General features: G+C 46.3%; 2 protein-coding genes across 4 annotated transcripts; both read right to left on the minus strand.

Moving 5' to 3' along the window:
* Positions 1–30140: 30140 nt before the first annotated feature.
* Positions 30141–59432, minus strand: LOC120840722. 3 transcript variants are annotated; one of them, XM_040211366.3, is made up of 9 exons: positions 59081–59432; positions 36779–36965; positions 36144–36407; positions 35413–35487; positions 32962–33182; positions 32652–32811; positions 32410–32508; positions 31450–31570; positions 30141–30937 (listed from the first exon to the last, which is right to left on the minus strand). In XM_040211366.3, exons 2-8 carry the CDS (start codon positions 36963–36965, stop codon positions 31473–31475), a joined length of 1104 nt encoding a protein of 367 aa, XP_040067300.1. In that variant the 5' UTR covers positions 59081–59432; the 3' UTR covers positions 30141–30937; positions 31450–31472. The 3 variants fall into 3 exon arrangements, with proteins under 3 accessions (XP_040067300.1, XP_040067298.1, XP_040067301.1); XM_040211364.3 differs by having other exon boundaries at positions 30142–30937; positions 31511–31570; XM_040211367.3 differs by lacking the exon at positions 31450–31570 and having other exon boundaries at positions 30143–30937; positions 59081–59430.
* Positions 57184–58268, minus strand: LOC120840726. The gene has a single exon (XM_040211370.2). The coding sequence runs from the start codon at positions 58126–58128 to the stop codon at positions 57184–57186; it is 945 nt and encodes a 314-aa protein (XP_040067304.1). The 5' UTR covers positions 58129–58268.
* Positions 59433–61976: the final 2544 nt, after the last annotated feature.

Here is a 61976-nt window from a genome sequence, read left to right on the forward strand (position 1 = left end):
AATTGAAATATTCAAATTTCGTTCGGAAATGAGTCAAGCATGACGGATAATAACCGTAAATGATGATCGCACGTTTGTATTTTGAACGACTGGCCATATTTTTCGTTCCAAACGGTGCACCCGAGCAAGCGCTCGAAGAGAAGCAAACGGAGAGCGCGATGCGTCATGGGATATCCGGCGCAAACAAAAACAGAAGGAAAAGATTCCCCGCATTCGTGACGTAGCAAGACTGGCGTGGTTATGAGCTTTGCCGTTGGGGGCGTTGTCAGCGTTGTGGTGGTGTCAACAGGGAGTTTTCGTAGACCGCGTTTCCCCCTCCACTAAGCCCCCGCGACAAAGAAGTTGCTACTGCGCCTGCGCGCCGATAGCCTTGACTGTAGAGTTCGGGGTATCGTAGTGGGTTGCGGAGGGCGTTGCGGGACGGCGAAAACGATCTGCGAAAACTCCCTAATAGCGTCAGCGCGTTACAACTGAGCTCTTCGAAGTACCCGTGGGGTGACGAGCGTGTGGCTGGCCCAAGGAGCACGTAGCTTCCACAACACTGTCAGCTTAGGGCTGAACGGGGTGGGGAAAGCAACTTATGTTCGAGTTTCGAGCGACGGGCTAATCATCTAGGGGGAGAGTGGCTGTGTCCGGTTGCACGAACGAGGAAGAGGGGAGTCCTTCCTTTCCGTCGTCTTGGACCGTTTGGTACAATGCGCGATTTGTGAGTTGAGGAGGAAAGCTAAAAAGGAAAATGTTGAAATTCCAAAGGCCGGCGCTGCTCCGAAGGAATCTGCTACGTCACGACTACGTAGCAAGTTCCCCAACGTCCTAGATTACCTCCCAAATAGGTTCCGCATGCATCCACCAGGCGCTGCACATTGAAAGATCGTTTATTTAGCTTTAAAATTAGTTTTCTTGTGCCTTTTAACGGAAGACTGGGGTTTTTGAGGTTAGGGAGGAACATGCAACACATTCAAGCTAGAAAATGAGCGCTGGAATTTCGTTTCCCTACCCCTTTAATTCTTCCCGCCGTTTCTTGGTCGTCATCGCAGTCTCGGGTAGTTCGTTTTTTTTTTTTGTTTTTTTTTCGTTTGATATTACGGCATTTACGTGGATTCGCGGAACAAGTCCTGCTACGGTTTGAGTGACATGTGTCGCAACTAGCCAAAGATGACACTGGTCGATTATCGATAGACTTCTTTCGACAGAGAGAGAAGTTCGTGTTCAAATGTTTTCGTCACGGATATTCTGTGACGTATGGATACGATCGACAGGTGAGGAACGACTTATTTACGGGCTTTCTTGGTCGTGTGGGACGCGAGTCGTATGTTATTACCCTAAATAGCAACCTAGAGATACTTTCGGTCTGCATATCTTTGTCTACCGGCAAATACGTTGCTGGTGTATGTTACAGGCCCCCAGATTATGATAAAAGTTTCTGTACTGAGTTAAGAAGTGTTCTTTCCGTTATCAAAAACAGGTTTCGAGATTCTATTGTGCTGCTATTCGGTGACTTAACTTTTCCAAATATTGACTGGACGACACTTTCATCATCATGTCAGGAGGAACAGGCCTTCGTTGATTTGTCTCTCGACTTTAACTTTGAGCAAGTAATTGACCAACCGACACGCTTGAACACCATTCTTGACCTTTTCCTTGTGGCTCATCCTAGCGTGATAAACTCAATCAAGTACATAAATGGCCTAAGTGACCATAAACTAATACACAGAACCCTAGATATGTGCTCACCGCAACACTCAACAACTTCAAAGAATATATTTGATTACAATAAAGCTGATTATTTTCAAATGAATGGCGAACTTGATGTGTTTTTACACAGCTTTTCTGTGGATTTCTGGAGCCGCACAGTAAATGAGAATTGGTTGCTATATAAAAACAAAATTATTAAATGTGTTGACCGTTATGTGCCACGCTTTAAAATACTTTCCGATAGCAACAAGCCTTGGTTTAACAAAACACTGAAAGCCTTGCGCAACACGAAGAAACGGTTATTTCGAGCTGCCAGGCATGTCAACACAGGACATGCATGGTCCAATTACGACACATGTGCTAAACTTTATGTTAATCGCCTACGAGAATTCAAAGGAAAATTTTATAACTGTGACCTACCATCCGTCCTCAAACTCAACCCTAAAAAATTCTGGAGGCTTATCGCACCAAATGAAGCCACAAATAAAATATCCTTGGGTAACCGGGAAGGTGACATCATTTCTGACTTTGAATGTCCTGTTGTTATGAATAACCATTTTGCATCTATATTTACGCAGGAGGATAAGTCAACAGTGCCCGTTATTAATGACGTTAGCTATCAATTCATGAGTCCTATTTCCGTATCACCTTCGGGAATTGAAAATATTATAGATAACCTAAATATTGCTACATCGGCTGGCACAGATAACATTAACTTCTTAAAAATACAAAGCGCGTATCCAGTGAAATTTGCGGTCTACTATTTCAACGATCATTGTGCACCGGTATACTTCCAGACGAATGGAAGATATATAGGGAAGGTCGTTCCTGTTTTCAAAAACGGAGATCGCAACCTCGCAGAGAACTACCGCCCCATCTCTTTAACCAGTGTTGTGTGCAAAGTACTTGAATGATATAATTTTTTCACATGTTGCGTCGTATCTTGAGTCTAACCATTTTTTTTTATAAACATCAGTATGGTTTTCGTAAAGGCCTTTCCTGTGAAGCGAAACTGCTTGAATTCACCAGTGACCTGCATCTTAACATGAACTCTAACTCTCAAACCGATGCAATATTTCTGGACTTTTCTAAAGCATTCGACAGCGTTCCCCACTGTCGCCTTTTGTCTAAACTTTCGTCACTTAATCTTGATTCTTTATCCCTCTCATGGAATCGCAACTTTCTGTCGTTTCGCTCTCAGTATACTGTCTGTGGTGATTTTCAGTCTGACATTACTAATGTAACCTCTGGCGTTCCACAAGCCAGCGTCTTGGGTCCTTTGTTATTTCTTATCTACATAAACGACCTCTCAAATGCATTGTTTTCTAATGTGCGTTTGTTTGCGGATGACTGTGTCTTGTACAGAAAAATAAACACTCCAGATGACCACGTATTACTCCAGCATGATCTTGAGCGCATTAACAACTGATGAGAAGAATGGCTAATGGCACTAAATAAATACAAATGCCAAGTAATGAACTTCACTCGCAAACGATCTTTTACAGTTCCCATACACATTAGGCACTTCATCCCTTAGCGTACGTTCATCCTACAAGTATCTTGGTGTCCATCTTACATCTAACCTTTCATGGGTCACCCACATTAACTCTGTGACCGCTGACGCATCTAGAACGCTCGGTTATATTAAACGTAACTTAGAAGCGGCCCCTAAACAACTCCGCAAACTCGCTTACGAAACATATGTCCGTCCTAAACTCGAATATGCTGCCGCGATTTGGAGCCCTCATCAGAAATACCTAACCACGCACATTGAAAAAGTCCAGACTCGAGCAGCACGCTTTATAACATCTTCCTATTCCGATATAGCATGAATGTCTCTCTCCTAAAACATCAATGTTCCCTGTCATTGCTCGAAGCGCGTCGAACCATTTTTACTCTGTGCCTAATTCAAAAGTTCTATTACGCGTATAACAATCGTTTTTCAAGCGAATAATAGATCATCTCATCGAACCACTAACAGTGAAAGTTTTTAACACCTCACTGGGTCAACCAACGCGTTTATTAACTCAGTTGTACCACGTGGCATCCGCGCATGAAACGACCTTCCCGAATCCATAGTCACCTTTGCCGAGACCACACTGTTCCGTGCTAAACTTGAATCTTATTTTCTAAGCAATGCGCTTCCGCTTAAATCTGTTTCTGTGTAACTTGACAACTTTTTATATCAGTCCAGTTTTTTATGTTATTTTTTTTTCTCTAAAATTTGTACTCAGTTGGGTGTTCATTGTATGCTGTGCCTACATGACAACTTTGTGTGAGACTGTATGTGCGTTTGTTCTATTTTCTTTTGTGAATTTATGTGTATAATACCCCCCTTACTCAATGCTCTGGAAAAGAACCTGTAAGGTATTGTGAATAAAGTGCTGCAGTCGGTTTTTTTTGTTTTGTTTTGTTTTGTTTTTTCCGTGATAGATTGGCTTCGTGTTTGTCGTTATCCATGTGTGGTTGCGTCGACATTTGTAAATATGCGTGGTAATATTCTAGTTTTCACTGGAAGGTGAATAACAAGTTTGTGCAATAGTTGTTAATGCAATAGCAGTTGTTTGTGCTTATGCGTTTATTTATACTAATGTTTTTTGACAGCCTTTACCGCTTTTATACTAGAATCTTAACTGTATTAAGGTAGTAGTATTATTGTATACAAAATAAGATATTTTGTTCTAAGGCAGCTCGAGCCAATAGCGAGAAGTAAATTAGTTGACTGTAAATAGTAAGTTTAGTATTCCTGCCACACAGAAAAGTTACTACATTTTCATTAAATGATATGGGACACAATTAGCTCATGGTCTTGAGTGATTATACGAGCGTCGCAAGCTGATTTGTCTATCCCATAATGTCATTCGATCGAAATTACATTACTTTTGCCATGTGGCCGGGGTGTCATGCAAGAATTCAGTGACTGCACGCGATAACATTGCTTACATGATCGTGACACTTGTCTCGCCGTGTCCGCGTTGACTACGTCTACCTGAATTTTAACTGCGATCTGTCTTGCTGTGTCCAATCATCACTGCGTGTCTCGCCATTTTGTCGAAGTATTTCTGTGTAAAATATGCATTCCTGCAGCAATAATTGCGTGACTCAATGTTTTCTCTTATCCGCCTACCTCCTACCATTTCATACCGATTATTTAGCGGTGTAATATTTTGCCCGTGTAATAAAATATTTTCGAGACCCCTTGCTATGTGCAGCTTTCATTTTAGCTAATAAGACAGGCGTATGCGACTAAAAGAGCGTTACGACGGTGGATCCACGATCGTTGCCTTCGCTTCGACGCGCGCCCCCGATTCCTTCGCGACGTCACGAGAAGAGTGCTACGGCCTTCTCTGCTAGGAGGTATTGCTCGGATGCGGATCACTGCTGACAGGCGAGGAGGCTTCGTCCCTTGTTTTCCCGCTTTCGGGAAAGGGGACTCGTCCGGTGACCGCGAAAGAGATAGGACGTGTGTCGGAGACTTCTCCGACGCTGGCCTGGCAGGTAAGGACCTTTTCTTACCATGCCGGCGCGGGGGGGGGGGGGGGGGGGGGGGGGGGGGGGGGGGGGGGGGGGGGGGCATTTTGGATGGGGACATTGTAGTTCATTTAGAAGAGCGTTCTAATATTGCTCTTGGACTCTGTCCTTACTCTGGTACGTGTGTCTTCTCTTCCGCTATATTCAAGAGAGTGAGACAAGGTAGTCGATCATTGGCACCGACGGAGGTAATATATCGAATGTAGCCCTAAACGTCGTCTATATTGCCGCGGAGATGTTGGGACCGCGCTACTAGGTTTGACCAGAGGTCGGCATTTTAGGTAGCCCTCACTCACCCTCAACCTCACAGCCACACTCACCTAACCCCCCCCCCCTCACCCGCACAGCTACACTCACCTTCAGCCCCTCACTCACCTTTAGCCCTTCACTCACCCTCACTGAACTTCACGGCCCTCACGCCCCTCATGCACTCACCACCCTCACGCACTCATGGCCCTCACACACTCATGGCCCCCACGCCACTCACCGCCCTCACGCCCCTCACTTACTCATGGCCCTCACGCACTCATACCCCTCACACCCCTCACTCACCCATGGTCCTCACGCCACTCAGGCCCACTTCAGATGGGACAATTTCACCCAGAAACTTGACGTCGCAACACTAGCAACATGGGCAGCCGCGTTCACACGCAGCAACCAATTGACTCCGTAAGTGTGACGTCATGGGTCCAAACAAACCGTTGCTAGGGTCGTTGTAATGGACAAATATATGTGGCTAGGTTTCGCTATGAAAACCCGACCGTTCAAAAATCAGGAGTAGGACCTAAACTTCTAAAAATCACAGATATAGGAAGCTTGAATGTCATATGTGTTTCGGCAGAAGTGTGCCGGTAATCGATTCTTTCTGAAATATTTACGACTGCAACTTCCAGTTCTCAAGATGCCTGCAGCAGACGACGAATGCAAGTATGCCGTCTGCCACACGCCCGCCGGCCAAGACGGCGCCGGCGTCTGAATCGTGTGAATAAAGACGATATTCTGATATTGCATTTGTTTGAAATATAATGAGTTTCAGACACTTATAAGAATTCGTAGTGGGGTGCAATGCAAAATATGGTTTATCGAAAGTTCGGGTGTCGATTGAGATGATCGTCTGCTAAAAGATCGCATTGCACCCGTGAGAAAAGCACTTCAGGCGATCGGCTGAGATCCAAAATTTAGTTTGCGGACTCGCGCTATGGGAGGGTGCCTCGTACCTGGTTGTAACCATCGCGTGGAGAAAGATTCTAGCCGTTTATTCAGATTTCCGCAAGACGCTGAAGCGCGAAAGAACTGGATAAAATACGTAACGTGAGTTTATTACAGATTATACTCACATCGCGGCTTCGATGGAGATCTTCACCAAAAGAGTACATCGCGGATTTTGATGTATACCAAGGAAGAAAAAAAAAGCAAAATCCTGCGAAATCGGGATAGACATGTAATTCTTTAATAACCTGACAACCGCAATTATAATAATAATAACAAACGACTTACCTCGACGGCATACGATTTGTTTCCCATGCTGGCCTGCACCACGCCGGTAATGCACTTCAGGTCGTCGTCGTAACTGATCTGCATTACGTGGTTTGATTTTATGGCATTTTCACCCCTCTAAACTAAGCTGGGTTCTTCACAGAAAAAAAAAAAACGCACATTGCGGAGGCCTCTACGGCCATGGCGATGCACTTGTTTTTGTCTCTCGGCCGCTGCAACAAAGGCCAGAAAATATATTGTGTCGTTTGCTACCAAAGCAAGGCGGAGTGTAATACTTCAGAAATGGCTTTCATCATTGCAATACGACACTGAGACGACAAGAACATCTTCATAATTAGATATCAAGAAGTTAGGGTGCTTACAAAAATTATTTACTTGTAAGAAAAAATCTAGCCTCATATGGAGTCTCCATGCATTAGTCCATAGCAACGTCCCTAGCAACGGTTTGTTTGGATCCAGACGCCATGTTGTGACGTAGTCACTTACGGGGTCAATTGCTGCAATTTGCCATCATCGGCATGAAATTTTATTTTTCTTGCACTTTCTAGACACACAATTACGCGCTATAAACGTGTTTTTATGCATTTAAATCTCGTTGAGAATACTAATGCTTCTTTCTGAGACAGTTTATTTCCAGAAACAACCAATTTCAATCCAGAACTAAGTCTTTTGTTGTCATCATCACCGGCACGAGGTATCACGTAAAAATATCGCGTCCCTGATTGGATGCAGCCGCTTCAAACGTCTTCGAATTGCTCAGTTGCTCGCTTGTTTCGAGCCGGACCCGATCTCAGCAATTCGTGTTGATCTAGGGAAAGCTAGGGAACAAACCGCCAGCAACACCAAAATTGCTGAGAAAGTTGCTCCATCTGAACGGGGCCTCACGCACTCACCGCCCTCATGCCCCTCACGCACTCATGGCCCTCACGCACTCACCGCCCTCACACCGCTCACGCCCCTCACGCACTCATGGCTCTCACACCCCTCACGCACTCGCCGCCCTCACAGCCCCCCTCACGCACTCATGGCCCTCACGCCACTGACCGCCCCCACGCACAAAACCACCCTCACGCACTCAAGGTCCTCACAGCCCTCATCTCACCCTCACACTCATGAATTTTCCTGGTTCAGAAACTCACTCACCCTCACCTCACCTGTGAAGATGAGGGTGAGTGAGGGCCCTCACGAGTGAGGTTTGCCAAGGTATGGGTTTGACGTCTCCTTTGAGATTGCCGCCGCTGTTGAGACAACCCTTTGGTTACTCTATCGGAACCTGTGTTGGTAGCTAGCAAATCCCGCATGCTATAGCACCAAGGTGTGGCCATTTAGGTTATAGTTTAGAGACCAAAAATGACGATCTCGGGACCAGAAAACATGCCACGCTCTGTGTATAATCTCTTGTCGACGTGTCGATCAAAACCGAAAGCATCTTGTTATGTATGGAGGCCAACGCTACATCATAGCAAACTCACGTATTTAATAAGGCAGAAAAGATAGGATAGACTCGAACCGCAGCATGCTCCAGAGTCCCCGCTCGTGCAGCTCTCTGGTCCGCGTGGCAGGCTCGCGTATGGTTGTCTTCCAGCTCCCTTTCCCCCGGAATCGTCACCACCCCGTCCGTAGGTGTCCTAATTACCAGTTCTGACTTACCTGAAGTTTGAGCGGGAATTATGCGAAGCCTATGGAAGAACATACTATCAAGTTCACAACTCCAACTGGTAGTCTTGAAGGTACCGCGGTGCTCAACGTACTTTCTTCGGATAACCAGTTGGCACTTCAGCGTCAGCTGTTGGACGGGGAAGCATTTCCGGTTCGCATATCGGCGTTTCGGAAAACTCGGCATCCAGAAGCTCCTCCGGATGACTCACTCGTATGGAGCATTGTTATTCCGAACTCCGCATGTGTGGTTGTCTCCAAGACGTCTTCACGGTCTCTTCCCCTTTCCTCCCGGAGACTTGCATCGCATTCGGACGCCGAGGAAAAAAAAATGTCGTGTCCTTCTAACGTGGACGCAGGTGATGGAAAGTCTACGCCACTGCTCAGGAGAACATGACCTTTGAGTCCTTGCAGTTCTACAAAGAATCCAAGTGGACGGACTATGCTTGAACCAAAAGAAGTGCACTTTTGGAGTGCAAGAAGTGACGTTCCTGGGTTACAAGGTAGACCAAGACGGGGTACAGCCAACACAGGACAAGGTGAGAGCAATCCATGATGCACCTGCATCTAAAGACAAGAAGGAGCTTCAAGCCTTCTTAGGACTCCTGAGCTTTTATAATCGCTTCCTGCTTGGAGCTTCAGACGTGTTGGAGCCTCTCCACCGACTTCTAAGCGACGGAGTAAAATGGAGTTGGTCATCCAAAGAAGCAAAGGCCTTCAATAATGCAAAAGGAACTTCTAAAGTCTGACAGTGTTCTGTTCCACTATGACCTTAACACTGGTACTGGTTTGTGACGCCTCTCCTTACGGTGTAGGGGCTGTGTTAAGCCACGCAGATGACGAAGGTCAAGAGCGACCTGTCGATTACGATTCACGTTCGCTGACAACAGCGGAAAGAAACTATTCTCAAACAGATCGGGAAGCACTAGCTGTAGTCTTCGGACTAAAAACGTTTCATCACTATGTCTACGGAAGAAACATTAAAATTTACACTGACCGCGAACCGTTACTTGGTTTGTTCGGCAACAAGAAACCGATTCCGAAGATGGTATCACCAAGGATCCTCCGTTGGAGCTTGATGTTAGCAGCTTACCATGACCAGTTATTGTACTGTCCAGGTAAACAAATGGGAAATGTGGATGGTCTCAGCCGACTTCCGCTACCTTCACCCAACTTCGACGTTCCGCAACTGGGAAAAGCTTTTCTTTTGGAAGGAACTCCATAAGGATTGGTGAAAGCCGAAGAAGTGGCAAAAATGACAAAAAAAATAAAATTCTTTCAACTGTGATGTTCTGGGTTCTCCATGGATGGCCGGAACAAAAGTCAAAGAACCTTCTCAGTGCATTCCATAGCCGACGAGAAGAGTTGTCGGTATACAACGGTTGTTTGCTATGGGGACACCGTGTGGTTTATTTATTTATTTATTTATTTGCATACTCTCAAGGCCCGGAGGCATTACAGAGAGGAGTGGTACTATACAGTATAAAATCGTTGGCTACTTTCTTGAAGTCTGTGGCTTCAGTGATGGCAGCAATGGAGGCAGGGAGGTGGTTCCAATCGTTAGAAGTTCTTGGAATGAAGGAGTCAAAGTATATGTTTGTTCGACATGATGGAGTCCCCACCTTAAACTGATGGTCAGTGCGAGACGATATGTAGTTATGTAGTAGTAGTAGTAGTATGTAGATATGTTCACAAGAAACTTGAGGAGAATGTTCTGGACATTCTGCATGCCTCGCATCCCGGTGTTTTGCGCATGAAAGGCCCAGCTAGAAGCTACGTCTGGTGGCAAAGGACTAGACCAACAGATCGAAGAACGTGTTCGATGCTGTATGACTTGTCAGGAGACGCGAAATGCACCGGTCCGAGCTCCAATCCATCCATGGGGATGGACGGTGAATCCATGGTCCAGACTACACATGGATTTTGCCGGCCCTTTTGAAGGCAAGATATTTTTTATCGTCATTGATTCGCACTCAAAATGGGTCGAGGTATGTTTAGTGAAAATGACTTCAGCGGCGGAAGTCATGTGAAGTTTAAGAGAACTGTTTGCGACACATGGAGTGCCGGATGTGCTGGTTTCCGACAACGGAGCTACCTTCACTTCGGCAGAGTTTTGAGAGTTCGCAGACAGCAACGGCATTCGACTTCCGTTTGTTTCGCCGTATCATCCAGCTTCTAACGGCCAAGCTGAAAGGATGGTCCAGGAAACCAAAAAGTTGCTGTCACGCCTGAAGGAAGGAGACTGGTCCACAAGGATATCAAGATTTTTGATAACTCAACATGTTCTACCTTCCGCTACTAATGGGAAAAGCCCAGCCGAGTTGATGATGGGATGTAAGCTACGAACAGCTTTAGATCTGCTTCATCCATCGTCGGCAAACCGCACGATTGAAAGACAAGAGAAGATGTTCATGGAGCAGAGGAAGGAAACGGTCACTTTTCAGAAAGATGCGATGGTCTGGGTAAGGAATCTACCGTATTTGCACGAATATAACGCGACCACGAATATAATGCGAGGGCAGGTTTTGATGCCCTCAAAAAGAAAAAAAATATTTTATTACTATTATAACGCGAACTGAGGCCGCGTCCATTTCTCGCACTCGGGGGCATAGCAGATGTGAAAAGTCAATGGAAATAGAAGAAATATCAGTTTATGTTTTGAATACACTCATCCTCACTGTTCAGGTCCTTCTGTTTACAATCCACTTGGTGACTACGCAGATAAGCAGCAGCACGGCACCTGCTTGTCTGGTAGTTCTCTTTTCGTGCGAGCTCCTCGGCAGCCCACAATCCAAACAAGGCACGAAGCAGAAGCACCAACACACAAACACCAGATCACTCTGGAGCAGAAACTAAACAATGCGCAGGCAGAAAAAAAGACTACTGAATCCGATACACCATCACACTTCTTGTTCTGGTCCCTCTGCATAAACAAATGCCTCGTATTCCACGATTGCGTAAACGCGGTTGGTGGTCTTGGCTTGGCTTGGTTTGTGTTGACTCGGCCCGGCTTGGCTTGGCTCGAATTGGCCAGTGCCCGCGTTCCCGCATGACGCGCGCGCGCGCGCCGAGCAGGGTTGCCGTTGGCGGCTATTTGCGCCAAATTGGCTACTTTACGATCCCGTCTGGCGATGAAAATTTCACGTTGGCTCCCTGGCTACTTCCTGGCTACTTGGAACTCCTCTTTTGGCGCATTTACTAGCCATCTTTTTTTTTTTTTTTTAATAATAGCAGATACAATAGCAAGCAAGCATATGACAAGTCATTATTTCCAAGCTTCGCCGTCGTGGCGCCTCATGCGCCCGTGTTTCCTCTCTTGTACGCGCGGCTAAAAGCGCTATGAGTGGCCAGTGACTTCATGCGCAGCAGCTAGAGTTCCTGTATATGCTACCTACGGTAGCAGAGTTGCGCATTCAGCCTCGGCGCGTGGCCGTAGCGCCGGCTTCCCCGCACGAGCTGGATGCTTTGCTCCTCAGGTGACTAAATTTGGCGAATAGCGGCGCCGCGCGCGCCGCCGCGCATGGAAAACTGGACAGGAGGAAAAGGAGGCGGAAAGCAGGGAAACATACGCCGGGGCAAGAGAAACGTCGGCGGAGCGACCGTAAAGGTGGCTTTCTTGCACGCCAACGGATGCTTTGCTCCTCACGTGATGGATCTCGGCGAATAGCGGCGTGGCGGCGCGGGGAAAACAAATGCGCAACTCTGGCTCCCGTAGGGAGCCTATACAGGAACTCTAGCAGCAGCTGACTCTGCGCGCCATCTGGGAGGTCCTCCATCGAGCTGGAGTCGGAAATACGGCAACTGCAAACAGTTATCGGTGCATTTGATCGCACATCTTACATCTTGTTTCAGTTTCTGGCGTGCAGCGACATTGTACAAGGACACTTGCGGCGAATGCCCTTTTCCGCACCTGGCGCGAGGTGCATTGAAAATTTTGTCTCTTCCAGTTTATAATGCTGATGCTGAGCGCGTGTTCTTTTGTATGAACCTGACAAAAACAGAGGTCCGCAACAAAATGAAGCTGAACCTACTCATGGCGATCCTACGAGTCAAGTTTGGTCTACAGCTTGAGGGAAAAACAACTTCGACATTTAACGTCCCAACTGAGTTGTTGACTAGAATGTGTCAAAATTAATCTGGCAAGAACTAGGGGTGTCGCGAACTTTTGTCGAACCGGATTTTTAGGTCGAACTTTCGGGGTTGGACTGGGTCGAACCGGTTCGACGAACCTTCGACCTTTTCACCCACTGATCTCTATGTCTATTTGCTGGATCGCGTTTGACCAGCTCCTCCTATGGACCGAAATGCGGTCACTGGCGGCCATCTTTAGGTAGAGTTATATCGTCTCTAGCCATCATAATAATATGGCGGACAGCGCAATGGCGGCAGTCTGCCATAAAATAGCCGTAGATCTAGTACACTGTACCGTGGGTGATACTTCGTGCTTGATTGAAGTTGTTCGACGAAGCAGACTCTTAAAACCCGGCGTGAACGGTAGCCTCATCTTTGAGGACCCGACGAAAGTTCCTCGAAAGCGCAGCACCGGGGGAAAGCAGCGCAGCTCGCATCGAAAACAGACTCCGTACCGGCGTCTGCTTTCGATGCTCCTTTCGATGCGACTTTCAATGCGTGCTGCGCTGCTTTTCCCCCGGTGCTGCGATTTCGTGAAACTTTCACCGGGTCCTCAAAGGTCAGGCTACCGTTCACGCCGGGTTCTAAAAACATGTTTCGTCAAACAATTTCAATCAAGCACGAAATATCACCCACGCTATTTTTGATGGCAGCCTGCCACCACAACTACCACAACGCTGTCTGCCATGGATGGATGATAGCGGCTGCAGCAGCTTACGTTGGCTAGAGGTAATATAACTCTACCTAAAGATGGCCGCCAGTGACCGCATTCGCAGAGCGGCAAACGGCAAACGCGATCCAGCAATGGACTACTTCCAAAACCGACGCGCCCCATTGCGGCGAAATACCACGCAGTGCACTCTGGGAACTAGTTGGCCACTCAGTTTCGGTTTCGACTGAGCAGCTTCACCTCATGCTATCACTCCGCGACCGAACGCGCTGCTTGCGTTTTCGACTAACTGACTTTTCACGAACGTACGATAGACTCATTCTCGAGCGATACAAAACGAAGACCGGGGCACTTTCCTTGGTTCCCAAAACACCGGATATTGTGCGTGCGTGTGCGAACGTAGTAAGACGTGGTTTAGTCAGCTCACCCTACGAGTGCATGTGTGAGCTTAATTTCAATAATCCCGTCTAGTACCACTGAACTAGAACTGAAATTTGTTCATCTGGAGCCTTATACGTATTTTGTTTGCCTAACGTCCGTTTCTTGTTACTTCATTGGGCGAAAAGAAAGCCGAATCCTCACAGGGTATCAAAGTTGAGCCCAGCGTTTACGCATGAACTTTTAAAGAAACGCAATAAATTCGACCTCACTACTGCACAAAAGTTACTATGATGTCTTCCTCGTGTCATCATATATCTCCCACTCGAATTTTATGCTGGTAGAAGATTAATTTCTCGCAAACGCTGAGATCGGCTAGCTACGACGGAGGCCCTAGCAAGCGTCCCCTACTCCTCGCTAAGCCTTTTTGGACGAGCTTTTACTGTCGCCCAAGATCTGCGCCTGAACGGTGTGTCTGAAGTTATCTCGGCATACTCAGGCAGGAAAAAAACAAACACAAAACAAATATTATGGCCATTAGCAACCGTCAAACGCGGTTTGAATTCGTTCGAGCACTTGCGTGAAGAATGTCGCATGCCGTCCGGCGCACTTTCGGGGAACGGTGCGACATTCTTCACACAAGGGCTCGACCTTTGCTTTTTCAAAACGGTCTGTATGTGCGAATTTGGCTATATGATTGCAGGATAACTTTATGTGCATACGCGATGTTGAATATTAATGGAATGCAAGCGGGTGGGGACTTCACTTCGTGCAGTGCTGCGTGTCAGTACAGATAAGAGATAAGAAGTGTGTCAAAATTGAGCTTTTCAATGGCGCCTCCGAGTTTTACCTCGCATACTCAGGCATATTAAGAAATACAGTAATTGCAAAAAGTAATATTTCGTCTATGGACGCACGAAACAAACTTCCTGATCAACAACACTAATGCGCCTGTTTTGTCTCTTTCTCTCTTGTGTCCGTGTTTTTGCGCCTTGTAACATGAATACCAACGTTTACCAACTAGCCCAACTACAAGTTCTTCAACACTAATGTAAAGGCGCGAGCTCGATGTATGCATACTTATTGGTTGATATACAAGCAAGATCCCCGAGCTTCGCAGCGTCGAGATTCCCAGCACTGGCTCGTCCACATACCTCGATTGGAACGCTAACAGGAAGGCTCAAGTACAAAAATACAACAAGCATGTGTTAAGACAAGCTATACGTCTCAGGCTTGTGCTAAAGCTTCGAGGCCTGGCCATTTAAGTTAGTTTAGAGACCACAAATGACTGTCTGTCTATGCTGGAAAAAGCGATGAAGAAACTTCATCGTGACGTCGCCGGTGGGAGGAGCCTAATCTCAATCGGCGGCGAACTCAACTGGCAGGGAACTTCATCGCGGCGCGTTGATGACGTCGACGGTTAGTGGCGATTGAGTTGAAACTTCATCGGGATTTGTCCCCAAAATATGTCCCTAGAGGGAAATGCGCAACGCCGCATCGAAGGGTCTCGTAAAAGCAACATTTTTAACTTCTGAAAATGTATACTGCGGTACAATCTAAATATAATTACCGGTGTCAAGTCTAGGTCGCATGAATCATGTCTTTCTACGTAAGTGAAACAATTTAGATGATCGCAATGCGTGAGCTGCATCGCGATCGTGATGAATCGTCATGGCCGACGGTGGTTGTTGCACGTAAAGTGCTCGTGTGTCTGTACGAAGATTTGCCTCACTTTTGGAATTTTTGCTGTCAAGTCCGGCTTTTTCACGTCGCGATTACCACTCGGCAGTCTGGTGGGGGACGTGAACCAAGTGTCCTCGCTGAACTCGAGGAGTGGGACAGAATCTTGGCCCATATGAGAAAGGTTCCTCGCTAAGACACGGAAGAAGGCGCATGATTTCGAGGGCGGACGCGCCTCGTCCGTCGCCACACGGCATCTCGGCTGCAGTGTCGGTAAGTAAGTGCATGGCATCTCAATGGGCGGTTTTAGCGTACCGTTGCCGTGCGCAGCGAAATTGCTACTGGGAGCTCGCGCTGTAACTTTGAAGCACGCTTTACAGCGCGCTTAAAGCCTTACCAGCCGTACCGTGGCCACCGCAGAACACGGTAACGGTCTCCTAAAACTTGCTACTTGTAGTAAACAGACACTGTGTTGTTTTTGGTCTTATTGACTTTGCACGAGTGTGCTGCCTCGTGATGTTTCTTTGAAAGCTCGGATCGTAGTGCTCAAGCTGACGAGTTAATTTCTCTAGAGCTGTGCATGAGGCACTCCGATACCTGAATTCTAAAGTGTAGGCAATGGGCATTACATCAACGCGGAACCAGAAAGGCTGCCAATTTGTTGTGCGTTAACTTGTGTTTGATTGGATGATGCAGGACTCATCTGCTGTAGCCAAAGGTGTTAGTGAGGACCCAGCACAGATGGCAGCTCCACCACCACCAAATAGTAGGTATAAAAAACAGTCTGGATTCATCTCCATAATACGTGGTTTGCGGCTGTGTCAGGACATGTATTATGCATGAGTGCCGTCGGTAGCCTCATGCTGGTGGCCATTGATGTTGTGGGGTTGCAGCTTTGCTACACTGTGATCATGGTGAACTGCGCTGGCTCCAGTGGCCCAAAGTGACAGCTTTTGTACCCATCTCAGCAATTGCACAAGAATGTGAACATGACCTGCACTGTGCATAACTATGTAGAAGATGCTGTCATTAACATATTGTGCCTGGTCGGTAGCTCCCAAGGTGACTGTAGGTCCAACCGTGTTGATGTTTCTAACAAGGTGACACCTCAGCAAGACTTACAAAAACTTAAGTGTACACATGGTGCAGAGACAATCCACACATGGTTACTTGAGTTTTGTGTCGGACAAGACACAGATCCAATTAATGAGACTGTGTCAGGAAAAAGACGGTGCCTCCGGTCCTGTTTCCCAACAGCAACCTGCTTCCACCGAACATTCCCGGCAACACCACATCTACCCACTGCTATGAAATTGACAAGGGAATATGACACTAAGACAAAACTGGCCCACCAATTCCAAAACCGGTGTCTGCTATTTATATAAAAGGTCCACTTCTAAAAATATTTGCTGCAAAGGGCTGTGGAAGCAGGACGCACCTGGCTGGGCATTGCTTGTCGAACTCGGCAAAATCATTGGCGTGCAGTTTCGTATACTTCTCTTCATTTTTTGCACTCAGGTATTCACGTCCTCCACCTTTGGCTAGATGTCACAATCTGTCACAGTTGAGAGTAAGTGGCAGATGGTTCTCGCCACCACACAGAGCAATATTTTCTGCATACTGAACTGGACAAACACGGACAAACTTTGTCATCATCACTTGACGGTTTAAACTTCTGCCTAGGCCTAGCCCAAGTGCGTGCACTAGCACGTATTTCCCCGCACGTCTCCGAGCAAGCGCGCCCGTGGCCGAATGGTTCTCGTACTTGGTTCCCACACAAAGGGCCAAGGTTCGATTTCTGGCCGCGCATGCACCTTTTTGTTAATGTCCCGCACATCCACCAAAATTTTGTGAATGACAGATGATCAGGTGACGAATGAACAGAAACTAAACGTTTAATTTGGCAAACTTGTGCCGAAAACAAAAATACAAAGAGGTAGCATCACAGGCATCGAAGGTCGGCGGACTAGCACGATCGAGCGCAAGAGCGAGACACTCTCTGTATCGCCACGCAGAGCCCCTCATGTACATCCGTGGACTTCTGTAACAATCGGCATAGAAAGTTTGGTGCGTAGAACATTCTGACTTTGAACAAGCAATGGGATTCTTGAATTAAACCAGAATGCAACATTTACAGAAATAACAAAAAGGTGCATGTGCGGCCAGGCATCATACCTCAGCCCTTTGTGTGCAAGCTAAGCACAATAACCATTCGGCCACGGGCAAGCTTGCTCGGAGACGTGCATGGCAATATGAGCAGCCTCTGCCATTAACCACATCTGACATGTACCAAGTGGTGGTCACCAACACGGTGCCCTTGGAAGTACTCAAAGGTCTTGTCTTTTATACTGACATGACATTACCTGCAAACCATGTATGCATGCTACTGAAACTGTGTCATGTCAGCTGTGCACCAGTCATCAGGTAGAGCTGCAGCGGAAAAAGATAAGCACAAGCGACCAACGACCGAAGCAGCAAATTCGCGACACACGGTGGTGGCCGGCACAAAGCAGCCCATCCTAAAGCTTGCATTCCAAAAGCTATCTTATCCCTCAATTTTCTGGCAGCCACCAACCTTGAGACATGGAACATGACTGGCACTTGCTATCGGCGCGCTCGGGAACAATAGCGCTGCCTGTCGCAATTTTGCTACTCCGGTCATCGGTCACTTGTGCTAATCTTTTTCAGCTGCAGCTGTACACTGCCACCCTGGATGGTGAGGGCCTGAACTGCCCCCAACTGCACTGTTTAGGACCTCCCGCCCACTCAGAGGGAGCAGCTGGTTGCATTGCACATGCTGCTGGGCACCCAACATTACAGCATGAGTGCCCTAGATGTAGAGAAGTGCAGTCAAGGTCTAAAATTGGCTGGCAAGCATTGTTTGGAGAACCGTCGAAAGAAAACCTGTGTCATATGGCACTAATGAATTATTTCAGGCCAAGTTTCTTCGTCCTTGCTTTATTGAGTTACACCCAGAGCAGCTTGGGCTCACAGTCTTTGTTGTTTGCTCAATGCAATGCGGAAGAGCTGGACTTCCACAGCAGCAGAAACATTGACGGGAACAACAGTTAACTTGTCATTGGGAATCAGTTATGACAGACAGTTATAGCATAAAGGAAAGTGAATGCAGGACTCTTCTGTTCTCGCTCCTTTTCATTTTCGGACCTTGTGTTGTGCTTCGAAGTGAGTGATTTCCACCTTTTCGCTTTCCATTTTTCATCTGATGGACAGAGCAGGCCTGTCTGCTGCAAAGTAATTGGATCATGCTAGGTGCACATTGCTCAAGGCTGCTTGCTTCATAGGTTGCGTGTTGTACTGGAAGACCCACAGCATGAGTCTGCTGGTCTGAGCAGTTCCTTGGTTTGGAAGGTGCCCGCATAAACAAAATGTCTTTCAGGAGTCTCGCATTCTTGATATTTCCAGCACTGCATCAGAGTTCTAAAAGAAGATAAAAGCAGTGGTATGCCATACACTACTGCTCACCTCACCCCTGGGATTCTCTTGTTTCGTGCAATTTCTGTAACATAGTCTTTAAAAATGCTTGTTTTTATAAACATTCACCCTTTTCGTGTACTTTGTTTGCAGGCTGTGGAGGGACAAGCAGCTACAGATAGCCAGCAGTCGTCTTCACTGACCACACTCGTGCTGCCCCTCATGGGGGTGCGGAATTTCCATGCACAATAAAACATGCTCCCTAGGCACCATTTTGCGTCTGTCATGATTTCAGTATAGCATGGAAAAAAGGTTTGCAGCACTTCCTTGGTCATACCCGACAAAATTGTCATACATCGAATACAAATTTTGGGTCAGGAAATCTCGGTGCAATTGTTTATGTGCCGGGACTCTTATCTCGACTTCAGATGTCGATGTATATTTCATATACAGGGAACCAGAAATTTCACAATTAACGATGACACGGCGGTGCAAGTTCAATCGTCCAGATGCCAGCAACCACAGTTAATTCGTCACCTTTTCTTCCTCTATGCTTGGAACAATGTACTGTTAGAGCCAGAATGCTTATGCAGTCAATGGGAAACAAGATGCCAGCCATGAGGAGGCCCTCCATTATTCTCTATTCTAATGCCTCGATGTTTCACTTATGCGGTTTGCATTTTTGCAAGGTTAACCTGCCAAAAATATTGTGTTAAAAAGCTTTTTCAGAAACATCACCTTATTACAAACTTCAATTTTTAGGTGCCATACCAAAACTCTGCTTGAACTGTCTTTTAGGAAGACCACTCTGCAGCCAAAGGGACTTACCGTGTCTACTTGATTTGGCAAGTTACAAAGTATGACAAAACATTGCAAGCGGATACACACAAGTATATTTCGCAAATGTGACGAGACAAAGCTTGTAGTAGCCTCAACAGCTGCCAGGCTTCAAGTTTGAGCAGGGAGACCCTGGTAGGCAGCACATACTTGCAGGGGTGGCCACCTCTCAGATTTTCAGCACTGCACAGCGTGTCCTCTGCTGTCAAAGCTTACACCGTACTCGGGGTCGGACTCTTGGGGCTCAAGGGAGAGGCCCCAAAATAGAGCTATACAAGCCCGCATTGTGCAAAAAGTCAAATGATGTTGCTGTGCCTAGCACCTTTGCAACCACCGGAACCTGCTTTTCAGCATCCTATTCACTGCTCTACGACAGAAACCTAAGCAATGCTTTTTGTTAAGCTCGGTCTCAGAACAGCAGGGCATCCATTGGGGTTGCGAGGAATTGGTGTGCAAGCATATGGCTTCAGGGTTTTGTCGCTGTCACCTGCACACAACAGTCGGGCGGTATCTGACATGAATGTTTCATAACCTTTTCAGTTGTCCAAAAGCACATCAAGACTAGATAAAAATTCTATATGCTTATGCAGCCTCTAGATAGTAGTTGCATAGCATCCCAAAAAGGCTGAAAATGTAATAATAAAAAAGTTGAAAAAAAAAGTGGAGATATTCCACTTGTCTTGCACAATACCCAAAATTATGCCTTCAGAGCAAAGAGGTGTCAATTGAGTTTATAATCTCTTTATTTTCCTTTATATACAAAGGTGGGGGATGGGGCATATAATGTCAAACGTCAAGCTGCAGGGCTTGCAGCTTGACGAGGCGCCCTACCCGGTGTGACAGAAAAGCAGCAGAAACGTTTCAGACAACACAAGAAAAGAACAAGATACTGTACCAGTTTGAACCTGCAATCGTAAAATGAAAACGTATACACCAACTCATCTCTGTGACGTCACGGCGCGGTGGTGGCGCGTCGGTCGCACTTCCGGTCTGGGGCTGTGGGCAGAAGTCCCCATGCCAGACGTGTATTCCTGCGTTGTTTTGAAAGGAACCAGACAAAAACCTGCCTTCTCGTCAAAACGCCGCGACTGGGGCCGTACCAAAAGTGTCGAGAAAGGTTTGAAGGTCAGTTTTCACGTGTTCGGTTCGTCCGAGAATCTAGATATGTGCCGTTAAAAGGGAAAAGCAGACGCCGCCGGACAACGATTGCTTGGGCGGGAAGCACTTTGGGCTGAATTCACGGATACGTGTGGTCATCAGATTTATTTGTTTTGTTCCAACATGAACGCCAGAAAACTCAAGTTGTGCGGACCACCTGTCTACGTTCAGTGCGTCTTCAAGTTCAAACGGCCGCCTGATTGTTCCAATTGTCGTCTGCTCTTTCAAACGTTTCTGCTTGTCGTCTGCTCTCTTACGCCGGTCCGTAGACCAAATGTTGGCCCGGTACTTACGATAAGAAGTGAGTGCAGGCCTCAAAAGACTTAAATTTGAAGGTTGGTAAGCAGGCTCGATGTAAACAGAAGATACAAGGAGATGTTTGTTATTGTTACCAGTGACCAACACCGACTTGTTATGCCTAATTCAGTTGGTCCGATTCTGCTTGCGATTTTCAGTATCGTCGTCGAACATCTCAGCTACGGTTCACGCTTTCGCAGACCGAGCGGCGTCGTGACTGAAAATTCCGAGCGAGATCTCATCATGCGAATCAGGCTTTAGCGTACAATCTGCGGCGTCCACGCGGAATGAATCGCCACATGTCACATTATTCACGCGAAGTTTTGCGGTGTAACGAGCCTCGGTAATTTCGCTGACGCCGCTCAAGATAGTCAGACATCGCCAGGAAGACGTAGAGCCAACAATTCGAACGCGAAAAAGGGCAGGGGGACTCACACCGACGCCGACAACATCGCATTTCAATGGTTTGTTTATAGGCGACGGCGAGCTTTTTGCCCACACCCCCACCGCGCATGCGCGGCGCCGGTGGCGTCCGCTAGGGGCGCTCCGGGCGCTCCGGTTTGTTTGTAAACATGAGTTGGTGTATACAACGTGCTGCAGCAGAACAATTTCCAGATGTTGAGGCCCGAGCAGTGGCGGATCCAAGGGGGGGGCGGTGGGGGCGATCGCCCCCCCCCCCCCCCCCCAAACGCCTCGCCATTTTTTTTTTTTGTGGAGCCATTGTTTTTTTATATTTTTTGTCTTTTTGCTCGCTTTTGAAGCACATCCCTTGGTACGCCAAAAAGTGTGACGGCAACGCGAAGGGAGTGACGCCGTTGCTTCACTTTCAAGAGCATTCGTAGTGTTACTTATGCGCCATGAAGCCCCTGTTGTCTTTCTTTTGTACGTTTTGATCCTCCTAGACACCGAGAGGAAAATATGACTCAGGAACAACCAGGAAACTGGTACATTATTGACACACGCGTCATACAATGCTACATTGTCGCGTTTTGTCTCGCGCGTATCCCGTTACGCGAATAATTATTTCCGTAAAAAAAAGCACGCTGAACACTCAAATTTGGTCTGCATGAAGCGAATAAAACTTAGGAATGAAACTAAATTATACCTTGGTAGAAAGTCTGTGCCAACCGGGGCGTACTTCTCGAAGCGAAATCTCGCGCGGAATTATGCACCTCTTTGACGGGCGGTAAACTCGGCAATCTCAAATCGGCATTTCTTTTTCTCCGGAAAGGACTTGCCAAAGGCAGTCATTTATGGCTCACGCAAAGTGAACAAGCTAAGGCACGTCTCAGTGAAGCTTGAGACTTGTGTCTAGGTGATAGCTGGCACTAAACAAAAACTTTCGTTGGATGCCTTCACTCCAACTGTCGCATTTTGCCCCGCGTCTCATTTGGCCCATCTTACCCTACTTCACTTTGGACAAACGCAATCTATTAGTTTTGGAGCTTCCCCCACACGAGTGTTCGTGCGGTCGAGGTGTTTTTTGACATATCAGTAGTAGTAACCAGGCATTGTGCGCAGCTTTTATCGGCGCCCAGCATGCTCGGGCTCACAAGCGCTTAGCTTCGAAAGCATACACTGTAAAAAGTAACCGTCAAATTTACGGCGCTATACGCTAATAAAAACTACAAGTACGCCGTGAAGAGGAATTATCTGAAATGCACCGTAAACGAGCAAAAAAACCGAGAGGGAAACGCAAAACTTCATGGAGCAAGAAAACAGAAAGAAAAGACGCGCTTCGCTAATTGGTCACCACTCTTGACCTTTCGGAAGCTGCGGGAACCCAGAGAGTCTCCTCTCGCCCCTTCACCTCCTTTCTTTGTCCGCGCCAGCCGCGCCAACGCAGAGCGTAACTGCCTTAACTGAAAAAGGAAAAAAAAGAGAACTAAGAGCAAACAGTAGAGCAACAATGCGACTAGCTAGAAGCATAAACAAAAGAAAGGAACGTTGGTTGGGACAACACGGAAAGAAGTGGAAAAAGCTGACGTTCAGTTCATTTTCCCGCCTTCCCACCCGTCTCCGCGCCATTTTGTCCTCGTTCGTTTGTGGCATTCCCGGATTTTTGTGCACCTGAAAATTTGGAGCGGAAGGCAACTGGATACTCGAGGCAGGTATTTCACTATCAATCTGCTGCTTGATTGGCAAGGATAGTGTAATGGTGGCATAAATACAACACTCTAAAAGATGTTTACTTGCAGAATTTGTAGTTTCTGTTCAAGCACGCTTGATGGTTGTGCAATTCGATGAGCACGTTTTCAGCTCTCGAATTCTTCAGTGTGTGGACGAAGGATGCTGTCGCCAGTTTGTTACGTATGATGCTCTCAGGTGTCATATTTTGAGAAGACATAGGCATTGGTACGCCTAAGGGAAGTTTGGTTTGTTTCGAGGAGTTTGGAAAGCTTTCAGTGCACTTTGCCACCATGCCTAGAGGAGTGCCACACAAGGGAGGCTTTGCTAAAACATCTAAAAGGCCACATCACCGACAGCATTTTGTTTTCGTGTTCGTGCTCCAACTGTCAGAAGGTGTGAAATCATAGTTCGATCACGGCACATTTGAACTGGGCGCGTTTACGAGTGACGGGTTTCTTGGGCGGCGGCACATCGCCTGCAGACCCGCTTCAGGTTGAGGACTCTTCGACTCGGTCGACTAGTGCGGATTCTAATGAAGACGGTGCTGTTAACGTGATGCAATCCCCTAATGATAACTAGGACGTGTTAATGTCTCTGTCTGCAGGAGAAAAAAGGAAGGCCGTAAAATACGACCTTGTTTTTTTTTTTTGTACCTGAAGTTCAACGGAACGCTTCTTATGCCGGTATCAACAGTTCAAAAAACCATTTATGAATTTCAACGTCGGCATTTCTTGTACAAACAATACATGTTCGGCCAACTTGCTGAAAGCCTTCAAAACGTGCTTGGTTCAGTCGAGGTTCATAACATCATTGAGTTCATAACATCACTATACAATGATGTTATGAACCTGAATACTACCACCTTTCTCGTCGTTTAAATTGCACCGTAAACATAACGGCGCGCTGTAAATTTTTTTTACCGCAAATTTGAAGGCCGACCGTAGATTTCTACGGTCCCCGTTTAAATTTATCGTAAACCAGATTTACAGTGCACAGTTATTTTTACTGTACAAGTTTGGCAGCATCAGCTGCCTGGTATTTGACCGTAAATTTTACGGTCAAATTTACAGTCAGGACGCTACAATGTAGCGTCCTGACTGGTGCCCCAGACGAGCAGGCACGTATGGCGTGCACGTGAATATAGCTTTGGTAAGCTTGCAATTGCACGTGATTTTCCGCACGAGCAGAGACATTGCGTTGGCCAGATGCCCAGCTTTCTGAGGCTATGCAGTCAAAAGTACGGGAGCGTGTGCCTTGGTGTGCATAGCCACAGAAAGTTCAAAGAGTTCATCCCCTACAGGTAAACCGATACAAAAGCTCTCAAGATCTATATTATGTTATCAGAGTTTAGTAAAAACGATGACTCCACAAAAAATATAAACACTCCCCCCCCCCCCCCCCCCCCCCCCCCCCCCGTTTTACGCCGAGGAACCGCCCCCCCCCCAAAATGGAGGTCTGGATCCGCCCCTGGGCCCGAGACATTTGGATGATACACATGCAATCACGAGTAAGCTTGAATCCGTGCGACTATCTCACACGACACTCATCACGGTGAACGAAGCACCCGTTTTCTACCGAGAGCTCTCGTGCAAGCGCATTGAGAAAAATGTGTATTGAGCACTTATCGACAACACCGCTGAATTCGCATCGCTGAACTTCTTGGTCGTCGTCTTTCCGTCTTCACTTGGCGCGCGAAGCCCGCCCACCTTCAGCCCCGGGTTATCGATTATCGCCTCTGTAGCATCCAAAGAATGCGACTCGCAGCACACCGACGCACGGTGACGTCTTCGTCGCAGCAAAACGTGCCGCCAGCAACGCTCAAAGAGAGCACTTGCTGCTCAGGGTAAAGATGTCGCTGGTCTGCCGCTGGCGTGGCCTAAGAAGAGGGGAGGAGTCTGGGAGAGGGGAGGGGGAGGGGCTATTGCGGAGCGCCAATGGCGAGGTGCGCGGAGGGGCGCGCGCCGGGAAGCAGGCACGGAGGCTGCGGGCTCCTATTTCAGTTGCTTTGTCGGAGTACAGGTGGCGCTAGGAGCGGCGCAGTGCGCTCGTGACGGTTGTGCGCCTTTGCGCTACGCGGTGAAACGGGAGCACGGTCGCACTAGAGCACTACCGGGTGAAACAAGGAGACGGTAGGCTCTTTAAATCGACCGGAAAATTCGGTTTCTTAACCTATCGCGCTACGACTTTGTGCAGCGTTGCCCACAGAAGGTGCATTTTTTTCGCAAAATTTACAAAGAGCAAACTTACCTGAGGAAAAAGTAAAGAAAGAAAAAGGCTTAGCTCCTATGGAAACGCAGCGACGCCACCGGTCTGCAATCAACACGGCGCCGTTTCGCACGGTAGACAAGAGATGGCGCAAGCGGTCGCGACGCCAACTGCCGCCAACGAACGAGCAGACGACGCCGAGAACCGGCGTTTTTAGCAGACAAGGAACTGCAGTTGCTTGTTGTTACCGCGCCTGTTTTTGTTTCTGCAACTGTCGCCGTTTGCGGAACGCGCGCCGCTTTTGATTCGAAAAGATCGTCTGCTAAAAACGCTGGCTCTCGGCGCCGTATGCTCATTCGTTGGCGGCGGTCGTTGCGCCATCTCTTGTCTACCGTGCAAAACGGCGCCGTGTTGATTGCAGACCGGTGGCGTCGCTGCGTTTCCATAGGAGCTAAGCCTTTTTCTTTCTTTACTTTTTCCTCAGGTAAGTTTGCTCTTTGCAAATTTTACAAAAAAAAATGCACCATCTGTGGGCGACGCTGCACAAAGTCGTAGCGCGATAGGTTAAGCAACCGAATTTTCCGGTCAATTTAAAGAGCCTACCGTCTCCTTGTTTCACCCGGTATATAGCTCCTACGGAGCAGAGTAGCGCAATCCTTTGAACCCCGTGTTTTGTCGACAACATGGCCGACAGAGCGGCTCGGCGCGAGTCACGTGGTACTCAGGGTTCCAGGAGGCGGCCCGCCCTATGGGAGAATACATGGAGATCGACATAACACGGCTGATTAAAAAACTTACGGCGAGTTCACATTTTTCAAAACTAGCCTGTCGTGAAGTTAGTAAAGCGCTAAACACTTTATCAAAGTTTTAATAATATCGGATGCGTGTGCAAAGTTTGAGAAGGCAATTTCCAAGGCAATGGCGTTTGAAGCAGACGATTTTTGCTCGCAGCGGAGATGGGCTTTTCGGGTTGGCCGGAGCGGGTCACGTGAATGGTGTGACGTCGCCGTGTCGTCTGCTGCATGATGCCGCTCCGGCAATTTAAAAAAAAAAGTTACGTCCTTGTATGGCACAAAACTTATCGCATATTATTCTAAAATGTTTCATTATTATGTCAAAAATGATTTCCATTCCGCACATCCCCACAAAACTGAAGAAACAACGATTTTCTCATGTTCTCCATGCATTTCTGACCGCAGTTGGAACCTCCGGGCGTTCGCCGCTAGTCGCCGAGAGACGGCGTTCTAGATTGCGCTACTCTGCTCCGAAGGAGCTATATAGTGCTCTAGGTCGCACTAGCGACGCCGGCGTGCTGTCGTGACGGCTCTTGCGGCGCGCCGCCGTGTTTCGCTTGCTTTTGACGGCTCTGCGCTCGGTCGCGCGTCGTCGCTCTCTAGGCGCGCTTTTAAACATGGCGCTATAATAGTCACGCGGTGAACTTTGGGATCCCTTTCGTGCGCGCTTTTAAACTGCAGATGGCGGGGCTCTGTTGCGCTTTTGAGTTTATACATTTGAACAGTGATTGCAGTGATGTCTTGTAAAATTTAATCGGAATATATAAAACCATCCCTGGTTGATAGACAGTTTGACGTCTATTTTTAGGTTCCCAGGTAGCACCAAAACATTATAATAATGTTATTTTTTTGTTTGGCCCAAATGTTTGAAATATGTCCTTAATGTCATTTTATTTAATATTTCCACAATGTTTATCTGTTCGTTAGATTAATGTTTTTCCATACGTTATTTGAACACACAGGAAACATTCCTTCAACATAAATTTAATGTTTGCAAAACGTTAAATTAACATTGAAGGAACATTCGAGAAACACTTTTACAACCGGTATGCAACGTTTGTAAAACATTAAATTCACATCAAAGAAAATGGTACTGCTACACTAGCAGAATATCCACAAAATGTTAGAAAGATCTTTTCAGTTGACGAAGACAAAAATATTATAAATCAGACGCAACCGCTACCCATGCAGTTACGCCTCTGCTGTGAACAAGGCGAACTGCATGGGTAGCAACTGCGTCTGATTACAATACTTTTGTCTTCAACTGAAAAGTTCTTTCTAACATTTTGTGGATATTCTGCTAGTGTAGCAGTACCATTTTCTTTGATGTGAATCTAATGTTTTATAAACTTGCATACCAACAAAACTGCAGGTAGTCAAAGCTGAAAGAAGGGTGTTGGAAAGGAACCTCCTTGAAACCCAACGACAGGCAGTGTTTCACTACAGACATGGCTTTTCTGAGGGCTGAAAAAGCTAAGACTTGCAACAAAATATTGCGTCCTGGGTCTTCGAGGAGGTCCTTTTTCACATACATAGCAATGTTTTCCAGAAGATGAACCACCGGACTCCAGTGCGCAATACACATAACGGGAGAGAATTGACTGTATGCACCTTTTGAAGAAGCTTGATCGTAGCATGTCCGTTAACTGAGGAAAAGAATGTTTGTGAAAGGCACAATATTGCACACTATTAACAAAAACGCTAGAATTAACAAGCTCCTTTTCATCACAGCACATATTGAGACGAAATAATTGCAATTTACTACCCTTGCAAAGATGAAATCAGTCAGGTACATGTACTAAAACATTTATTGTTTCAAATTAAACCAAAAGCATATACATACGAGTAAGGATGCTGCTAGACTCAGCTGTTAAAATGACAAGCCAATAACTTAAGACAAATCTGTATGTACTACAGAAACAAGCTTGAAACTGAGTAGAAGTGGTGACTAGAGCGGGTGAAGCTTGAAGCTGAGCTAGTTGGCTCATTGCTCTATATAGTGCCAGCTGAACATAAAAGAAGGGTTAGAGAGAGAGATAAGAAAGGCATACACCGCTGGACTAGGAACTGTTTCATCAGATCATCTTTCTCTTCATCTACATTGAGTTTCACTTCCTCTTTTTTTCTTATCTACATTGCATTTGATTTAATTGAGGAGTTCTTCTTCTAATCTTATACCCAAGCATCTTCTCATCTTCCATCTGTCCGCCATAAGTGCGGCCCTCTAAGGTACTCAACTTCCTTGTTGTGTAGTGCGATGGAAGGCACACACACACACTCGTCTGCCTTTGCGTCAATAGCAAGGGCCTCCAGGATTTCTCGAGTGAACTTGTGGCGGTTTCTTGCTAGGATGGTTAGGCTAGAAAACTCTGGTACACACCGGCACATGTGACAATGGGCGGGTAGGTCCCCTGCTGCAGTGGTGGCCTTCACCGAAGCTGCATGTTCCCTAGTCTGGTCACCGATGCACCTTCCCGTCTGTCCAATGTAACATTGACCACATGACAGTGGGATTTGGTACACAACCTCCTTCTCACATTCGGTGTGCTTGGTCTCGTGAGATACCTTGCAGTTTGTCTTCTCCTTGTTGGTCCCTTTGTTTACATGATGGAAAGTTGCACACAAAGAGACGAGGAAGGAACACAGAAGACAGACAGCACGATTCATGACAGGGGACATCGACACCAGGGGGTCGAGTTCAGTCGCAGAGGAATATTCGCAAAAAGGCAAGTTCTCTTTCGCTCATGCAACCGACGGCTGACTAACGCAGCGATCGGCCAGACTCAAGATGGTGAACGCCCTGAGCACCTCGCGCGTTTGTTTTTCATTAAAGCGCCCAATGATTGAGGTTTTTTCTAAAGATGGTGTGCAGATAGAGGTCTTACAATGCACCAAAAGGTTGACCTCATACAGTTTATGATTGTGCTCTCGCAGCCAGTCATTCGAACACTGTCTAGTCTGTCCGACATAGCATCTTCCACAGGAAAGAGGAATGCTGTATACAACGCTCGATGAACAGGAAAAAAAAGGCTGCACATGTTTTTTGTGGCACGTGTTTTTTATAATTTGTTCTCTTTGGCGCAGACCTTAAACAAATTTGTCATATTTTTTTAGGGGCTGATATTACTGTGGGCACAGCACACCTACTTGCCACTTGTTTTAGATTGTATCTACACAAGATATCGCATAATCTAAAACAAGTGGTAAGTAGGTATGGTGTGCCCGTAGTATTATCAGCCTCTAAAAAGATGTGACAAATTTGTTCTAAGGTTTGCGCCAAAGCGAAAAAGACACGCGCCACAAAAAACATGTGCAGCCTTTCACTCCTCGTTCATTGAGCGTAGTGTACAGCATTCCTCTTCCTTGTGGAAGATGCTATGTCGGACAGACTAGAAAGTGTTTGAATGACTGGCTGCGAGAGCACGATCATAAACTGTATGAGGTCAACCTTTTGGTGCATTGTAAGACCTCTATCTGCACACCATCTTTAGAAAAAAATCTCAATCATTGGGCACTTTAATGATAAACAAACGCGCGAGGTGCTCGATGCGTTCACCATCTTGAGTCTGACCGATCTCTGCGTTAGTCAGCCGTCGGTTGCTTTGAGCGAAAAAGAAGTTGCCTTTTTGCGAACACCTCACTATGACTGAACTGTTTACCCCCTGGTGTTGATGTCCCCCGTCATGAATCGTGCTTCATCTTTTCTTTCTTCACTTAATATACCAGAGTTGCGAGTATGCGCCTCTCTGACTTCTGTGTTTTTCCCTTGTCTCTTTGTGTGCAATTTTTCATCATGTAAACAAGAGGGCCAACAAGGAGAAAATGAACTGCCAAGTACACCAAATGTGAGAAGGAGGTTGTGCACCAAATCCCATGTCATGTAGTCAATGTTACATTGGACAGAAGGGAAGGTGCATCAGTGACTAGACGAGAGAACATGCAGCTTCGGTGAAGGCCACCACAGCGTGCAGAGCACCTACCTGCCCATTGTCATATGTGCCTGTGTGTACCAGACTTTTCTAGCCTAAACATCCTGGCAAGAAACCGCCACAAGTTCACTCGAGAAATCCTGGAGGCCTTTGCTATTGACGCAAAAGCGGACAAGTGTGTGGGTATACCTTCCATCGCACTACACCACAAGGAAGGTGAGTATCTTAGAGGGGCCGCACCCATGGTGGACAAATGGAAGACGAGGAGACGCTCGAGTATAAGACTAGAAGAAAAGGAACTCCTCAATTAAATCAAATGCAGTGTAGATAAAAAAGAAGAGAAACTCAACGTAGATGAAGAAAAAGATGATCTGATTAAACAGTTGCTAGTCCAACGGTGTGTCTTTCTTATCTCTCTCTAATCCTTTTATGTCCAGCTGGCACTATATACAATTGCCATGTGTAGAAGCAGTTAGAAAAACTTGATTACTAAAACGGTATCGTATTAAAGAAAAGCCGGAAAGGACTGACTAAAGCCTGTCACTAGACTAGAACAGAAGTCGAGACATTAAATAGGCCTATTGCCGCTTTAAAAAGTAAAATATGACAATAGAATATGAAATAGGCTGAAGAAACTCTAGAACAGGACTAGACAGAAAAAAAAAATTAAAACAAACAGACTTTCATCTTCCCAAGTCAAACCACAGTAAAGCCTGTCACTAGACTAGAACAGAAGTCGAGACATTAAATAGCCTTATTGCCACTTTAAAAAGTAAAATATGACAATAGAATATGAAATAGGCTGAAGAAAGTCTAGAACAGGACTAGACAGAAAAAAAAAAATTGAAACAAACTGATTTTCATCTTCCCAAGTCAAACCACAGTTTCTGTCGATGGGATGTTTTCGACTTTTCTGGCTGCAAACAAAACAAGAAAATAATTAATACAGAGTGCCGGAAACTAAATTTGAGGTGGCAAATGATCATAATACGTGGAAAACATAACAGTGTAGCTTAATTCGAAATTTAGCTTTGTGACAAAGGTTTGCAGGTTTGGAAACCCCTCAAGAAATTAGGGTGTACTAGAAATATCCTAGTGGGAAAGAGAGTTCATATAGAGCCGCAAAAAGGCTGACCTGATTTCCCACATAACTACGAACTAAAAGAAAATGACAATCTTGTTCAAGTGCTTAAAACAGTGAATTGATTGCAAAAAACAAACAAAGTAGCAAACACTTATGACAAGAGACAACACAGGTACATTTCTCAACTAGCAAAAATAAAATAATGCCTTGTGGTAGTTTATTGATGTTGCTAGTTGAACTGTACACCCGTGGCATCTCTTGTCATAAGTGTCTCTCTTTTGTTTGTTTCTTAACTCCCACCAACATGCTATCAAATCCTTTAATTTGTTGTTGAGTCACTTGTACCTAGTAGTTGTCAGTCCTCCTGCTCAAGCAAACCAACATTGAAACACGCGACAAAATACACCTTGTGACGACCCGGAGCTGAGCTTGTTGGTGCAGCGCTTGTCGATGGGGCCAAATGAACCTACAGCACAAAAACAGGAAGAGAGAAAATGAGACAAACACAATGCCGGACTAACTTCATCCACATACTTTATTTACAAAAGAACCAGTTGGCCCCGTCTGGGGCCAACCTGCTCCTGTGTAAATGAATAAAAATGCACTCCATTAAACAGTTTAGTCCAGCATCGTGTTTGTCTAATTTTCTCTGTGTTGTCATCTTGTATGTTCAGCTGGCCTCACCCAATAGCAACACACAATCAGTCCCACAAACGGCTGTCAGAAATACTTTTACTGCCCTATTTTCTAGGAAAGCAAGACAAAGAAAATCAAGCTGAGTGCAGAACTTTCTTATTCGGCTGCTACATTCTGTATGTTAGAAAACCAATTTTTACTTTTTTCCAATAAGAAATTATTGTAAACAAAGCTTCCTTCGTTATTTTGTAGTTGTGCTCACTGCTTCTGCTGGTGCATTTGATTGGGAGGGGCAATGATACAAGTGAGCATGTACTATTGCAATAAATTGCAATATGAACACAAAGCGCATAACTTTCAGTACACTGCTTACACACCAGGCACCAGTCAAGGCATTCAAGAGTTGGAGATTAATCTAGTGTCCTTGGTCGAACTACACATGTGCAAGCTTCGCTGGCTCGTGGCCAGTTTGTGCAGCATTTGTAGAAAGCCACAAGCTCTCTTCTTTGTATTTCAATGTATAGCGATAGTACAATAGAACTCTTCGCTGTGTTACAGATCTCATGCATGGTTTACATTCTTCATTTTGTAAGCCTCAGGAGATTTTTAGATTAATCATCAGCTTCAATGTATTTGTATCCTTCCTGCAAAGATTAGGTTGTTGCTTGCCTTGAGCACGGAGCCGGACGTTGGCGAAGCGCAGCCAATCACCAATGGCGCGGCCCATCTCGTCGTCTGTTGCAGTTTTGCGGGTTACACGTACAGCAGCTGAAAAAAATATGCACAGCTATCAGAAGTTTTATAACGATCACTGTAAAGTAATACTTAATAATAAAAAAAAAAAAAGACGGGTGCATGCAAGCACATTACTCTCCATAGTGTAGACAGTGATACAAAAACATTACTCTTACCATAGATCAGGCTAAAGATCTTCAGTTTCCCGGCTTCTTGCTTTCCGTTTCGCCCGGTTCTGTTGTAGAAGACGGCAACTTCATCTCCGACAAGTTTCTTAAACACCGTTTTTGTTGTAGAGGCTACATCTCTACCTCCAATTTGGCCAAGCTCTTTCACCTAGAAATCAAAAGTTATCCACAATAAGCCACGCATAAAAGCTTCTCTTGCTCAAAGAACAGAAGAAAGATGAAAAACAATGACTATTTCAGTACATGTATGTTCTGGATAATAACCTTTGGCTGTAACGCACAACAACTTGAAACTTACTAGCTTTGCAAAAATGGCTTCATTTTTTAAGCTAGCCTCCAGGAAGGCAAATTCCTCTCTTGTCTTCACTGGATAGACTGGAAGGTCTTCTGGATGGACTGGACCAGCCATGGCAGTAGGGTCATCAGCATTCACATGCATCTGTATTCTGGCCAACATTGTAGCCATGCTTGTCAACTGTGCCTTAATACACTCAAGTTCCCTAAGAACTGTGACCAAAGCTAAAAAAAAAAAAAAAAAAGAGCAATACGTTAGAACCTTATCAATATTGAGTGTTCCGATAAAGATGATAAAAAAACAAGCCTTTATTCATTTTCAAGGTGACAAGGAGTTAATACTTTAATCGCTTAAAGCTGTAAGAGCATTAAAGATACAGAAACTTTTCTCTTGTTGCTCACGTTACCGAAGCACTTAGCTTAATTACACAAACAAATTATCCATTCTTACAACGTGCAGCATGCATCAATGCTGCAAAGCAACAAGGCTAAAGTTTTTTTTTTTTTAAACAGGACATGCCTCAGCCAGGGTTGTAAAGCACCTAGGTACAAGTAACTCGAAATCGGTATCTAGGTACCTTTGTTGTACCTGACATAAAAACCTAGGTACTTTCATTTTTCGGTATCTGTATCTGTACAGGGTTGGAACTCATGAAATGTACTTGGGAGGAGCCACGGGAGCAGCTGAACCTACATTCTGGAGCAGGCTAGGAGCAGCTCAGATAAGTTTTCACTGCACTTCAGTTTATGTCTTAGTAATTACATGCGCGAATCACGTGACGTGCGCAAGCAACGAACGTGCAGTTGCGCGAAGGAACAGGGCAATAAATTTCGAATTTATCCTATTGTGTAACTCAATAACGAAGCAGCAGACTATGATTAAGCGTAGTTATCATATTCGAGGCGATAAGCAGGAGCAAGGTTAAAGTATGCCAAGCAGATCTACCGCTTGCATGAGAGCTGCTGGCCGGCAAGGTTTCGGATTGGACCGCATTTCAGTTCTATCAAATCACGATTTATCTTGTGGGAATGCGGTTCCAACTTTTAACGATGAAGTACTAACAGGAATCTTTTGCTCCTGTCTTCAACTGGCTGAAGTCTGGATCCCGGGCCGCAGAGCCTCAGGCAATCTGACTCTTAACGACTCGACCTCACTTCTGCTGACGTGCTTAAAGGGCAACTCCGCTTCATTTTTGGTTTTGAAAAAACAATGCAGTCCTCTTCAGTATCGCCTAGGAAGACCACGAGTGAAATGTTACGACGCAGTTCTGTCTAAATGTTTCTTAAACGGTCCGGCAAACTTCGCAACTCGCCAAGTTGTCGAAATCGGCTGACTTGAGCGGGCGATCAGGCGCAACCAACAGCGCAGTCAAGGCTATGGCATGGGCGGAGCCAACATTGAGCTAAACGTCATTATCATGGCCCCCTTTTGCTTGTTTTCACTTCTCCGCGCGAGCGTAGCGCATGACGTCAGCAACGTTGCCTCTCGGCGCTCAGCGGTGTCCACATGATTGGTGTAACGCGCCCGCGCAGCGCGTTTCTTGGGAGCCGTCCGGCCGCCCGCCGTTACCGCCGTCTTCCGCGTCACAACCGCCGTCGTCGTCTCACCGATTGTGATTATTGTCTCTCGGAGTTTCATCCACACCACGGACACCATGTGCGCAGACTTATGCCGCAGTTGTGCAGACGTCGTCGAATGCCGTAGACACCAAAACGTGGCGAAGAGTGCGGTGCAGACGACACTCGCGCCTGCCACACGCCCGCCCCAATCCCGCCCGTCGTTGGGCCGAGGATCACGTGACATCTCGTACCACGTGATGGCCATGTACTTGGCGGCCCGAGGCCAATGTTGCCGGGCAGAGCCGAAGTTTCGGTTTCGATTTCAGCTCGTGTTTAAAATTAGATTTAAAAATATATAGCCCACTTTTCGCAAAGCAAACAACGTAGTGTGTTTTACTAGGGCTTTTTAATTCGAAATCACTCATTATCCCGAAATCTTCGGAATTGAGCGGAGTTGCCCTTTAACCGCTTATGGTTGAAGGATAACAATCCAGAAGCAGGTGGTGTAGCGCTTGGAGTCTGACCCCCAATTTTTTTCGTGCGCTTCTGACTCGAGATACACAGGGAGAATAAACAGAGCAAAGGAGTGCAAGGCCGACCAAGCTAAATGCGCTCATTGTTGCGAATCGGGTCGATAAAAACCGGAACCAAGACAAAATACAATTCTTTTGGTGCATAATGGCACGAGGTATTGGCTGTGGCGCAGTTTCCACAACATGTTTCAGGATGGCGCAGACATATGCGTCTGGCGCAAATGGTACAGCTATTCCACCCCTGCTGTATTTTAGGTACATTTTCCAGAAACTTGTAACTAAGTGAAGTTACTTTTTACAGGTTCATGTGTCAAAAGTGCACATACATCCTAACTCTTCTGTCAGTCACAAAATATACTTGCCTTTGCTTGAAGGTTCAGCAGAGCAGTTCAAAGAAGATGCACTTTTTGGTCTTCCTTTGGGCAACACCAAGTCATCTGAAAAACCACAAGCAATGCATAAGTAATAACAAGGATGAGCAGTTGAACTGCTATGTCACAGTTGCGTATTTCCTTGGATGGGAGTACAAGGCTGTCAAACTGCAAGCTGCAGTGTGCTTTATTCTGGAATCCTTTCTTCTTTTTTTTCTTGGGGAAACGCGGAAAGGGGCGAAGGGGGGGGGGAGTCCTCTTACGAGGGATCCGCGAGCCGCACTTGGACCAGCAAAGAGCCGCATGCGGCTCGCGAGCCGCGGTTTGCCCACCCCTGATCTATACCATGCCCATACTGTACACTATGCGACGCTGTTAGCACAAACACAACATCGTCGGGTTTACTCGCTTTACTTACACAAATCAGGTGATATCACCAAAATTACTAATGCGGTGAAAAGGGCCCATAAGGGTTTCACAGCTTGAGCAAAGCACAAAAAAGCGCCGATGTCATGTTCATGCTAAAAGTGTCGCACTGTGTACATAACAGCCTGCACGTGGGTCTAGGAAGGCCTTTTCTCAACTCTAGATTACAAACATTCGAAGTGTGAAATACATGATCTGTAGTTTTGTTTTGATTACCTTGTGCATTTCACTTTATCACTAGTATTTGTTCATGTAAACCATTTCCTTCAAAACACGTGTAAGAAAAAAGGACTTGCCACCATCAGTTTGGCCTGCTCCTCCACAATGTGCTCCACTTTTTCTTTGAAGAGGTGGTGGCGGTGGGGGCTCAGCGAGAAATTCAATGTCACCTTCTGGAGGTGGTTCTTCAGTTACTCCCTCCTCATCGCTGCTGTCAGTGAGGTAGTCATCGAAAAATGTCGGAGGTCGCCGTATTCTTTTTTGCGATGTCTCTGCTTCCGATGTAAGGTCGGACTCTTCCTCCGCCTTTATGGACCTCTTGCGGGCAACTTCGTAACTGTCTGCAAGTCAGATGTTATGTAGATAATGAATTAATAAAAAATGTGCGTTGAATGTGAGGCATTATATTTTGCTGAGTTTTGTCTAAGCTGTACGTAGCTTCTGCTAATGAAGCATATGCTGCCTTTTTGTAGCTATCAAGCTGTTACCAATGTGTCCTATTAACATAGGCAGTGGGAGGTCTATAGTACCGTTACCATAGTAACTAAAAAAAGGGAGTCAGATATGATATGTACTTTAAGAATTATTTCACAACCAAACCCCCTTCTCTTTTGTAGATTCTGCGAAAGTGTGGATTGTAATAACTTTCAATAGAGCAGTGCTCTCTTCAGAATGAAAAAAAAAAACTAATGGCGTTCAGGGCGGAGCTTACCTGTATATGACATGACCCTGCAGGCAAATTTTGGCCAGTCTTTGCCTGGCTCCGTTCTGTCCCTCACTGCACTGTTCACTTTTGCAGTATTTTTAAACGGTGGCCAGGGAGCTGTCCCGTTCTTAATCCAGCGTGTTGGAACCACGGCCACGTCATCAGTCTTCATAAAATGGGCGACCGAGAACATCTAGAAAATTCAATTTGAGACCGTCAGTAAAGAGCATACCTACAAGTTTTATGAAGTAACAAGATTAGGGGTGTGCAAATAGTGATGTAACCAAATCAAACATGAATCGAATATTGATGAAACCAAATAAAATATGAATGCTGTGTACATGGTTTATGAAGGTGAAAATTACTAAAACTAAAACAAAAGAAAACTCATGATGTGTTTGGCATTTGTATTGATAGATGGCGCTCCCTCCTTATCGCAACGGCTCGTGACCACCGTGGTTTGTTAAAATGGGCATAATCTTTTTGAAATGTACCTTCGGTTAAAAAATAAATGCGGACAATAAAAGCAAAACTTAGAGTAAAAAAAACGTGTCTGTATAACGGTGGCGCTTTTGCTGTCAACGGATTTCGTCTGCGTGTCGTCTGCTTTCTTTCACTGGTCGGCTGCAACTTCGGAGGCTGCTCCCGACGCCATCTATCGATACGAATGCCAAACACATCCCGCTAATGAACCCCTCTCGTTTACGTCGCTGCCCGCCGTAGACCCTGGCAAGTTTCTTGGCCTTATTTTTTACAGAACGAGAACTACGCTTTATAATTTTACAAGAAAAAACCGACCTGTGAAATACACCGCTGACGAAAAGTTTAGATTGTTACGTGCAGGCATTGATTTTTACGGTCCATTTCAGATCGAGCCTGGTGGCTTGAACCACCCTATATTTCATGGGCTTTCTTTCTTTGCTAGAAAAGGAAGCAAACAAAGTGTATTGTGTTCAAAACACCCCAGTTGGCTGTTTCTCAAGACTTCTAAAGCCTGCCAGTTGACACCTTGATCCTGCTGGTCTTAAAATTGATATTTAAAAGTTTGCCAAGTCTTTCTTGCGTTTCGCAAGACACCTGCTAACAACATAGTGGTTTTCACTTGTGTAGAGCAGAGGTGCACAGACTGGAGGTTGTGGGGAAATGTCTGGCGGCTACAGAGCCTCGGAGAGCTCCAAAAATAGTTAAGGCGGGGGTCGCCGGAGGGCACTCAGAAGCTTTGGGGGTTCGCAGTCCCGAAAAGGTTGTGTACCTCTGGCGTAGAGTGTTCAGTCTTTTTATACTTGCGGCATCTTAGCTGGGATATCTATCAGTTGGGACAATAGTTACGTGTAATCACCAAGTCAAAGGATAATCACATTATCATTCATTTAAAGAGCTAAAGTAGTGAGCACACATCATGAGCAAAAGAAAACTAACCTTTTATTAGACATTCACCTTACAGCTTTTCTATTTTGGTCTTTCCATCATATAAACAGTTCTATTTATAGCAGCTTTTTTCTAATCCCTCAATTTTCAACCTACAGATGCCTTATAATCAGAAGAAATGTCCTTAAAAATCCCCTAGCAGTTATTAGCATAAAGACATAATTTATGCCAAAGACATTAGCACACACACTTTATTTTTATTCGTGATGATTATATACTCATTAAAACAACACTATAAGTGAGAGCACATTTACGGCAGATATTGCTTATCTGAGCTATCCTGCTTAACCAAAAATTCACCCCCACAAGGAAGCCAGCAGCACTTTGATTTGACCTGTTCAACAGTCCACAAAGCATTTGCAGACGAAACCTGAGAAGCCCTGAAAGTACACAGTCCAGTTGTGTCAACAATGCCGGCATAGAAGTTTGTTAATCTCTTGAAAAACTGGCCACAGATCTTGATCTCTCCATCACGGGACACAACATTTGTTGCGACGACTACATTTCCATCTTCCATCAGAAAACATGAGTCTGGTAGGTTCACTTCCAGAACCATGCCTTGAAGAACTAGCTTGTGATACTGCTCTCCCTTAAATCCTGGAGGTGCTGGTCCGGCATTATGCGGCTTTTGCAACAATGCCTGCTGCTTCGGTGGTATTCTAGGATGCAAGTCAGCATGACTGCGCTCTTCTAAGCGTTTTACAATCTGTTGTAATGGTCGATTTGGTGACTTCAAATCTCGCTTCAGTTGACCCAGAAAGTTCTCAAACCGGAACGCAGAGAAGGAGTCAAGGTGACCGAACCTCCGCACATCAGCAGTAAGATGCAGCAGAGAATGTATGTTGTACACGTAAATGCCTTCACCGTACAGGTCCCCAGCATCAGAAACAAACTCTTCAAGCAGCTTCTCTGCAGAATCAATCTCCTCATGGCAGAGTCGTGGGCTTGACAGCCCTATTGGAAAAACGTACAAGAAACAAACCTGCTGCTTGTACAGTTCGGGTATGACACCACCATAATTTCTTGTTATTATGTATGCAGCTAGTTTGGTTCGGCTTTCTGCATAACTGGAGATACAGGCACCGCTATGGCTCCGGGTCTGTCTATACTGGCAGCCAGTTTGCTTGCCGATATGATTCGGTGTGCTGGTATGATTTTGCGTCCGATGACGTGGGCGACCGGCATCTTTCCAACAAAAAACGCTTATACCACACGACCACCGTTATATCCAAATCATACATGCAGAAGACGACCGCAATCTTCCAATTTAACGTCCATCGTTTACCACCGGTATCGTTACATACACCATACATGTCGAAAAAGAACATAAGCCGCGTTTACATGAATGCGACTTAGTCGCATTAAATCCAGTTGCCGCATTCCATATGCGGTCATGTAAACGGCATAATGCGCAAAGCGCATCGCATTAAAGTCGCCAGACAGAGGTGGATCGAGATGTCGAGTGCGCATTCATTCAGCCCATGTAAACGGAGATCGCATCGCATTTTGGAACGGGGAGGATTATCGGAAGGCGCTCGCTGCGGGAGCGAGTGAACAGCTGAGAACATGGAGGCGGCCAATCTCGTCGGCGGCGCGGAGAGCGGTCCCGCAATTTTTTTCCCGCGAACAAACGCAAGCTTTTATTGTGATCATAACTAAGCGGAATATAGCGGAGCTGCTCGGTGTGGGCGGCCCCGTCCAAACCTTTGCGAAGTACGACTTGCGTGTCCGAAGGGGTCACAAAGACATCGGTGCGAGCACGAACGACACCGAGAGCCCCGAGCACTGTTGAGCACTGCATGGTAGCGCAGAACGAGCAGCTCCTACCTCGGTGCCGTTCCCGGCTGCGCAAGAGCCTCTCGGACTCAGGGTACGGTCGCGATCGGCGAGTTCTGGCGCGGCGAAACGCGGAGGCTTCCTCAAAGCGTGCGCACACATGTCGCCTCTCGTTCAGAGTGAACCGGCGCCCCGGCCTGCAGTCCTAAACGCCTTGGTTTCGATGCTTCTTCCGTCTCGCAACTTCTTCCACAGCACCGAAGACAGCGGGCACCATCTTTACGGTCACTAAATGCGTCGAAAGGCCTCCACGTGCGATGCACCGGAAAACGTGGTGCGGCTGGTGCCGGAACGGAACTGCGTAACTTCGAGCTTTGAGTCAGCGTGCACGGCAACAAACCGATCGTGACACCAAGCCGCGGATACCGCATCGCCGGTCGACAGCGGCAAACGGCCCGTTGCTCGTATCGTGGGCCGTGACTCGTACTCGGCCAACTCGGCGTCTTTTCGTGGCCCCTCGCGTCGTCGCAACCAGCCGCAAACCCGGCGTCGGAGAAAAGCGAAACCGAAACTTAAAGCTTCCGCCAGTGGCTTCCGCTGTCGCGCCTTTTCTGACTTTCCGGCTTCCACGCTTCCGGTCGTCGCGGAGATGGCGACGTAGTGGTTTAGGCGGTTTTGGCGTTGCTGGCTCGTTCTGCGTTTTGGGGGACAGATGTTCTACGGTCCGTTTCTACTGCGTCTCTGTCTCTCAACTCGACGGCGCCTCTCATAGTTCAACCAGGCGTGGTCAACCTGGGTCAGGCCGGCTCGACTCGTCCGATCGCCGGACCGCAGGCGACTTCCCAGTTCGGCCGTGAGGCCTAGGATCCGAAGACGTCCGTCTCCGTGAAGCGGTAAGCGAATCTCGTCCCGTTTTCGTTCTACTTTTAAATTACGTTTGGTGCGCTACAGTGTAAGCATGCGTGCCAAGTGTTCGTAACAATTTTGAACTAGAATAATTGTGCTTCATTGCTGTTTGTCATTACGGAAAATATAAATCGAGCAATGAACGAGGAGCCATGCTTGAAAACGATGCATGTACGATGTTAACTTCTACCTCGGCGGCTTTAAAAAGAAAGTCAAGACTGGTTACGGTTGGATGCGAGGCTGGTCCCAATGCAATGGTAAGCACTTAGAGCGCCTTTCTGAACGGCATGTAAGCAATATAGCGATCAACGGGACGAGCGACGGCGAGAAGCTACGAGTGCCGGCGCCGAGCGACGAAGATTTCTCACTCTCGCTGCTTGCGCCGCTCGGTTCTTGGGCTTCTCAAAACGTCGCTTATCGCCTTGGTCGCTCGCACCAATCGCTTTCATGAGGTGTGTCTCGTCGCGCGGCTGACTACCGTGTTCATTCAAGTATAAATCAACCTTTTTCTTTTTTTTTTTTTTTCGGAAATTGCGAATAAAGACTTTCGACCTACATTCGCGACCAAATTTTGCGACCCTACCGGAGGCATGGAGCTATCGAGTCACCGAGCCGGAGTTGCCGTAGAGCCGCGCCGCTTCTTGTTTCAAAACGCTTTTGGTGCACGAAAACAACCGCGGTGCCCTGTGCCGCTATCGCGCGCCTCTCGGGCATCTGGTTTCGCCATCGCGCGGGGAAGGAAAGAAACGCGATGCGCCATGCACTTTGCCCTCCATCCTCGCAAACGCGCACAAAAAAAAAAAAAAAAAAAAAAATTTTTTGTTTGAGGCGGCTTGGCTCGCGTGTTGCTCATGGCGACACGGCGGCTTTGCTTGCGTCTTTGTAGTTTGTCTTCCGTCGCTTCGCACCTTCTTTCGTTTCTTCTTGTCGTCATTTTACAACGATGTCAGTGAAATATTGTTGCGAATTTGCGAGGATGTCTACCCAGCTGACGAAGCTTCGGACGACGATGACATGTCCAGAAGTTCTGACGGTGATAAAGTTTTTGGCATCGCCCCGTGATTTAGCTGAGAGTGATGTAAATAAAGGTTTGTTTCTTTTGCCCAAAATTTCCCGTTTTTAAAAATAAAAAAAAAAAAAGGTCGACATATATTTGAATTATTTATTTTTTTATTTTCGGTGGGTCCAACAAGTAGGCTTCGACCTATTTTCGAGTAAATATGTTAAGTTTAATTTTTATTTTGGGTTACGTCGGACGTAACTCGAATGCTTGACAGTTACGTTGGGCGTAACTTTAATTTTTAATTCGGGTTCCGTCGGACGTAACGTTAGACACTGCGTTACACTTAAGCAAAATAGGGGCTGCTGGTTCATCATATAAACCAACCATTTGTGTATGATTAAAGCGCATCACTGGCCTAAAATAAATACTGCCATCCTATAGGAATGTACCGCTTCAGATAAATTTGTTAATTTTTACTTTTAGTCCCTGCCCCACCAGATACAACATCTGACCTAAAGCAGTGTTCCGGATCTCCTTCCAAGAGCTCAGGCGGGTCGTCATTCAATCCAGGAGTCGGCGGCGTCTCATGGGCGTGTTGCTGGTGCTTCTTACTGGATGGTGCTACTGAGGGAAAAGTGGTCGTGTTTGGGAAAGGCAAGTATGGCCGCCGTAAGTATAGATATTGTTTTTACCTTTGCTCGAATCCACCTTTAAGTAATGCACAGTTCGCATGTGTGCATCTCTCAATGCTTCTACAGTCGGCTGTTAATATTTGGAGTGCTCCAACTCTGTCAGCGCTAGTTTCTCTAGATCATGCAAATGGGATGCAGCAATAAACCACATATGCTCTCGCAACAAATGGCGCTGTGCCGAAACACTGTGGAATTTTTTCTAGCTTAATAATGCAGCACAAAATAGTTGACGCCAAGTATAGCTGCTTTTGTGACTCCGTTTTACCAAAAGCTCTGCCGAAACAAACTTGCCGCCTTATAGGTAGTGCAAAAGAACCTCGCGTGCCTAACCTGGAGAAGGGCATTTTTTTTCATAGGTCAATTTTTTCTTAAAGCAATACCTTCAGCCTCCTTGAAATGTTAACATCATGTGACACTCAGAAGAACAGTAAACCCCTTAATGTTGGCGACCCTTTAATTTTCGCGGCCTTTAATTTTGCGGAATTCAGTGGCTGCGATTATGTCCTCTGTGACCGATTCGAGAAGAAATAGGGGCCACCAAGATAAGGGGGTTTTACTGTACATCGGAGGAGACAGGAAGTCACTTTTGTTTGTATGCAAGAGTAAAACCAACAACAACAATCATGGTGTCGACACTTTGTGAGCCTATCTGTGTCTATTGAATGATATCAATTTTGTTTGGATTGGATTGGATTTGGGGCTAACCCCTTTGTATCGGGGGATCTCAGCAGCGCTGGATCTAGCCTGGCTAGTAGCTACACTAGCCAAAAACGTAGTTGTGTTCTTTTGCTCTCCTCCACCAATACTCCAGTCTCCTCTTTGTCACCTCCACTGGCTGCGAGCTATCGGCGTCGTACTGTTCGTCAACGCCCCGGAAACCCAGCGCCACCGCCATGTCTGGTTCGTACGTCACGTCCGGCTTTATACCCGTGCATTCCAGTATGACGTGTTCCGCCGTCTCGTCTGCTCCCTGCGCGCACATGACGCACTTCACTTCCATGTCCATGTACTTCGCGCGGAAAACGCGGGTCCGCAGCATGCCGCCTCGGGCGTCCGAAAGCAGTGCACTGCCCTTGCTGTTGTCCATGAAAGGTATTCGCTTCACCTCCTGTTTCTCTCTGGCATACAGGGCCAGCGCTGGTTTCAGACGTGCCGCTTCCGCCCATCGCCGCGTCTCGCTCTTGATCACCCTCGTGCGGATGCTCTGCTGCAGTTCCGGCTGCTCCGCGGCTGGGTAGAGGAGTGGGCCGTTGACCTCGTATCGCTGTGCCAGCTGGCGCGTCCGTCGCACCCACCGGGTTGGGACGGATCGAAGATGTACATACTTGAAGACCTGTCTGGCCCAGCGCTCTTCGCTCATCCGGCTGAGGCGTCGCTCGAAGTCCAACTTGGCTCGGGCCTCCCTGGCCTCAAAACCGGACCAGCCCATGTCTCCTTGGACGGCTTCGTTCGGTGCTGTTCGGCTTGCTCCCAGTGCCGACCTTCCCACCTCCCTCTGACGGACCTCGAGGTATTGCCTGGTACCTGATGACAGGCACAACACTGAGTTGCCAAAAGTGAGCCCCGGCACCGCCACCATCTTCCAGACCGCTCGGGTTACCTCGTATCGGTTATATCCCCAGAGGGCCCTGGCCGTTGCTATGCCCTTGTTCTTCCTGCTCTTCGCCTTGACCTTCGTCTCGTGCTCTAGGAGGTAGTGGTGTCCCTTCTGTAGGTTTACACCCAGATATTTGTAGTGGTCCACCCAAGGTACAGGATTGGCTTGAATGGACAGGTTGGCGGTCCCGTTTTCCTCTGCTGCCCCAAAGGCCATCAGCCCAGATTTGTGTGAACTGAAGCTAAGCCCCAGGGCCTCTCCCATTGCACCACACTCGTTCATGAGCCCCTGCAGGCCCTGCAGCGAGTCCGCCATCAGCACCATATCGTCAGCGTAGATGAGTCCCGGGAGTTTTCCTCCCTTCCTTTCCCCGCCTTCCGAATATTCCAGTGAGAAACCCTCCCCACTCTCCTGCAGCCGCTTTTCGATTCCTGCTATGTACAGCATAAACAATAGCGGCGACAGCGGGCAGCCCTGTCTCAAGCCCTTGGAGCAGGTCACTGGATGTGTTGTCTCCTGCTGCCACTGTGCCACCACCGTCGTCCCTCTGTACACTTCTCGCAAGAGGTCTATCCACTCTCTGCACAGTCCCCGCTCTTCCAGCTGCGTCCACAGTTTTCGATGTTCGACCGTGTCGTAAGCCTTGCTGATATCGAGAAAACAGATGTAAAGGGGGCGGTTCTCCTTCTGGGCAATCTCGATGGCCTGCGTCAGCACGAATAAATTGTCCTCAAGGCGTCTCCCCCACCGGAACCCATTCTGCAGCTCCCCCAGGACTCCTTCTGCCTCTGCCCATGTCTGCAGTCGTTCTCGTATTATTTGTGTGAACACGCGGTAGAGTACCGATGTGATGGCTATGGGGCGGTAGTTTCCGAGCGCTGACTTTTGCCCTTTTCCCTTGTAGATGAGTCTGAGTCTTGAGGTTCGCCACTCCTCCGGCACCCATCCCTCCTTCAGGATCTGGTTGACGATCTCGCGCAGCAGTTCTCTCGTCTCTGGCCCCAGCTCCTTCACCAGCCTCATTGGGATTTCGTCCATTCCAGTGGCTGTGGTTCCTCCTATCCTCTTGACTGCTCTATTTAACTCCCTCTCCGTGATTTCCTCTCTGCTCGGTTGCTCCTGCAGTTCGTCCTCCGTCTCCCCCTCCTCACTGTCCATTTGTCGGCTGTCCCCTGTGAACATGTCCCCTATCCACCTCTCAATGTACCGGTTGGTCTCTCCAGGGTCCAGTTCCTTTCCCGTTGCATCGTCTTTGATTACAGCATCCTCCCTGGGTCGACCTGTTTGGCCCTGTACATGTCGCCAGAACTTCAGTGGGGCCTCACGTCCTGCCTCTCTCAGTTCTTCCAAAAATCTCTTATCTACCTTGGCCATTTTGCTTTGAATCAAAGCTGTCACCTCTATTTTCCTGGTCTGGTACTCCCTCCATTCTCTTGAATCTTTCTGTAGGGGGGCTTTCTTCTCCTCCTTTCGTTTTCTGATGGTCCCTCGCAGAGTCCTGTTTGCCAGTTGCCTTCTTGTAATGGCCTCCTTCACCTCCACATCCCACCATCGTTTTCTCCTCCGCTTCCCTCGTGTCGGTCGTTTCAGTTTTTCCAGGTGGTCCTTCCACCACCGCATGAGGTTCCCGTACGTCTCCACCTGCCTGGTTTCCACCTCTTCCTCCAGTTTCTGCGCAATGGTTTGTGCTTCTGCTTGCGTTATGTGGTGTGGTCTCATAGGTTCGCTGACTCTCTTTTCCGTCGGCTTTCCTCCGAAAGTGATCAGCAATCTGTTGTGATCACTTCCCAAGCTCTTGTCGCCTTCCTCGTCTATCTCCATGTAGTTCAGTTTTTCATACAGGTCCGGGGACACCAGGCAATAATCGATTGTAGAGCTCATCCTTCTGGCCGTCCATGTCGTCTTTCCTATGCATTTATCTTGTGTGTTGACGATTACCATATCCAGGTGTTCCGCCATGTCCTGCAGCAGCTTTCCATTACCGTCTGTTCTCCCATCAAACTCCTCTAGGTGTGCGTTGAAATCGCCTACCATAATGGTAGGTCTCCCAATGTTGTGATAGTCTTTTTCAATGCACTTGATTAGCCTGATGTTTGTCTCCCTGCTGTCTGCCCCCGTCCACAGGTACACCACTGCCACTGCCACCTTTCTCCCCGCCAGTGTCCCCGTCAACCACATGTGCTCTCTGCACTCTGGACTTTCTCTCTGCCAGCCTGGCCCGCTAAAGCATCCTACCCCCCCTCCCCTTCTCTCACTGTCCTTTCTGTTTACCCCATCCCAAAAAAGCCCTTCGCAATCCGGGGGTCTTTCTTCATCTCTGAGGTGGGTTTCTGTGACTGCGAACATTCCAATCTTATCATCTTGTAACATCTGAAAGGCCTCTTCCCATTTTCCTGCTTTCCTTCCTCCCTGTAGGTTTAAAAAGGCAATCTTCACTTCCCTCTTTTTCTTTTTTGCTCGTCTGTTTTTCCTTCTTTCCCGGTCTGGTGCCTTTTTGTGTTTTCCGCCTCTCGTGTTTTTGCAGGCACCATCCCTCCTACTTTCTCTTCTTAGTGGGCATGTCCCTGTGGGGGACACATCCTCTGGAGTTGTTCCTCGAGTCGCTGTAATCTCTGGTCCAGAGTCAGCCTGCCTTCCATTCTTTCCTGTCGCCTTTTCATCGGTGTCACGCTTTTCCCCTTGCATTTCAGTCCTAAAAAAACTCTTGAGTCTGTTACCCAGTGCTTGTCCCTCTTCAATTGCCGCATCTCTGTTGTAGCAGCCATCTTCCATGTCGTTTCCCGTTCCTGTGTTCTTTACCACCTCCACCCTCGGTCCCAGCTGCTGGCTGATCTCTCTTGATAGCCTGTTCCACTTGGCGCACCTCTCTTTAAGTGGGTCCCCCTTGTCTTTGATTTCTGGGACTTCATACACCATAAAAAAATGTTTCGGGGCTCTCGTGGTCCAGTCCTCAAGCCGTTTCCCTAGCTCCGCTGCCATTTCTTCCACCGATTCTTCGCCTTGCACGTCTGTCACTCCCGCATGTATGACCACCACTCCTGCCTCTGCATTCCATATTTTCCCATCCCTCTCTGCTCTCTCGAGTGACTCTCTCAGTTGTGCTCCCGGCTTAGTTGCAAAGTGAACTTTCTTGTCGTAATCTACCACCTTCAGTGTGGCTCTCTTTATCTTGAAGGCATTGGTGTCCCCTACCACTAAGACTCTCTTGTCCACCTTCTTCTCTTTGTCCTGTTTCTTTGTCCCGTCATCTGGGTCTGCTCTCTGCCTCATGAGGGCTTCCTTGTAGTTCCTGTGCTGGCTTCTTTGTGTTTGACCTCCAGTCGTCTGTCTCCCCTGCTCCTTATCCAGATCTCCACTTCCCGTCCGTTCTTGGGAAAAGCTAACTGTCTCTTTCCCGTCTGTGTGGTATGTCATCTTTTCTTTGACCCCGTTTCTCAGTTCCAGCTGTTGCGGCGCGTTTTCAGCCCCGTTGACCGTCATTTGCTCTGGTTCACATGACTTCATCCATTCATTAAACACCTCCCCTAATTTTTCTCTCTTGTTCCTTTCCTCCTGCATTATTGCTTTCAGTTTCTCTTCCGTCGCTATTCTCAAGGTTCTCTCTTCTTCGAGCTTCGCCAACATCCTACTTTCTATGGCCGCTCTCTCTGTCTTTGCCTCCTCCAGCTTCACTCTCATTGCCTCTCTTTTGTTAAACATTGTTGCCTGTACACTGTGGGATGTCGTCTTCAACACGAGCAGTGGCTTTCCTTTGAAGCAGGCAGCATGGACGCGTGCCGCAGCACAACATAGTTCATTTGCAGGTGGTACTGCAGTTTGAAGGATGGTTCGCACAATATGGGGGAATCGCAATTCAATGTTCTACCTCGGGCGTAGACAAGATTTGCTCATTCTAATTCATTTTGTCTACAAATCGGGAACTTGCAACGAATGTACCCGCATGGATGGAAGGGCCAGACAAGCCTTGTGAGTGCTTCGTTTCCTAGCCTCTCAGTCCTGAACCTACTCACGTACCATATGTGTAGATGTTACGATAGGTGGGAGCACTTATTTGGAAAATGGTGAATGGCAACTGTTGTTATCTTTAAGGTGGACTGCATATTTGCAGTACTTTTCCTCACTTAAATATATGTCTTACTAAAAATATGTAGTATAGCCGATGACAAAAAGAGAATGGCTGGGCGTCCTCCAGCACGTGCTTGTGCTTTTCACCCTGCTTTGGACAGATGTGCTCGCTCCAGGCTCATCAGGCGCTGAAAAGTTATCGAAGGTAGCAGACGGGCTGGAGGTGGAACAACGGAGACTATCCCTGCCTTTCTGATGGTGTCAGTGAGCGTGTACTTCTATACTCTAACTTAGCTTAACCTGCACAGAGCTGAGTAGAATAGGCTTGGCAAGTGCCCTTATTGCATATGCATTTGTACAGCTGAGGCACTTTCTAAATCAAGAACATTGTGTACCTTACCTTCAAAACCACATCATTTTGGGGGTGCAAAAGGAATTCTAAGGCATATTTTTGTTTGTATTGTCCTATTACGCATCGACTCCTTCAACTTAATGCAGAGTCGACCCAGCCTCTTAAAAAATTTAATGCTTGCCAGGTAATTGTTTTGCATTTAGTTGATATATCAGTATTCAATTAGGTATCCCAAGTCATTAGTCGTTGAGGTGGAGTCTCTCTGTAAGTCAATCATGTTTAACATTCATAGAAATGCTTGTCAAATAATGGCACTGTCGAGGATATCTATTCAGCTCGGAACAATCGCTGGGCACAAGCTGATCGTGTGGTTACAGGCAGCAAACATCCCGTTTGGAACGTCCTATTTCGCAATGTAGCTGCAGACTAGATGAGGGCCCCACTCATAAACGTCTATACTTTTAGTCTCTTTAAGCTGGACCACTTTTGACACGACAAGCCATTGCAGCTAAAACAGCATGACACATGATTATAAGCTGGACGTACCATGGCGTCCAGCTAGAAGGTCACATGGCTTGCTTTGTGCACTGAATTTGCAAGGATGGCTTGAAGCTTCTGTCGTGGTTAACTTTGAGCTGAGATAGTTTAAAATAATGCTCTCAGTTTTTAGTGTTGCCCGGCATGGTTAACAAGTTGGTGCTATAGCGCTGCATTGAAAAGTTTGTGCATTCATGACTGTATCACCTTATGTATGCATACGAGCTATTAAACTCTTCGTTTTTCAGAGAAATGAAATGCACTTTGCTTCCAATTGCACCCGCTTCTGTAACTTCATGGTATGAAGCACCTTATGGCTGCAAGCTGTGACCGATCTTGTTCTGTGGTCTGCGCAGGCCCATATCAGGGAGTCGCTCCGAGAGCCTCACCAGGGTTTCCTGCCCGTGGTCGTTCTAAATTTTTTTTTGTTGTAGGTATGCATCCTTTCTGTCTTTCCCTTAATTGTACTCAAACGTCTTCTATTCATTGTCGCCGATTTGCCTCAAAATTGGTTAAGCACACAAATGGACACTGTACAACTGTATTGTACATATTTTGTTCAAGGTAACTTTTCTTTGCCAAAGTTACAGATTTTTTTATGAAGGTTAGTCTTTGTTTTTATTTACAAATTGATGAGAGTTTCCATGGGCAACACTAAAACGTTATGCCAGAAGCAAGGACAAGTTCACTGCTGTAATTTGTTCTCAACTGATTGCAAGAAATGTCGTTGATGTCGTGAAACCTCCTTCCAGCGCTTGCTTTGCAGCATAAAAAAAAAAAATTATACATAGGACATACTCTGTTTTTTAAACTGCTTGCTCATTCTGCAGGTCTGCCTGCCATAGATGTCATGCTACTGGAGAGCAGGCGAATTCGATTGCTGGTTTTGCCATTGCTTTTTTTTTTTTAGCCGTTGTCTTAGTAGTTTTTGTAAATTTAGAGATTTTCCTAAAAAGCAAGCCGGGAAGAATATTTAGTTTAGTTAGGTAGCTGAAAATAATGATTTAGTACCCCTTTGTCAGTAAAATAGATACCGTGTGCCGCTGTTAGTGTCAAGCCGAGATCCACGTTTTTTTGGCATTTTGCTCAGAGTAGTACCCATTCTTATTCGTTAGCCTCTTGGTGTGCCAACTAAACTCTTTGTATACAGACACCTGCCCTCTGCTGGTACACTCTACCCTCATGTTCAGCGAGTGTATGAACTGGAGTTGTATCCACAGTCGACACTCGCTGAGCACGAGGGTAGGAAAATCTTTCCATTGCAGTAGAGCCATATATGGGGAGAGTTATGATTTCGCTGCTGTAACGTCTCCCTTCCGAGTGAGCTGATCAGCCCGCGGCACAGAGCAAGAGGCGTGAGCGCATGCGCGTGAACTCTAGGCTGCTCCCAGCTGAGCGGGGAGGGCCGCCATTTTCATTCATTCGCCCGGCATGGGATCGATATTCAAATTTCGGTTCTTTCCTTTTATTGGCAGGCTCTGGCAATAAAATGATATAGTGTTATTCCTCGGTGGCTTAAAAACCTAAAGAAAGAAGTTCCTCCATGTTTGAACGCACTTTTATTTAGGCAAAAAAAATAAATAAGCCCGTAGCAGACGACTCATAGCCTCAACAGTGCTCTGTGCCGACAGCTTTGCGTCAAAATGGCGGTCATCTCTTTGCCTCTTTGCTGCCTTCTCTATCCCTCCTTCGGCATTCTCCTCCCTTTCCTCCTCTCCGGCGCCTTCGTTGCCACACCCGCTGGCTAAACTCTCCCACTATACTGCTTTGCATTGCAGTAGTAGTTTTATTTGTAGTCTTCACAGTTGAATGTGAATATTTGACAGAAGTCTCTCAGGTTGGGGCGAAAGGGGGTTAAATGAATGCATTTGATCATTCGCCTAAATTCGGTACCCATCATTTTAACGCCTACGTAGCCTTGTCCTGGGGGGTGACTATGACTAAAATAAGAGGATCTATGTGCTGATCACGAAAGAATATGCTAGCCATTCTAATGTAGCTCTGCCAAGTACTTGATTGTGATTTGTTTTTATTTTCAGCTACTTGGGTGCCTCAAGATCTGGAGATCCTAGTTGCCACAAGCTTGGACTCAATCTTTTTCTGTGGTCTGGCCAGGACCATGGGGGAGGTAATCCCAGCAACAGGAGCATCGCAGTATCTCCCTGCCTGTGACTTTCGATCAGCGTCACGACAGGGGAGTCCTCGTGCCATCAGGTGTTAGGTATGCTACTCGAAATAAGCATTCTTACCTATTCTTTAGGTGAAACAGCAAAAGCACTACTAAGCCTAAAATGCAAAAAACATATTCAAGTCTTGGGTTGGATGAAATTCCAATTACAAAAAGGAGTCTGCAGACATGATTAACATGTGAACTTAAAGCCCGCGGATGTAGGTTCGACGGTGTCACAGAAATAACTTCCCGCAGATCGCCTTGCTCGTGCTATACCCAAACAAATTCTTAAAATAATCATTGTGTTTCGTTGGTGTTATCAATCTTATGTCCCTACCACACCCACCAGTCGGGACACGTGAAATATAAAGAAACAGGAACTTGCACATTGTCAGCTCTGCAAAGATTTATATAGTAAACAGAGCATAGCACGTTCAGCTTAAGAAAAAAATTTAGTGCAGGCCTATATTCATGGTTCACATATGTGTAATTGCTCTTTATAATGAAGTGAAAACTGCTTAAGTTGTGGCCCACTACAGGCTTTCTATTAGTGTTAAAAAGTGCGGTAGAAAACATGATTGCGCTTGGAAGACGGGGACATAGGAAGGACAGACACAACAGAGCGCTAACTTTCAACTGATTTAATTCAAGAACCTCAGCATAGAAACGGACTGTGTCACAGCACCACATCTCAACCAATCCGTGGCCCTCCCACGGACCGCAAGTACGCCAACTCCTTATCCGCCAAGTCAATTGACGCCACACTGACACAACTTGTGCCGGAACTATTTATAGTGTCAGCCTTCATAATCTCGCTAACAGTCCTATCTTTGTGCCTCTCAAGAACAGTAGACGAAGCAAATAATGGTTTGCACCCGCAGTCATGACAGTGACACGACAGATCATGACTGCGAGTGCAAACCATTATTTGCTCAGTCTACTGTTCTTGCTAGGCACAAAGATATGACTGTTAGAGAGCTTATGGAGGCTGATGCTATAAATAGTTCCGGCACGTGTTGTGTCAGTGTGGCGTCAATTGACTTGGCGGATAAGGAGTTGGCGTACTTGCGGTCCGTGGCAGTGCCACGGATTGGTTGAGATGTGGTGCGGTGACGCAGTGTGTTTCTACGCTGAGGTTCTTGAATTAAATCAGTTGAAAGTTAGCACTCTGTGGTGTATGTCCTTCCTATGTCCCCGTCTTCAAAGCACAATCATGTTTTCTAACGTACCGTACCAACTTGCCCAACAATCAGCACTTGTTAAAAAGTGCTATTGTGTTTTAAGCAGCTCGCACCGAATATTTTCTTGAAATACATAGGTTCATGGAAATTATTATGTAGATGTTGGCAGACAGTCATGGTGAGGCCAATCTTTAATGCCAAGTGGTCCACTTATTCAGAGTTAATTGAGTTTGTAAATATTGTAGGTTGCAAATTAAATTTTTATGGGACGCGATGGGCACAATCATCCGTAATGACTAGCTCTACCTAGGGGAACTTCATACATTTACTACGGCAAGATGGTTTCGAAAAACAAAGTATTTAGTTTATTCAACTCCTGCACTAACCTTGTCTTTAGAAACTTTTTATATTCTTTGCGATGCTGAGATAAGATTCTGGAAATAGTTTTTCTAAAGCAACTCTAGATATTTCCCGTTCATCATTTTTCTCGCAAAGCATTCGAGAGAGCCAAACCCTGTAATGTACGGAGGGAACTCACAGAATGATGCGACTGACAGTTTGGAACATTCGGCACTGTAACAGTAATAATGACATGTCACTTATGTAATGCTCATTATCGCAGATCAAACTGCTTTTTCCGTCTACACTCATTTTCAGTAGACTCATTCAGCGAACTCCCACCTGAGACTGCAGCGCTGGGTTCTGCAAAGTAATTTGAATGAATATAGATGCAACAGGTTTCTTTGAGCGTGCGTCTAACACATATTCTTCATATTGAATCTGCTAACTGTATTCATGATCATGTCCATAATTGTATCCACATTCCAGCTTATTTTTATTTTGACATTTGAGTTTTCTTCAGTACTTTTCTCAACATCTGTGCTTGCTGAGCCGTACTCAAGTCCATACATCTTGTCTTTCGCTATTACATTAATATATAAAACTGTTGATGCCGAGTGAGAATTCAAGGTACCGAATCTGTCGTGCGAGCTAAATAAGAACCAATAAAAAGCTCTACAAAGGAAATTTTGTTAAAGGATGCTGTATGGGCATTAGAATAGCACATGCCATGCTAAAAAAAAAATACAAATTCTTGTTAGGTATGTGAGGATGACAGTGCTGTGCTGTTTCTGATGTGTCACAAAAAAAAAATCAGTGCCATACAGTGTTTTTTGTGGAAGTACAAACTGTTGAATTCGAAGCCCAGAAGTTTTATTCAAGAATGTTCCTTAATACAAATGTATTTAGAGATCTGAGCCACTGACTCATACATGACTATGTGGCAAACATTCATTTTCATGTGGAATATAGTTTACAAGGTCTAGTCTGCATTGATTTATTGCATTCATGCTGAAACTAGGAGGGGTTCTCTGGGTATGAATAAAGAGATAAACATTTCTTGAAATCAAAACATTTGAGAACGGACAAAAGGAAGGATCTGAGAACGGTATCTTAGATTCTCTTCTTTTTCTTACAGTATCTCTAATGTTCACTTTATTTCACCTGATGCATTTAGTTTTTAGCGCAGCTCTTAGCACCCGTTTCCGCGTTTCGCGGCGTCGCTGTCGGCGTAACCGCCCAACTAAACTTCGCAGGAAATTGAATTAATGTTGGGGTCATGTGACGTTAATATTTCCGCTAAGTCTAGCTGAGAAACAGAATTTTTTTATGGATGACGTGACACGGTCATGCGACGTCATTTTCCCCGCTACTTTTAGCGGAAAAACTGCATTTGTGTTGAGGTCATGTGACATCAATTTCTGCGCTAAATTTAGTGGGAAACTTAATCAGCTAAATTTAGTGGGGAAATTTTCCCGCTAAATTCAGGGAAATTTCCCTCTAAATGGGAGGGGAGCAAAAGAGGAGGAAGGGAGGGGGAGGAGGGGCATACCCTCCCATCCTCCTCTTCAAGATCTGTGCTCTAATTTCACGTTACAGAGAATTGTAAACGTCTCATATTTCATCTCATGTTTATTCAACTTTTATATTGCAGGTGCGCTCGCAGCAAAAATCTGGGTTGTGCTGATCCTCTACGCACAAGTTAGGAACTCCTGAGTGGCAAGAGTGGGAGTTTGGTCTGACAGCTCAAGGGACACCATTGTTCAGTATTGAATTTTTAATAATCTTCTTTTGAGCAAAGTTAAAGGGGCACTGACACCCCAAAGGTCGTATTTATTTTTATTGTCTAAAACGATGCAAGTTGCAGTCATAGACACGCAAAAAAAACCGCATCGCGAAAAAAAATTTTCCCGCGCGCGCGCGCGCCTTTTTATTTTTGGCGTTTGATTTTCCCGCCTCTCGCCTCCTTGCTTCTTTTGATCGGTGACGTCAAAAATCAGGAAATTTAGAAGCTTTGTAGGCGACATCTCTATAACATTTAATTACGGCAATCCTAAAACATGTTTTTTAACGCAATTGCGAACGCACTACGGCCCTTCTTTTTGAAATACCAAAAATCGGGAGTTCGTTGTGGTGCCGTCTCCTGGATTTGTAACCTCCAACGGAAAACAGGCGACACCGCTCAAAACCGGTCCGCCTCAACGCGGGCGCTCGCTCCTTTCCTCCTCGCTTTGGGTCGCCATGGCAACAGCCGGGAGTGGTGAAAGGAAGTCGACTCTCAGGTCTCCGCGATTTTTGACGTCAAGGCACCGGCGCCGATCGCGCGGGAACTTCGAATTCGGCATTTGGAAATTGTTTTTTTACTTCACGAATACTGAATTCCCAAATCTCAAATTTTGAGGGTAATGTCCCGGCATCGTTTTCAATCGTTTCGGATAATAAAAAAAAATATGATTTTGATGTGTCAGTGCCCCTTTAAGCTTTGCTGCTTGCAGTTCTTCTAAAAATAAATACCTGCAACCAAATTTACCAGGTCACGACATTTCGCCTCTGCTCTTAGTGGTCCTGGTGAGCCTCGGATAAGAGCTTACTGGTGTGCAAACATCATGCTTGTTTGAAACCACTCACTGATGTAGAGACTCGCTGACATCCAGCATTCCAATGAAACGCTGGATGTCCACAAGTCTTTCTTGGACAATGCAAGCGGGGAAGGAACCATACAATCGTATCGTATCGGGGGACATTCTACAGAGTGTTTTTTTCTATGTTTTACAGATTTTTTTTAAAAAAGCCGTAGAAGCTACATTTACGCGGTCTGTGCACGTGAGTTATATGGCCAGGGCGGCATAGTATAAAAGGCTGATTTGTAATGATCCGTCGGCTTATTACAGAGATGTGCCAGACTTCTTTCAGAAAACTAGATGGAGGTTCATTCTAGCGTAGTTTTATCCCGCGAATCTGAATATCCCGTTCGTTTTCCTCAAAGATATAACTAAATGTGAGAAAACACAAAAAAACATCCTACCAACAGTGACATCGTAAGAAGACCTTTCGGCCGCCAAGCGTGTGTCGCTTAAGGGCCGAGCGTCCAATCGCAAGTTTTCTAGGTATATTCTCCGGCATTGGCACCAGTCGTGACACATTTTTCTGCCCTTTTAAAAAATAGCATGTGCGTGCATAGCTTTGATAGGCGCTGAAGATGCGTGAACAAAGATTTTGAAAGCTGCTCTTGTGACGTCGCTCTCTAGGGAAGTGCTTTCACAACGCTTTAAAAATGACTATGCAGCCTCGATTAATTAAATTAGCAAATAATTTTGATATTTGAGATTCTGGAAGTCGAATGAAGAAGATTTAAAAGTGTTTTCTCAAATACAAAACTGCTTCAGCCTCTCTCTAAGTATAGTATGTTCGTGAAATCTTTAATCGGTGAAAATAGACCCATGGTTCCAATTAGAAACTTGCTAAACATCACCAAAACACACTAAATCAATTTTCTTTGTAAAGATATAAGACAAGAGTAGCATTTTATGGCGTTCTAAAAGATGGTCAATTTGGACGCGTTTCCAGACTTTGGTTTCTTACCAGAGCGCATCTTTGCACCTGCGGTCCAGCTGCCCGGTGGCCGCAGTGCGAAGCCGCCCCCTCGCCTCCCTCGTAGGATGAAGGGAAGCAAGGCGCACGTGTGTTGCGTGTCTAAACCCCTGGGGAACAGGACCGTGGGTACAGAGATGAGCTCTGATAAGAAACTGAAACCTAGAAACTAGTCCAAATAAAGCTTTTTTACAGAACGCATAAAACGCTACCCCTGCATTATGTCCTTCTAAAAAACTTGATTTTGTGGTTTTCAATGACTCAGCAAGTTTCTAATTGAAACCAAATTTTCATTTTCACTAATTAAAAAGTTGATTAACAAATTGGATTTAATTATCTAACTGATCGTTACGACTAGGTCCCTATACTACGTACGCCTGGCCGTACCTCGTCTGCACAAACCGCATTAATTTAGCTTTCATGACCTTTCTAAACATATATGTAAATCTTAAAATTAAATCGCCCTGTACAACAGTGAAAAGGCGAAACCAACCAACATTGTGGAGCCATATGGCTCCACCATGCTGGTATCGCCTTTTTGCTGGTATAGGATGTCCCATATTACGTTATGCATGTATGGTTCCGTCCGCCTTAATGGTTCCGCCTTAATCCACTACGCTGGTATAGGATGTCCCATAATACGACACGCTTGCATGGTTCCGCCCACCTGTATCGTTCCGCCTTATTCCACTATACTGGAGCCGCCTTTTTCGCTTGTATAGGATGTCCCATATTACGGTTTCGCTTGTATGAGCCTTTTCCGTCATCTTTCCATCATCGAGATTTTCCAACAGGGAGGATTGACACTGCAATGCTCAGTTTGAGAAAGTGCTGGTAGTAGCGCTTCTCCATGTGGTCTTTTAGAACCGCAGGACCGAAGTACAAGAGGAAGTTTCGTAGCTCAGTGGCCTTCCATCTCTCTAATTCATGAAGACTCCGGGGCTTCCGAGCCATCTCCCGAGGGGTGTGTCTCTGGAGTTTCATGAGCATTGTTGAGATGCTAGTCTGTGCACGTGGTGGGAGCTTTGATCGATGAGGTCGTCCCCGCACCCAATAGTGAAGTAGAAGCCTCCGCATAACGCCTAGGCAGACTAAATGCATATAGTCGAGGGGAAATTGGCTTACCATGCCAATCTGTAGCTCGACCAATGGGGACTGTCGATGATGGTGCCCTTCCTGATCCTGCTTTCGAAACGACTCGTCTGTTCGTAGGGGGCTGCTGACTTCTGGAAGAATTACTTTCCGGCAGCTTTCAGAGAAGGTGCCTTCTTGGGTGCACTTTTCACAACTGAAGTATCCCCCATGGCCCTTGATGCACTTCAGAAATGCCCTTGCGGGCGCATCGCAAATGAACGCATGCACTCGAACTACGCACTCCTTTCCGCCCTCGGTCACGTGTTCTTCCAGCAATGTGCTTAACTCCGAAATGAAATCGGTAAGGTAGTCATCCAAGTTCTCCGGCTTCTTGTCTCCAACAAACAGAGCTATGACGAAAGGTTCAGGATCGCAGCTTTCGACGACAGATGCAAGAATGGGCCAGAACTGCTTGCTGGAACTTTTCGCTATAGGCAGGCCATCAACATTGATGAGCAACGAAATGGTGTCTCCAGTGATGCTGCCTGAGCTCATCATTCGTTTTAGTGACGATTCGATTCCGAAATAGTGGTAGAGGCCGGACGCTCCCATGTTTTTCACATTGCAAGATCTTGGTGTCCCCATTAGGCTTCTTGCGTCACTAGGCAGCTCCGGGTGATACTTCTTCAATATCTTTAAAAGCTTGCTAAGATGGGATGCGCAGGCTTTGGTCTCACGTGCCCAGGTGGCCAGCTCGCTTGCCAAAGTAAACTCATCTGCACTTGAGATTGGCAAATGAGTTTCAGTTTCTTCGGAAGCTGATGTGCTCGCGCAAGGATCTCTGGGATCGTCGACTTGCGGTGCGCTCAGACCCTCCCTGGCTCCGTCACTGCTGTCGTCTGATCCGTCAACCGCAGAATTTCCATCGCTCTCGTCCGGAGCAGACTTAGAAAAAATGTCCGCAAGATGGTCGCGCACGTTTTCGGCAATAATTCTTTTCTTCTGTCGGTCGCACACGTCATCAAATGCTCGCCTCTGTCGCTTCATTTTACGAACCAGGAGATCGTTTCCTCTTAGCACCGTTCAATCACAAAGGGATATCATGCATCGCGAGTCGCGCAGTCTGGCGTAACCGAAATCGCGCGCAATCGGCGAACATGGTTGCCCACTTATCATAGTCATTGGTTGCGCTAGAAAATTTTGTCCGGATTTCGTCCGGGTCATAGTGGCAGCGCTTCGCTCTTCAAAATAATAATCACTGTAGAGCCCTCAAATAATTACTCTTGTCTATTATTACCTAACCAGCCTCGCACATTCACGAGCATGTGCGAGGTTTAGGTAATAATGGGCACCCTAAAGCGAAGCTCTGCCACTTACAACGCACCGCCTTGAATTCCGTCTAGGACCGGCACCGAATTCCGGTCCTAGACGGAATTGTTGAGGTCAGATATCGACCTCCAAAGGATCCAAAGGCTCCAAAGGAGCCGTCCCGATTTCGGGTACCCGAGACAGGAATACCCACAAACGTAATATGCGAGATCCCGTCGGTTAAGCAAGTGAGCAGCATCACTAAAGGAAATGAGGTACCGCTACTTACGTTTCACGCAGGGTACGCAGGTGCGTCGGTGCCACAGTGGGATTACGCAGCCTGACCGTTAGGCACTTCGAACCGTAACTACTAGAACTTGTCTTCACGATGTTTCAGAGCCACGGTTGTCAGGTCAGAACCGTGCGAGCCACAATTGTGCGAGCCGCGATACAAACTTAAACTTAGACCGCTTAAACCAAACTTAAACCATACTTGAACCACTTGAACCGGCGGGAACGTATGTTGCCAACCTAAGCCATTGGTCTAAAATAGGCTAAACCAACCGTGTATGCATTTTGTAGTTAATAAATTATATTATATTTTATTTTGTGACTTAAAAGTAGAACACATCAAGAAGAAAATATCTGTAGTGTATAGTATTAATAAATTTACTCATCAGACTTTACCTTATTTACACACCCGACAAACTCACAAAACCAAAGAAAAGAAGTCTAGCAGCACTGTGTTTGTATATTTAGGGTTGTGATGGCGGCTGTTGTGATCTGGTTCTACGGGTTCTACGGAACGATTCTTACTCATTTACGCCTTGCTTTGCTTGTTAACGCTCTAAAAGTAGCGCACACGGATGGTCTTTTTGTGCGGTGCAGTGCGTGTGTTGACCATGGGCTTGCTTCAAGTTCAAAGGTACCCCTTTTCGTCTCTGCCGTGTTTTGGTGTTTGTACTAAGAGATTTACAACGTTTCGTTGGCTCTTTAGAGAGACCGCATCAAACAGTTTCTCAGCATATTTGACGGGATTTCGCACATATGTGTAATACGGTGGTGGAACCTTTCAGCAAAATTATAGTCTTCAGGGATGACGTGCTTGCGGACATGGTTGCAACTTCTGCTGGTCGCCTCTCTACAGAGAGTCGAGCTCCGGGAACACTCCGATGAGGTGCACAATGCTTCTCAACTCCGCGCGGCGGCTTCTCTCACTTCTGAAAGTGCGGACATCCGCTTCATCGCGGTTAGGCCCTGCCTGGACGACTGCGCCGATTGCATGACTCATGCTGATTGCCGGGAACATCTATCGAAATCCCAGGCCGTCGCCAACCTCCCCGAGCTGCGAGAAAGCGGTTTACAACAACGTGGCCGCCCTAAAATGTGACCCTGTGTGATTGGTGGCTCCATGGGAAGTGTGAAGGGCTGTCGCTACTCGCCTACCGATGCTTGGCCTCCTCGCCGGGCACTGGTTTTGTGGCTCATGCCAGCTTCCTCCCTCCGATGACTCGCACCCCGCACCCATATCCACCGGTGTCGTGCCCCTCCCCCCCCCCCCCCCCCCCCCCCTCCCCCCCCTTCCCCCCACGAAACTGCCAGGCCCATCGCCCGGGACACAAAACGGAGTGACGCTAGTAACCCGACGTACTCCTCCCGCACCGAGGAAGCGGCGACACATCGGCATCCGGTATACAAACGCTCTATCCATCAAGAACAAACTCGGACCTCGTTGTCTTGTTTGAAACTTCGCCGAACACAATCTTTGGGGTCTCAGAAACCTGGTTGGATGATACAATATTCGAAGGACAAATTGCTGACACCCAAAAGTTTAGCATCTTCCGGAAAGACAGGATCTCATCGAGAGGGGCAGGAGTTGCCCTGATTGTACTGTCTCAGTTCACATGTGAACGGCGAAGGAACCTCAAACACATAGTTGCATGGATGCCAGCCTCCCCACAGTACCAGCACACATGTGTACATTCCCTACATAGTGCAGTAAAATATATCATACTTCTATCTAATTCAAATAAGGGAAAAGAAAAAAAACTAATTATTTTGGGACAGACATTCATTCTGGCCAAATGAAACAAGTATTATGTTTGCCAATTTCATTCCCTTCCAATCCCACTCTTTATTTAGTCGTAATAAACACCAGAAATGCCCAGATTCATTTTTGATCATTTAGAAAAACAAAGCATGACAAAAAAATTTTCATAGGAAAAAAAAATCTTTTATTTAAAGAGGCACATGTTTTCTATACTTCAGTAATTAATCCACCACCTTCGGGCACCTCTGGAGTAAATCGTAGGGTGATGCAGGTCACTTCAAGAGGGCAAGGGAAACGTTAGCAGGATCAAGCTGGCAAGCGGAGAGACTGACTGTTTATGAAGAAGGGATGAAAGCGCTTTCGTGATACACATCATCACTTCACTTATCCACAAGCTCCGTAGTCTATATAATCACCTCCTCTTCCCTCAGGCCTTCCTGGTAAAGGGAAGTGAATCTATTAATGTGAAACATAAAACAAGTGAAACAAGCACATACTATTTGTGGCTGTCTTTCTTTCAAAAAAGTAGCATAGCACATATTTTAATTTTCCTTGCCATTTTTTTGTATCTTTACGCTGCATTTCATTTAGATCTTACATATAGGTAGAGCCCTGCGTGGATAACAGTTTAATTATCTGCAGACTTTGTATTCGAACCGTATCCGGCAAAACTTTTTACATTATTGTATCCGTATCCGATCTGCATCTGCATACTTTGTATCCAAACTGTATCCGCATACTTTTTACATTATTGTATCCGTATCCGAACCGCATCCGCAAAATGTGGAACCAGATCCGACTCACAATCCAGGCATTCATTGTAAAATAGAAATGACACTTTTTAAGCTGTTTGCTTATCTTTGTACCAAAGAAATCTGGCTCGCCATTCAAAGGAAGTGTCATTTTATCATTATCAGTTTCATCGGATTTATATTAAAAGCGATTAGGAAAAATCATCTCAGTTATGTGATCATCCTAGGAATCCGCGACACTCTGCCCAGAAGGAGCGCACAAAAAGGTTATATATGTTTTTTTTTTTTTTTTGCTTTGTAACACCTATTTTATGCGGACGCATACTTTTGAAGGATAAAAGTTAAAAAAGGGCATACTAAATATGACATTACAGTTCTGTTAA

This window comes from Ixodes scapularis, unplaced genomic scaffold, assembly GCF_016920785.2.
Source record: "Ixodes scapularis isolate PalLabHiFi unplaced genomic scaffold, ASM1692078v2 PGA_scaffold6__148_contigs__length_123643588, whole genome shotgun sequence".
Taxonomy (NCBI): Eukaryota; Metazoa; Arthropoda; class Arachnida; order Ixodida; family Ixodidae; genus Ixodes; species Ixodes scapularis.

Coding starts and splice junctions, on each gene's coding strand:
- LOC120840722 (XM_040211364.3), bottom strand. CDS start 36,965: ATGTTCTCGGTCGCCCATTTTATGAAGACTGATGACGTGGCCGTGGTT. Junction 32,509..32,651: donor GATCTTTAGCCTGATCTATG/GTAAGAGTAATG, acceptor TATTTTTTTCAG/CTGCTGTACGTGTAACCCGC. Junction 31,571..32,409: donor CGTCCGGCTCCGTGCTCAAG/GCAAGCAACAAC, acceptor TTTGTGCTGTAG/GTTCATTTGGCCCCATCGAC.
- LOC120840726 (XM_040211370.2), bottom strand. CDS start 58,128: ATGGGGACACCAAGATCTTGCAATGTGAAAAACATGGGAGCGTCCGGC.